The following is a 68,568-nucleotide window of genomic DNA, read 5'->3' as shown; positions in this document are numbered from 1 at the left end:
GGAGAGTAGACGTAGATGTACACTCACAGCGATCACCTGGTGGTTCGCTACAGTATCGACTACAACATCAGCAGGCAGCGATTAGAGGAAGAGGTGGCAAGGCAAAAACCAAGCCCTCGCAGATGGAAGACATCATACTTCGACAAATAGGTATTTAGGGAGGCACTCCGTCGTGAGTGAAACCTACTTGGTTTAGACGGAGACGGGCTGGTGACGGTGTTCTCGTGTGCGTGCGATGCGACAATGACTAGGCGAGTCCACCCTAGCAATGGGAGGCTACCGGCCTACTGGTGGACTCAAACGATTGAGGACATGCGCCGCGCTTGCCTACAAACTAGGCGGTGGATGCAGCGAGCACGATCAGAGGAAGAGCGAAATGAACGGTGGGTGGTGTTCGCCGCTGCAAAAGCTGCGCTGAATACTGAGATAAGAGCAAGCAAAAAAGCCCGCTTCGAGGGTCTCTGTCAGAGTGCCAATACGAACCCGTGGGGTGATGCCTACAGGATCGTGATGGCCAAGATGAGAGGTGTGATGGCTCCTACAGAGCAATCACCAGAGATATTGGAGGTGATCATCAAGGGGCTTTTCCGTGTCATGACCCTAGTCCTTGGCTTCCTTTCGTAGGACAGCCGGAGACTGGGGCTGGCAATGAGGAGAGGGTCACCGGTGTGGAACTTGCGGGGATAGCAAGGTCCCTTAGCGTAGGCAAAGATTTTAAAGTTTTTTTTTTTTTTTAATTTATAATATTTGACCTAGGTAAGGTCCCAGGTCCGGACGGAGTTCCGAACCTGGCCTTAAAAGTAGCTATTGCATAGGCTCCCGAGATGTTCAGGTCTGCTATACAGAAATGCCTGGACGAGAGAGTTTTCCCAGCAGTGTGGAAAAGTCAGAGCTTGGTTCTATTGCCAAAGGCGGGGAAACCACCCGGAGACCCGTCGGCATATAGACCAATATGCTTGATCGACACGGCGGAGAAGGTGCTTCAAAAGATAATCCTCAATAGAATGTTGAGGTACACCGAGGGTGAAAAAGGTCTTTCGAGTAGCCAGTACGGCTTCCAGAAGGGGAGGTTGACCGTAGATGCTACCCTGTCTGATAAAAAAAAACCGTCGAGAAAGCACTTGAGCGTAAGAGAAGGGGGATTCACTACTGCGCAGTAGTGACTCTGGATGTAAGGAATGCGTTTAATAACGCCAGCTCGTCTGCTATTGCCGATGCGCTCTTGCGTCTGGGGATACTCGGGTACAAGATTCTCGGAAGTAACTTTTGCTTTCACATAACCTCAGCAGTCCCGCAAGGTTCCATCCTGGGTTATGGAACGTCATGTACGACGAGGTGTTGAGGTTAGAGTACCCGGTGGGAGTGGAAATTTTCGGATTTGCCGACGACATTACGCTCAAAGTCTACGGTGAAGCGATCGAGGAGGTGAAGTTGACTACCGACCACTCGATCGGGGTTGTGGAGGATGAGGTCCAGGAAATTGGAGTTGACTCACCACAAAACTGAGGTGACGGTTGTTGACAACCGAAAGTCGGAGCAGCAGGCGGTGATCAGTGTAAACGAGTACACTATCACATCGAAGCACTCCGTCAAACACTTGGTCGTGATGATCGACCACCTTCGGTAGGCGCATGGGACAGTTCAACCAAAAGGAAAGTAGCCCCTTAGGTTGATATCAAGGGAAGATATTTGGATTAATAGGCGCCATGGGGAAGTAACATTCCACCTGACACAGGTTCTTCCAGGCCATGGTTGTTTCTGACAGTATCTACCTGTTTGTGCTAGTTTAGAGGAAACGACGGAACATGTTTTGTTCGTGTGCCCGCGTTTTCGAACAATGCGTGACCGCATGCTTGCCACATCCGGAGAGGACACAACTCCGGACAATTTGATCCAGAGGATGTGTAGGGACAAGTTTGGCTGGAACGCCGTTCCAACGGCTATCACCCATATCGTCTGTGAGCTACAGAGGAGGTGGCGCGTGGACTCGGAGAATGGCTAGATCAGATGCGGTACAAAAGGTGGTCCAGGGGTTCGGAGTCGGCTTCGTAGATCATACCGGTGCCCTGCGGTCGACATCGACCCTTACAGCGATTAAGTGGCCGCGGAGAGGAAGTCCCGGTAGCGGTGCTGTCGTGGCGTCGGTCTACTGGGTTGGATCCAAGCCCGCGGTTGAAAAGGGATCTCCGGTATTAGGGCCACGGCAGGTGAAGATGGGCTTCCGAAGCTGCTGGTGGTCGCTGAACAGCTCGACGAGATGATCAGATACGCTAGCGGGCGGAACAACATCAGCAAAGATCTTAAAAAAGGGTTGCTGAGGCTCCGCGATTCGGTGGCCTAGGCCAAGAAGGAGTATGACCTCTTGGTCGAGCGAGGCAAGGTGACTGGCGCGGATAGAGAAGAGAGGTCTACGCAAACAGGCCGCCCCTCTACAGAGAGCGCGAATAGGGTGCAGCCAGGTGGGGCTGCAGAAAGAGCAAAAATCTCGGCCCAAGCCAAAAGGCCGAGATCAGTCGACGAGGAGCGGCCGGTGAGTGGTAAAAGCCCGCGTAGTGCGAGCAACCCCAAGCCGGTCGCGAAACGAGCTCGGAGCAAAGAACCCCCCACCCCCTAATAACGGAGACTGGGTAGCGGATAAGGCTAAGAAAGCGATGATCTGTACGACCGGTCAGTATCCGGTCCAGGAGATAATCTCCACGACGTGTAAGGGCTTCGCAATTGCGAAGATCGACGGGGTGTAGTACTGCAGTTGCTATGCCCCAGCCAGGTGGCCGATAGACCAGTTCTCGTCCATGCTAGACTCACTGGCAAGCGCACTAGTAGGACTGAGTCCCTTGGTCATCGGTGGGGAGTTTAATACGTTGGTGGTCAAGTGGGGTAGTCGTTCTACGAACGAGAGAGGTTGGACTCTACTCGAGGCTATGGCGGGTTCAAACGTTGAGGTTGCGTATGTCGGCAGTGCAAGCACATGTAGCAGGAACGGTGCGGAGTCCATCATTGATGTGACCTTTTGGGGCCCGGGTCTAAACCCTAGCTCAGACTGGAGGGTTGGAGCAGAACACCGACTACATGTCTAGCGACGGTCTAGTTGGTACCCTGAGACGAGCGTGTGATGCGGCAATGCCGAGACGATCCATACCCAGGAATGGACGAAGACCGGAATACTGGTGGTGTCAAGAAATCACGAAGCTCCGTGCATCTTTCCACAGGGCAAGGAGAAGGATGCAAAGAGCCCGAACCGATGAGTTGAGAACGGAGCGAGAGGTGGCATACAGGGCGGCAAAATTGGCACTGAACAAAGAGATCAAGGCGCGTCAGCGGGCGTGCTTCAATGATCTCTGTCAAACGGCCAACACAATCCCCTGGGAAGATGCCTACCGGGTAGTCGTGTGCAAAATGAAAGGCACATCTGCACCACCGGAACGCTCTCCCGTGATGCTGCAGAGGATTGTGCAAACGTTGTTCCCGCACCATGAGATAAGACAATGGCCACTCCCGCTGCAAGACCATCCCGGTCCGAGCGAGGCTCCCCGAGTGACGAATGATGAGTTAGCCGCAATTGCGAAATCACTTAAGCTGAACAAGGCCCCGGGCCCGGATAGCATTCCGACGGTGTCTATCAAAGCAGCCATCGAAACCAGTCTAACATGGTCAGATTGGCTATGCAGAGATGCCTGGATAGAGGCGAGTGTCCGGAGAGGTGGAAATGGCAAAAATTGATTCTATTGCCCAAGCACGGGAAGCCACCAGGCGACCCGTCGGCATATAGACCAATTTGCCTATTAGACACGGCCGGGAAACAACAACCGCAAGTCTGCACAACAGGCAGTGGTCACCACGGGCAGGTGCTCGATCGAGTCTTGTCGCTTACTGAAGCTACTTGGAGTCATGGTCGACGACAAGTTGAACTTCAGTAGTCATGTCGAGTATGCTTGTAAGAGGGCGAGCGTAGCGGTTACGGCATTATCTAGGATGATGTCAAACAGTTCGCCAGTTGTCTCGAGTAAGCGAAAGCTGCTCGCGTCAGTAAAGCCGCCGCATGGTCGAACGCGCTCAAAGTGAAGAGGAATGTTGACAGACTAGAGAGCACACATAGGCTAATGTGCCTTAGGGTGGCCAGTTGCATACCATACCGTCTCAAAAGACGCGGTATGCATACTAGCGGCCATGATGCCGATAGCACTAGTGCTGGCCGAGGATGTTGAGGGCTACGAAGAAAGAGGTACTAGAGGTGCGCGACGAAACGCCAGAGCTTCGTCCATGGTGAAATGGCAGAGAGTCTGGGACTCTTCGACCAAGAGTAGATAGACACACAGGCTCATACCGAGCGTGTCTCGGTGGACGTGTAGGCCCCATGGCGAAGTGAACATTCACCTGACACAATTCCTGTCGGGCCATGGGTGGTATTTGCATTGGTTCGGGCATGCAGATTCGCCCTCATGTCCGGAGTGTGCAAATAGGGAGGAAACGGCGGAAAATGTGCTCTTCGAATGCCCGCACTTCGCATAGCAGAGGTCGAACATGTGGGAGGCTAACCTTGAGGGTGCGATGTGCTCAAGCCCCTCTCTCAAGCAATGCCTTCTTGGCGGTTCCGGAGAGACGAAGGGTTCGGCGACCATAGGAGTGTGTTAAGTGGGTCGAGAAGAGAGTCATTTTTCATTTATTTAGTTAACATCAAACTCATGATAATACTGAATCAACAATTAGCCGCCAAAATACTTGATTTGCAGCTGCAGCTCTCCAACATCGGTCACGCCCAACACTCGCCAGATCACGCTCCACTTGATCCGCCCATCGTGCTCTCTGCGCTCCACGCCTTCTTGTACCAACCGGATGGTTAGCAAACACCAGCTTTGCAGGGTTGTTGTCCGGCATTCTTGCAACATGCCCTGCCCATCGTATCCTTCCGGCTTTGGCCACTTTCGCCGGGTTCGCCGTAAAGTGCAGCGGGCTCGTCGCCGAAGATCGTCCTTAGCACCCGTCGCTCGAAAACTCCGAGTGCTTGCAGGTCTTCCTCGAGCATCGTCCATGTCTCGTGTCCGTAGAGAACCACCGGTCTTATTAACGTCTTGTACATGGTACATTTGGTGCGGGGGTGAATCTTTTTTGACCGCAGTTCTTCTGGAGCCCATGGTAGGCACGACTTCCACTGATGATGCGCCTTCGTATTTCACGGCTCACGTTATTGTCAGCCGTTAGCAAGGAACCGAGGTAGACGAATTCTTCTACCACCTCGAAAGTATCTCCGTCTATCGTAACATTGCTGCCAAGGCTTGTCCTGTCTCGCTCAGTCCCACCTACCAGCATGTACTTTGTCTTAGCCGCATTCACCACCAGTCCGACCTTTGCTGCTTCGCGTTTCAGGCGGGTGTACAATTCTGCCACCGTTCCAAATGTTCTAGCAATTATGTTCATGTCATCCGCAAAACAGACAAATTGGCCGGATTTCGTGAAGATTGTACCCCGGCTGTTGAGCCCGGCTCGTCGCATAACACCTTCCAGGGCGATGTTGAATAGTAGGCAGGAAAGTCCATCCATCACCTTGTCGTAGTCCCCGTCGAGATTCGAATGAACTGGATAGTTCACCCGAAATCCTTACGCTGTTCTGCACACCGTCCATCGTTGCTCTTATCAGTCTGGTAAGCTTCCCGGGAAAGCTGTTCTCGTCCATGATTTTCCATAGCTCTGTGCAGTCGATACTGTCGTATGCCGCTTTGAAGTCGATGAACGATGAACGGCTTGATAACTTCCCACGAACTCATTTACTTTAGGTGAAAGACGAAGGAAGATGATCTGGGTGTAGCGGTTTCCCAGATCTTGACTACTAACTGGTGCAGACAGGTGGCCAACTTTTCCGGGCCCATCTTGATGAGTTCTGCTTCGATACCGTCCTTACCAGCCGCTTTGTTGTTTTTGAGCTGGTGGATGGCATCCTTAACTTCCCTCAGCGTGGGAGTTGGTTCGTTCCCGTCCTCTGCTGCACCAACATAGTCATTTCCTCCGCTGCCTTGGTCCTCCGTGCCTACATTCTCTTCGCCATTCAGGTGCTCGTCGAAATGCTTCCACCTTTCGATCACCTCACGTTTGTCCGTCAGGAGGCTCCCGCTCTTATCCCTGCAGATTTCAGCTTTCGAAACGTAGCCTTTGCGGGATGCGTTGAGCTTCTGATAGAACTTACGTGTTTCTTGTGAACGGCACAGCAGTTCCATTTACTCGCACTCCGCTTCTTCCATGCGGCGCTTTTTCTCCCGGAAGAGACGGGTCTGCTGCTTCCGCTTCTGTCTGTATCGCTCCACATTCTGTCGAGTTCCATGCTGCAGCATTACCGCCCGCGCTGAATCCTTCTCCTCCAGAACCGCTCTGCACTCCTCGTCGAACCAATCGTTTCGTCGACTCCGTTCTACGTACCCGATAGTGCTCTCGGCTACGTTGTTGATGGCTGCTTTTACTGTACTCCAGCAGTCCTCTAGAGGGGCCACATCGAGCACACCCTCGTCCGGCAACGCTGCCTCGAGATTCTGCGCGTATGCGGTGGCGACATTCGGTTGCTTCAGTTGCTCTAGATCAATGTTTCCCAAACTTTTAGGAGGTATCGCCCCCTTAGAGCTTCAAAAAAATATTTTCGCCCCCCTAGGTGAGATTTTATTTTTTCTACAGTAGAAGGCTGAAACTGTGCTTAGCTAAACTGCCATGAAGCGCAAGTCGATCCCATCTGCATTTTAGGCAAAATTGGGTCAATGGCAGTTTTCGATCTTTCCTCGTGTGATCTGCGTAAATAAAAATATACAGTTTGTTCAGTAAAATCGAAAAACAACACCAAGTCAGATTGTCACATAATGAAAAGTAACCGCAAGTCAGTCCCATTACGAACTGGTGTACCCTGTAGTACAAAACCGATCTCTGTTTTAGCCAATTTTATATTTTTCGTTGTAACGTTTTTACGTTTGAAACGATTTGTGAAAGTTTCATAATGATAGCAGAAGTGTTCAAGTCATGGCGATTTTTAGAAATTTCACTTAGAAATCGACTTTTGAAACATAGTCCATTTTCTCAATGCCTACTTTTTACAGATGAGACTGACTTGCGATTCACGGCAGTAAAGCCTTCAAAAGCGCTACTGTGATAAATCTAGCTTTGCCATTCAGTGTATCTAAATCTGTGTCACTCTCATTTTCATTAAATTGTTTTGTAAATGCGTTGATTTTCTGCATTTGATATAAAAAATGATGAATTTTAATTGTAGGTACTTACAAAAATATTGAAATCGTGTTTATGCCTACTTCTCAAACCGTTGTTAATTGAACATCGATTATTCAAAATTGAACATTAATTAATCAAAATAAAACGAAGTGATCACATATGAACACTTGACATTCACAACCAGATGTTTACTCATTGTTCTTAAAAGGATTTTTTCAACAACTGAGAGTCAATGTTTGGTCACAAGTAGTCAAATAAGACTGGTGGAGAATTTGAAAACAATTACAAACATATGTTATGTGAAAACAGTGCAACTCAGAAAAATATCGGTGTGTTGCCGAGGGCCGAAAATATTGATATGTAATAAAGAAAAAATAATAATAAATATCGGCGTATTATCAAATGTAGTCAATGAGCTTCGTATAAATATGAATGCTTCCTGTGTTTTAAATAAATTATCAAATAAGTTAATATGCAGCATTCATGACTAGATTTGAATGGATTTTTACGCAGAATTTTTGGAATGTTTTCAAATTAACTTCAGTAAAGTTTGGAAATATTTTCAAACACAGTTGTTTGAAAGCACTGTGATACGAATTTCATCAGAAAAGTGTTCTGAAATTCGTCTGATATTCATGTTTTTGCTGGAATTTCCACCATGAATAAGTCTGCCTACGAGTGGAAACGCAATTTTTCTCATCAATTCGCGAGAAAAAATATGTTCTTTTCATAATTTTGACAAAAACTAATCACGATTCACGAATGTTCATTAAATGAGTTTCCAAATATATGTTTATTTAGCTTTCCAGAATCACACAAACCCTTCAGAAATACGTGTAGCATTATTATCTAGCAATTTTGACAAAGAGTCCACATAAATACCAATAATTCTGTAAAATTAAGTCGATGCTTATGTTTAATAGTCTCAGCATTTTTTATTATCCTAGACCAAACTTGAACTGTAAGCTTGAATGCCAGGGAGATTTTATGATTCAGTTCACATTCTCGAATTGTAATTCAATACTTTTGCTGTTTTCCAATCATTGAAATAATCGCCCCCCTTTATAGTATTTTCGCCCCCCAATTTTGATTTCTAAAATTTTCGCCCCCCTGGGCCCGATTTTCGCCCCCAAGGGGGGGATTTCGCCCACTTTGGGAATCACTGCTCTAGATCGTACCGGGGCGGCCGCCGGTACTGTACATTGTTAATAACGGAGAGTTTTGGGCGCAGTTTAACCATCACCAGGTAGTGATCAGAGTCGATATTAGCGCCACTATAGGTCCTGACGTCGATATTGTCGGAAAAGTGCCGTTCGTCAATCAGAATGTGGTCGATTTACGATTCTGTTTGTTGTGGTGATCTCCAGGTGTAACGATACGGGCTGTGCTGGAAAAAGGTGCTTGAAGGAATCGAATCTAAAAATGTCCTGGTTGGGACGTACGTCACGCCGAGAAGAGAAGACGATCTATTACTTTGCAACAAAAATACTGATAAATGCCCAAAGCTTATGATTATCAACATTATTTTAGTCACATTTTACATGCATTCAAACAACATACGATTGCACCGATCTGCGAAGTACGTGGGGAGCTAAATGTACATACATATTTCCAAATAAAAGTAGCTCCGAACAAACGTTATCAGTCTGGTAAGTTTGTTTTGGTCGTTGTCAAGAAAACCCAGGAAAACACAAATGTCATGATCATTAGGTCACTTCCTATCAACGATCGTCCATACCTAGCAATTTGCAGCCATTTGTAACGAAAAAAAGCAACGGATTATCTGTGCCTACTCTTCGTGGAATACATATAAAAAGTGGGATTTTTAATGCGATAATACTCGTCATTAACTGCGGTCGGCCCCCTTATCGCTCAGTTTATGGGACTCCTTCCATCTCGACTCTCGTGCATTTGTATAATACAGTACGTGGCAAAAAGGTCCGAAATCAAGTTTTAAGTAATTGATTAGATGTGATGTGACTTGTTCATGAATACAATCATTTTGAAGTTTAACAAATTATCAGGGACTACCCGTAAATGACGTGGCATTTTAGGGAGGGGGGGGGGGTTTATTCCCTGATATTACTACCAGCCGTGTAGAATGCGTATTGATCCGAAATGCATGATACCCCAGCTTGCCCTATTGCAAACTATGATGCTTTCAGCGAAATTTACATCTCTGTTTCCTGCAGTGGAAGTAGAATAACCACTGAATGACGACAATCTTATTACAAGAAATCACCAGTGGTGCCAGATTTTCTCGCTAACAAAATGTTGTGATCATGACATGTTCAAAGCAGGGTTTGGGTTCACAAAAGCCTTATTCTAAGATTTCTAAAAGACTTCGTAGAAATATTTGTTCAAAGTGCATATTCGTACAAATCCAGACGTCATAAACGTATAGAATGTTCCTTATAGCAACGCTGCCAATCAATCGTAGTTTCGCATTTTGTTGATTACCCAATTCGAGAGAGTTCAACCTGTTTTCGGGCCAACCAATTAGTGTGTGCGTCGTACCTCTATCCCGATCGTCGCGTCACCGTCGTCGTCATGCCGTTGATGTGTGATCGTTTGCCGATCGCGTCCGCGCGCGCACACACTTTAAACCGGATCGACGATCAGCAACGACGACGGACGAAGACGCCGAGTGCCGAAACCGGACCTTCTGGTGCAGAGAGCCCAAACGCAACCGCTAGTACCGTACGAAGATTCTTAGCGGAATGGTGATTTTGAGGGGCCTTTCGCCGACGTTGTTGACGTTGTTTTGGCTCGCAGCGACGAGTCATGCTGGTAAGGTTGAATTAAAAAGCGCGAATTTGTGCGTTGATTAACCGAGGATCAATTTACAATCACAGCCAGCTTGTTCGACAGCTGTACGGATGGGGCTGGAGTGCGTGGAGTCTGCCTGGCGGTCAGAGATTGCGATACGGCCGGAGCCATGCTGCGGCGCGGGAATTTGTCCAACCAGGAGCGCGAATATTTGAAGAAGTCGGAATGTGGTATGAACGCGGGGGCAAGAATGGTGTGCTGCCCTCTGCCAAGGTCGCTGAAGGCGCGCTTCGCAGCTCCGGCCACGCTGCCACCCGTTGGCGTTTGCGGCAAGGACACTAGCGATCGAATCGTGGGCGGCGAAATAACCAAACCGGATGACTTCCCCTGGCTGGCGAGGATTCAATACTTCAAACGTGAGTACTGAGGCTGATCGTGTGATTGTGGTGGTAAAAATTGTGGGATTTCGAAGGGGGTTATTGACGCATTGCAATGCTAGGGATGCTCTGCCTATACATAGTTGCATATCAGTCTCATCTTTGCTGGGTTTCCCATTGATTAGTACAGGGGTTTTCAGATCGTGCACCGCGGTACACTTGGTGCACCGTGCAGCTTTGCCAAGTGCATTTGCAAAGTTCTAACTTTAGTTTGAGATTTATCCTTTAATTTGCGAACGTACTGCATGTTTGATGAAGACAACTTTTAATATCAATCAAATCAACGAAAATGAGGGATGTCCTTAGAAATTGTAGTGCTCATTGGATGGTACCTGTTCCAAAAAAAATCTCAAAACACTAGTCAGGAATCAACTGTAATTAAAAGGAATTAACAAAGGGCTCTTCAATGTATTTATCAAAAGAACTGGCGAGATAATCATATTAAAACCTTATTTTTCTTGAATTTACAAAAATCCTACAAGAAATCGACAATGTATCTTCAAGAACTTTGCTTAAATTTCGAAATCCATCTAGTATTTCGAGCCTCGTAGCCGTGCGGTTAAGGTCACCAAGCTTCTAATCGCACCATGCTATGGGGTGAGGGTTCGATTCCCGCTCCGGGCGATGGAACTTTTCGTGAGGATAGTTTCTTCTCCGTATCCACTGGTGCATGCTCCGTATGTCCGTTGTCTAGTGTTTAAGTATCATTCAGTCTGTACAGCCTCTGGCTGAAGACGGTGTCCGCGTCTTTTCAATTTCTGCAGTTTGACGACATCGGAAGTAGTTCAGTTATAATTTTACTGACAATTTGCCTATGATTTTGGAAATAATTTGTTCTGAAAATTCGGAAGGACCTTACCAAAAATCTCTACAGTAATGCGCGAAAGTTAAAAATAAGAATTTCACAAAGATGTCGCATTGAGTTTGCTCTTTAGAAATCCAATAATGGTCTTGAGAATCATAAACCTTTCCAGGAATAATTAAGTAATCAACACAGTTTCAGCTCAACTCTGCATATGGGTCTCATTTTGCCATTTATTTGCCAAAAAATTAACTAGAATCTGTGTGAAATGACAATAAGCATTTCATAGAATCTTGTTCAAAAATTTTCAAGAATTCTTTCAGCAAGCTAAATAGTTCAGTGTCAAAAATCATTTCATTCATAGAAAGTTTCAAGAGTAACAACAAATGCAAATCAATCACAATTAGGACTGGAAAGACATTTCAAATACAAAAATATAGCTGAGTTTGGACAAATTAAAATTGCAATTTTTGATAAAAAATGATCAGGTACACCGCGAAGCAATTTATTTTCAAAAAGTGCACCACGAGGCAAAAGGTCTGAACACCCCTGGATTAGTACATTCGTACGAATACAGACAGTACAGTTTTCAACTACCCAGTTCTATGCACTCCGTTCATTAGTGTTTTCAAGTATTTGTTACCTTACTTGACGAACGAACAGTATCGATGAAAATAAGAACTTGTGATTCTAACATATTAGTCATCCATTAAGTAAATCAAAACGTCCTATTTATAGGACAGTCCTTTTCACGTGAATATTTCCAATAATTAGACAAAACTTACAATATAATGTCTGACCTATCTGTCTTGTCTGTCCTGTCTATCCAGTATGTTCTATCTGCCCTGCCTGCCAGTGTCCTGTTTGTACTGTCTGTCATATTTGTCCAGTTTGTCCTGTCTGTCCAGTCTGTCTTGTCTGTCCAATCTGTCCTGTCTATCCTATCTGTCCTGTCTCTCCAATCTGTCCTATCTGCCCTGTCTGTCCAGTCTGTGCAATCTGCCCTGTCTGTCCTATCTTTCCTATCTGTCCAGTATGCCCTGTCTGCTCTATCTGTCCTATGTGTCCAGTCAGTCCAGTCTGTCCTATCTGTTCTGTCTGTTCAGTCTGTCCAGTCTGCCCTGTCTGTCCTATCTGCCCTGTCTGCCCAGTCTGTTCTGTCTGTCCTGTCTTCCCTATCTGTCCTGTCTGTCCTGCCTGTCCTATCCGTCCTGTCTGTCTTGTCTGTCCTGTTTGTCCAGCCTACCCTGTCTATCCTGTCTGTCGTGTCTCTCCTATCTGTCCTATTTGTCCATTCTGTCCAGTATGTTCTGTCTATCCTATCTTTCCTATCTGTCCTGTCCCAGAAACCAATTTACACGTATAATTAAGTTTATGTTCATGTTATACATACTTTTATGCGTTAAAGTTACATCGTATAAGATGTAGTAAAAGTGCCTTATGCGTACAAAAGTGGAGGCGCTATACGTACATTGACAGAACAATAACAACGCTATATGACTTGAAGCGATATCTTAAGCGATGCACCGTGAGCACTATTGCGACGTAGTTCAGCATCTTATGCGACTTAATAATATTCAAAAAAAAAACATTTTTTGTCAGCTCGATATCGAACTAATGATCTTTGGGAGTGTGCGGTGGATGCGTCGCGGGTTGAGTCGGTTCCGAATTTTTGCTTCCCATCACGCTGCAGTGTGAACGAGAACGAGAAAGAATAAAATCGACGCGGTCGTATTCAGTGTGCGGTGGATGCGTCGCGGGTTGAGTCGGTCGGTTCCGAATTTTTGCTTCCCATCGCGCTACTGTGTGAACGAGAACGAGAATGAATAAAATCGATGCGGTCGAATTCAGTGTGCGGTGGACGCGTCGTGGATCGAGTCGGTTCCGAATTTTTCGCTTCCCGTCGGCGCTAGTTCCCAATACACTTTAAGTTGATAATTAATATTTTCTTTCATTTTTTGCATTCACACAAAAGGGTGAAAAGTGTGAGTTCGGGCTCGCCGGTCGAGAAAAATCCGGGCGCCGACAATTGAGTCGCGTTCAGTGTATTTTTGTGTGGAATAGACTAAAGGTTTCTGCTCCCTAGTGGAGTGGAGACGCGCGATAGAATTTTCTTTTTGGCTAGTTTTTGCGTCGAAAAATGGTCGGTTGTTATCGGCGGTTTGTGTATATTGATCCATTGTCAAATCATATCACCAACCATAGGTGACTCCCGGACTGACAATGTACCTTACCCTACTAACAAAAAAAAAATCCTTCCTGGGACAAACGTGGAGATGCAGCGATTCGCGGTCTTTTTAACAACGTTTGTCTTACTAACATTCCTTCCCTTCCTCGATGACCGTAAGGACGTGGCCGGCGCCGTTATTGACCTTAATAGAGTTGAGAGCTCTCGAACTGTGTACATTGAGAATAGTAAGCTAGTCCCAAGCCCTATTCATTGGTTCCTTGTGCAATTTCGATTGCTCTGGTCAATCACGGAGTAGCAACTACGAATTGTGCGGTCATCTATGCTCATGCTCATGCTCGATATCGAACTAATGATCTTTGGATTGTTAAGCCACACTTCACACTTAACACCAAACGCTACTTATGAAACAAGCTGATTAATTATCATGATATTCTAACTCACCTCAGTGTTTGGAATGCACTTGGTTCACCTGCGCTGTGCGTGTTTGGCAGACTATCTGGAGTTACAAACGACGAGGCACCATTTTACGCACAGTTTTCACTACACCTCCCCAAGTAACAGAACTAGCTGAATAACAGTTTCTTAAGCTAAAGTTTGCTTAAGAGTAGTTTATTCCACTCTTGTACTGCAAAAATGTTTGTTGGGTCTCTGGCTGGCACCTCCCATTGTTGATTATCACACCAATAAAACAAATAATGATGACTTTGTAACCATAATTACGACTGTTCACTTTCTTTTAGCATTTCTGGAGCAACATTTGAAAAGGGCATTGGTAAACAATGACTTCACTCGTCGCTCCTGATCCCCTATCAGCTTATTCACAAAAACTAAGACCGTTATCAGATAGAGCAAACATCGATCTTTCGGATAACGGTGTTCATTTGTGTGGGCGGGTTGCTGTTATGCCCTACGGAAAGTTTTCGAAAAAAGTCACAAGATCTCTTGGTCCCTTTTCAAATGTTGCTCCAGATTTTGGCACTGCTTCCGCAGTCCAACAGCAACTCTTCATTGTTATCACATATAAAATCGCATTATGTCAACATAAACACCTCTAGCATATGCGAGTTTATATGCACACTTTAACGGGTTCATTTGTACTTTTATGCGATTTCATCCGTACACCAATGCGAGTTAAACAGACACAATAAGAAAAGTACCAAGCGAATTCGTATAATCATCGCAGTACGCAATTATGCGAATTCATTTGATGCTTTGCGGGTTTACTCGCACGTTTTTGCGAATAAGTAAAGATCATCGTAATAAAACATCAGAATGGCATCTACTACGATGTACTTACACCAAATAAAAGTTGATTTATATTCCTATATGACTATATCTGATGCGTCGTAATAAGTTCAAAAATTCGCATCATATGCGATGAATATTGTCCGTCCGCTGTACATATATGTGATAGTGACTCTAAATAGTACTTTATACGATGTATAACGTGCATTCTTATGCGATTCCTGGTTGTCTGGGGTCTATCCGGTCTGTCAAGTCTGTCCTATCTTTCCTGTCTGTCCAGTCTGTCCAGTGTGTCCTGTCTGTCTTGTTTGTCATATCTGCCCTCTCTGTTCTGTCTGTCCAGTCTTTTCAGTCTGTCCTGTCTGTCCCGTCTAATTTCTTCCTGATGGGATTCCTCCGTGAGAAGCCTCCACTGCTCCTGATTTTTTTCCGGAAATTATCGTGAGCTTTTATCTAGAGTTTCTCCTGCGGTGTTTCTTGAAGGATCTCGTGGGATTTCTCTTGAAGTTCCACTTGAGATTTCCTACAGAATTTCTCCTGGAATTTATCTGCTGGTGGAATCTCTGAAGAAACTGCTGCTGACGGACTTCCATAAGCAATTCCTGTAGCAGAAGATCCAGATGGTATTCGTGCTGGAGGAATCCTCATAAGGAACTTCTGAAGATGTGTTGGAGGAATACTCACAAACAGTTCCTACACGACATCCCAGTAGAATCTCGGAAGAAGTAACTGGAGGACTCACGCAAGTTTTCTCCGAGAGTTCATCCAACAACTCTCTCCGGCAGTTCCCCCAAGAGTTCTTCCAGGAGTACCTACAGGAGTTTCCCCCGGAAGCTTCTCCAGGACTCCCCTGTGGGAGTTCCCTCGAAAGTTCTCTCCCGAAGGAATCCCCTGTGGGAACTCCTGCAGAAATCGCCTCAGGAAACTCCGCAAGGAGTCCCCTGAGGGAATTATTAGAGAAATCTCCTGAGGGAGCTCCTGGACGAATCTCCAAAGGGAACTCCTGGAGGAAACCCCCGAAGGAATTTTTCTAGGAATCCGTAGAGGGAATCCCTAGAGAGAAAATCAGGGAACTTAGTTCTCTAGAAAATAGTTGTTATTAGGGGGTATAAGATGACGCCAAGTGGATTTAAGGGTTTTGGGAGAGCCTGAAAGGACGGGATTCCTGTGGTTTATGAGGGAAGGGGATTTGTTCTCCAGGGGATTTAAAATTTGAACGAGTTTTGAGTGTGCTTCAGGAGCATTTCATTAGCTTTGATTTTTATCCCTATTAAAAAGGTCTAATGAACGTTTCAGAGCGATTCACGATCACCAGGGTCATACCTGTAGCTCTAAAACACCCATAAAACTGTCTAATCCATCCTAAATCATCCTGTGATCTCCTAAAGCTCCGGAAACCCCTGAAATGGCCCTGAATCCACCTAAGGCTCGCCAAAACGCTTCTAAGAACCAATAGAACCCTAGGGTCTCCAGTTAGCCTAGTGGTTAAGGCTATGGATCGCCAATCCGGAGACGGCGGGTTTGATTCCCGTTGCAGTCGGGAAACTTTTCTCGACTCCCTGGGCATACTGAATCATTGTACTTGCACACAATGTACAAATTCATGCGATGGCAGGCAAAGAAAGCCCTTCAATTAATCACTGTGGAAGTGCTCTAAGAACACTTAGTTAAAGATAGGCAGGCCAAGTTCAAATGCGAACTTCGAGCCACAAAGAAGAGATCCATTAACTTCCATGAAATCTCCATAAAACCCCTGAAACTCCCTAAAGCCCCCCTAAAGTCCTTGAAACCTCCTAAAATTCCTCCAATTCAACTTGATATTCCGTGTAATGCCCCTGAAATCCCCTAGAACACCCTTGAAACCCTCCTGAGTGTTCCTGAGAACTCATAAAACACCCCTCAGACCTAGGCTCAGACTCTCTAAAACGCCCCTTAAGGCGAAACTGGATTCATTTCCTTACTTTTTGGTTTTTGATTTTTTTATCAAATAACGAAGCAATATTTTCAAAATCGGTTTTCGTACACATGTAGAGTATGGATCAAGGTAACTCCTGAATTTTTCTCAGGTCGAAATTGTTTTTCGTTTTTGCAGAAACCATTTTTGAACAAAATTTCACAAAAAAATGATTTCAACGAAAAACGAAAAACATTTTCCACCTGAAAAAAAAAATCAGGAGATATCTTGATCCATACTCTACATGTGTACGACAACCGATTTTGAATATATTGCTTCGTTATTTTATAAAAAATCAAAAACCAAAAAACGAGAAAATACTTCCAGTTTCGCCTTAAAATCCGCTGTAACCATCTGAGATCACCGAAACACCATATGGAACTCCCTTTGACTAACCCTGAGTAGAGAGTCTCAACCCCCGAAACCCCCTGGAACCCCTCGAAATGTCCAAGAAAACCTTGTGAATGCTTCTGAGATCACAACGTCCCTGAAATTTCCCTGAAACCCTGTCAACACCCCTGAAATTTCCTCAAATGAGGTTTCAACCTTGAAATCTCTTGAAAACACCTGAAATTCATAAAGACACCCATAACCTTTTTAGAACTTCCCTAGAACTTCTTTGATTTTTTTTTCCAACTCCAAGACAAACCAGAAAATTTCTTAGGGAGAAACCCCCGAAGGAACTTTGGGAGAATTGTCTTAGCGTCTCTGAAAGGAATCTTCCAAGAACCTCTGGAGAGTATTCCGGGAAGTGTTCATGCAGAAACCCAGAACTGCAAAAACTGAAGATGGAACTCGAGTAGAAATCCCAGGAACAGAAAAATCTTGGAAAGAACTCTGGTAGCGAATCTAGGAAAACACAATAAGTTCCATAGGAAAGAAAACAAAGAACTTTCCCGCTTATCAAATGAACACTGAGCAACAAGGACGAGACTTCATGGAGCTCCTGGATGATCTAGTACCATTCCCTTCATTCCGATTTCAATTGATTGTAGTTAAGCTATCCTAATATTGTTGTTCTTCTTTACAGCCAACCGACGCTTTGGATTCCATTGTGGTGGCGTGCTCATCAACGAGCGATATGTTCTCACAGCTGCCCATTGCATTCACAGCGTTCCATCTTCGTGGACACTGTAAGGCGATCTTTCCTTTATTTCCTGTCCAACTATCAATTTTAACCGTTTTTACCCCTCTCACAACAGTTACAAGGTGCGCCTTGGCGAGTACGACACCCAGACGGACAATGACTGCAACTACTACGAACCGGAAGACTGCATTGAGCCCCATCAGGACGTCCTAATTGCATCGTACTACATCCACGAGGACTACTTCCAGGAGAACGGAGCCGACTACAACGATATTGCGCTGATACGCCTGGCCCTACCGGTAACCTACACTGCCTTCATCCAGCCGATCTGTCTACCGGTAACGGAGGATCAGAAGCGGTTGCCCACGGAAGGATCCCGCATGATGGTGGCTGGATGGGGTCAAACGGAGACCAAGAGCGCAAGCCAGTACAAGATGTTCCTGGAGGTACCCGGGTGGGCCAACGACAAGTGCCGGGACGCTTTCTCGTCCGTCAGCGTGGACATTATCGAGACACAGCTGTGCGCCGGAGGAGAAGCCGGTAAGGACTCCTGTCGAGGCGACTCCGGTGGACCGCTGATGAAACTGGAGCGTATCGCAGGTAAGCCTGCGTGGTTCTTGAAAGGTATAGTGAGTTTCGGCACGGAGAAATGCGGAACGGAGGACGTACCAGGGGTGTACTCTAGGATTAGTAAATACATGGATTGGGTTCTGGAGAATATAGAAGAGTAAGGGGCGAACTGAGAAGATTTTGGATTTGTTTTTCTTTTGTGTGCGTGAGAAATCCTTGTGGCTTTGGGGTCAAAACAAACGGCGAAGCTGAGTATTTATCACAATTTTATTGCTATATCTTAAGGTTCAATATGGTTCAAAATCCAATCACCGAAGCGGTTGACCTTCGTGTAGACTCCAGGAACACTTTCTAGTCCACATTGTCTACCGAAGCTAACAACGCCCATCATGTAGAAAGCGGGCTGCGGTTGTTGTCTGGTTGGTGGCACGACTTCCATCAACGGACCACCGGAGTCTCCCCGGCAGGAATCCTTACCGGCTTCGCCACCGGCACAGATCTGCCGATCGTCGATGTTAGCCGCTGGGTATTTACTCTGGCAATGCTGCATTGTCACCGTTGGTACGGAAACGTGCATTTTAAAGCGACTGCCGGAATCTGGAAACACAGTAATTCAATTATTTTTAGATATGAAACAAAAGCAATCAAAAAACCTACCAAATTCCGTTTGACCCCAGCCGGCCACAAACAGCCGGGATCCTTCGGAGGGCCGATTGGTAAAGCTGCCGTCCAGCGGAAGGCATATGGGCGTAACGGTTTCCGTATATTGTGCCGGTGATGCTAGCCGCAGCAGGGCAATGTCGTTGTGCACTTCCGTTCGGGTGTTGATGAAGTTCTCATGAATGATCAGTCTTTCGACGGCAATGTCCTGTACAACGTCGTAACACTCGCCATCCTCGCAGTCCGGATTGCTGGTGGTATCCCATTCGCCGAGGCGGACAGAAGTTCTGTGAAGCAGATGGCATGTATTGAGTTAAGGCTTGTTATCTGTTAAAGAAGTTTGTGTTTTCGATAGAAGGCTCTGAGGGTCAAGTCACATATCCAAACAACTCAGTTCGAAGAATTGAGAAGATGTTTGTATGTGTGTGTTGTGTGCATGTATGTATGAATACAAATAAATATCACTCAATTTTAAGGCACTTTTAATCGGTCAACGGTTTAAGCTCGAATCGAACGGAGTTTTACCGCATCGCATCGTTTGCTATTAAAAATGGTTTGGAACAGTCAAGCCGTTCCGAAGTAATGGCCATTTTAGGGATCCAGCCAGACTAGCACCGGTGGAAGCTGCCATATGTAAAACAGAACTAAACCCCATCATGCGACTCACCAAATTGCGCCGGTTTTTGTTACCTTAAGCACAGTTGCCCAATTTTATGCGGAGCTCCCCAATGAAGACCAGAAAATCCACAACGTCGGCCTAAAATTCAAGATGGCGACCGAAAGGAGATATCGCAGTTCTGAGCACATTTTTGGCCTAAAATCAACGAATTTAGTAGAATGTTATGTTGTTGTGACTTCATGCAATTTTTGACAATTTTTTAACACCGTGGGGAACCACTTAGCCTTGACTTCAAATTTTGGCTTGATTTTTTGTAAGAAAAGGGATAGCCGTCTCCGTGTTGTCGAATCTCGAAATTAACGGTAGCGCTACGATTACGGATCCGCATAGTTTCCGTCTTCAAAGTGAAAATTCAGCATGCTAATAACTGTCTGACGATTGAGTCTATGTTTCGTGATTTATCCGCTAGGTGGCTGCTAGTGTCATAAAAAAAAACAAACACGTATAACTCAAAACGCTAATGAGCTAGAAGTGTGCCGTTTTCAGCAAAGTTGTGCAGCAAACGAAGAACTATCTGAAAACGACAACCTGGGTTCGAAATTTGCCCGCTAGGCGGCGCCAGTGTCAAAAATGTGCAAACCCCTATATCTCAGAATCCTGATAAGATAGAATGGTGCTGTCTACGGCAAAGATGTTCAGCAAGCCTAGAACTATTTGACAATTGAGCTGATTGTGGAAACGACCGCTGAATTGGCAGAGTTGGTTGGCTTTTCGGTCAGGTTAAGTTATAAGCAGGGATATAGTTCTCCTATAGTTCAATCTGACTGAAAAGCCAAGCATAGAGGAATAACTTTGACAATGGGGCACTTTCGGTGTAGAACTAGATATGTAGTAATGAGCTAAATTTTAGTATGGTGAGAAGGTCAATTATTCGTTTCTGCAATGAAATGGTGCAATGATTCCTTGCCTAATTGGATGCTGTTTGAGCAAAACTTTGGATAACTATGGTGCAAAAAATGGAGAAAACAACAACACTGTTGTCCAAAATTTTGCATCAAATCAAGCAAGGAATCATAATACCCACGCTTTTTGCCCCATTTCATTGCAGAAACGAAGAATTGACCTTCTCACCATACTAAAATTCAGCTCATTACTACAAATCTAGTATTTCACCGATCTGTCCTATTGTTGTCTTGTCTTAAATGTGATGTTGAGCAAATAAATGCATGTTTGTTTTTCAACAGAGATTCGTTTCAGAAACTTTTCCACGAATTCTTTCGAAAATTGTTCATAAATTTCTTCAGAAATTCCTCCAAAATTTTCTTCAAAATTCCTCCAGAATTTCCTTTAGTCCTTTTAAGGTACCTACAAAAACTTCACCAAGAATTCCTCTAGAAAACATTCTGTTGGCCTACCCCATTAGGCCAGCGCGCACATCTATCACCGCAGTATTCTCTGCCAAACGAACGGTGTGATGGATGACATAGGAGTGACAGGTATACGGCCTGTCACCGGGTGAGTGAAGGATATAGATAAATTGCATTGTCACTGCTTGATTATATCTAAACAAGTAAGCTTAATTCTAGTGTAATTTACATTGAAATCATTCCTTAAGCTAGTGAACTATAACAAAAATTATACTATTTGGTACATGCACCTAATACTGGTAAGATTATCTACCTAAAATTACTGAAATCGATCTAAAACTAAACTTATACTAGGAAACCTAAACTGCTATACTTCCATCCCGTGTCACCCAGAGCAATCTATGATCTACCGATTCGGTAAGAAATAAGGTAAAGAAAATCTTCGAAACTTTGCTAACTATATGGTTTACTAGGAACTACTGCTAAGCTCACCTTTGATCAAGAATTATACGACACATTAAGGGAAAACTAAACGTAAGTAAGCTCAAACCATACATTATGCATACACTGATCTACAGGGGTCTACCAACCCGCTGTCACGTAGCAGAAACACTATAGATGATTCATTGTAATTGTAAGCTGAATTTATATCTTTTCATAGGAAAATTATATTCTTATATGTTACTACCACTATCCGGATCGTGCGTATGTTATTACGTTTCCGGTAAAGAATTATAATTCCGGAAAATTCCCTCCCGTTGGACTAAATCCAACATCATATAATTTTCGTTTATACGAATCGAGCGTGATGCCTAGTCGCGGTGTTATTAAATCGGGTGGCAAAGGAGATAAAGGTGCGCGGCCGAAGGAAACTGGTGATCTTTGTGCTGGTGGTGATGATGGTGATAATCCAGAAGTGGTGTTTGTTGGAGAAACGTGCAAGACGTGTCGAGGACCGGACAACGAAGAGATGGTTCAGTGCGACAGATGCGATGGGTGGTACCATTTTTCCTGCGTGGGCGTATCAGAGGAAGTTGCCGACAAGAGCTGGAGTTGCACTAACTGCGTCACAGCGAAATGGGTCCAGCGAACTAGAACAGCTTCTGAAATAAATGTCATACAGGAGAAGGTAACACTCGATAGAACGTCAACTAGAAGCCAGCCCACTGAGAACATCGCAACAAGCACCCGCGCTAATATAGTGATCCCTCCAAAGTCTGTCCTTCAGAAGTCTACATCAGCGGGGCCAGTTCCAGTCAACAGTGGTGGCGGGCGGAAAGTTCCTCTGAATGCAGATCAAGGGAAGCAGCAATCACCATTGCTAGTCAGCGATGGTAACACAGGCACAGGTGTTCAAATTCGAGAAGTGGAGAAGGCCCTGTCACAGGTTTCGGTTTCTTCGTCGCAAAAATCAGCGGTGCAGCGTGCAAAACTGCAACTGATGCGACTGGAAGAAGAACGGCAATTTCAGCAGCAGCAAGAAGAGCGCCGACAAGCTGCAGAACAACGGGCAGCGCAGGAGCATCGTGAGTACTTGGAGCGAAAGTACCGTCTGTTGGAAGAAGTCGTCAGCGAAAAGAGCTCTGGGAGTCGCAGCGAGGCGTCAAGTCGTATCAACGATTGGGTACGAGATGCCAAACAACATCAGCAGACAAACGCACCAGAAATTGATGATTTTGACGTAGAGCACCTTCAAGTTCCTACAGGCAACGTGGAGCAAGGCCACGCCGCTGGTCAGCTCGGGGAAGCTCGTATCCGATTCGAGCCAAATGGCCAGATTAGATCGGCTAATGTGCACACCGGTCAACGACTCCACTGTTGTCCTCCTATTCAACAGCAGCACTCCACATCGCGTCCTGAATTTGCCAGCCACTTGCGACAGTCAGGACTAACGATGCAGATGCACCCTGCCAGTCAGCAAGTTGGACTATCAGACAGGTATCCGTCATCTCGGCAAGTTTTGCCAACGATGTTAAACGCCAATAAACGAACAACGTCGCAACAACCTGCGAGCTCAATTCTCAGACCGCCTTTCAACTCTACCACCTTCGACGGGCAAGTCGTAGTACCTCCGGCGTGCTCTACCGGTATTCACCCGCGCATTCCTCGGGAAAATATCGGTGTCTCCCAAGCATCAGACCACGGAACGTATGATGACGAGTTCCAGCTCTCTCGTTCGCAAGTAGCAGCCAGACAAGCGGTTCCGAAAGAACTCCCTCAGTTCAATGGAGATCCGGAGGACTGGCCAGTATTCTTGTCGATGTACAACCGTACGACAGCGATGTGTGGGTTTTCTGACGAAGAGAATATAGTACGACTGCAGAAGAGTCTGAAAGGCAAAGCCTACGAAGCCGTCAAGAGCCGTTTGATCCACCCTGGGAATGTTTCAGGCATCCTGTCAACATTGAAAATGCTGTTCGGCCAACCAGAGGTCATCATTCAGTCGCTGATTGAAAAAGTGAGTACGCTACCAGCAATTCGGGAGGAAAGGCTAGACACACTGGTAGAATTCGCTGTGCACGTACAAAACTTCTGCGCAACAGTGGATGCCTGTGGACTGCAGGAGTATATGTACAACGTTTCTCTACTCCATCAGTTGGTCAGCAAGCTGCCACCCTCGCTTAAACTTAATTGGGCACAGCATCGACTAGTAGCTCCTACGGTCAACTTGGCGACCTTCAGCTCGTGGATCTATTCTCTAGCGGAGGCAGCAAGCGTTGTCACCTTTCCATTGTCGACACAACAGGAGAAGTCCGCCCGAAATGAAACTCGAGGGCCAAAAAAGGGAAATGCGTACCTCAACGCCCACTCTGAGGCGTCTTCTGAAGAAAACAAGGAAAGTGCATCGAAGGAACACACTGCGACAAAGCCAACTCCGGTGAAACACACCTGCCCTATCTGTAACGAGTATTGCAAGTCCGCAGACAAATGCAAGCGCTTCTTGGAGCTCACTAGAGACTCACGGTGGGCTGCAGTCAGAGAGTTCGGCCTCTGCCGCACTTGTCTACGAATGCACAAAGGAAGCTGCAACGCCAAGCCATGCGGGAAAAACGGATGTGCCTTTCGGCATCACGAGTTGTTGCACAATGACTCGAAGCAGAAATCGCAGAATACTGAAACTACGATCGACAGCGGAAGTTCACCATCTGCACCACCGTATTCTGGTCCGTCGGGTTGCAACAGCCATAGAACAACTGCAAGCTCGGTACTGTTTCGTTACATTCCTGTCATTTTATTCGGCAAAACGGGAACAATGCAAACCTTCGCTTTCTTGGATGAAGGCTCAGAGCTCACTTTACTAGATCAAGAGCTCGCCGATATACTACAGTTGGACGGAACCGAGCGTCCGTTGTGTCTCCGATGGACTGGTGGAACTGAACGATGTGAACCGAATTCTCGAGCGTACAACCTCCAAATTTCCGGAGTTAAAGATGGCAGTAAGCGGTTCGAGATAAATGACGTGAGGACTGTGAAGGACTTGATGTTACCGCAACAATCACTGGATATGGCCAAACTATCAGAACAGTTTCCACATCTTCGAGATCTTCCGATCGATTCATACCGTGATATACGCCCACGTATTCTGATAGGAACGAAGCATGCACATCTCGGTCTTGTGCTGAGAAACCGTGAAGGAGAATTTGGACAGCCTATTGCAGTCAAGTCACGGCTTGGATGGACAGTATGTGGCGGATCAGGAACAACCCGTGGAGCGAACCTACACCACTACTGTTTCCACATCTGTCCTTGTAACAATACAGCTGACGACGATCTGCACCACGCGATGAAGGAGTACTTCTCGCTTGACAGTCTAGGGGTAACTAAGCCAAATAATCCGCCTCTGTCTATCGAAGATCAGCGTGCACTCTCTTTGCTGCAGCTGCTTACTCGGCGTAAAGAAGGTCGCTATGAATCCGGCCTACTCTGGCGGTACGACGATATCCGCCTGCCAGATAATCGGTGTATGGCTATGCGCCGATTCCAATGTTTGAAAAAACGAATGGAGAAAGAACCGGAACTGCAGGCAATCTTGCATGCCAAGATTGCAGAGTATACGGAAAAGGGGTACGTTCGAAAGCTCAGCGAGGAGGAAATCAACCAAAAAATCTCCCGACGGTGGTACCTACCAGTCTTTCCAGTAATCAACCCAAATAAACCTGGCAAGATACGGATAGTGTGGGATGCAGCGGCCAGCGCTCACGGTACATCGTTGAACTCAGTTCTCTTAAAAGGACCGGATTTATTGTGCTCTCTCTTGGCAATCCTTCTACAGTTTCGAGAGCGTCGTATCGGGCTAACCGGTGACATTCGCGAAATGTTTCACCAGGTGTTGATTAGAGAAGAAGACCAACGCTGTCAGTGTTTCTTCTGGATGAACGATCGTGGTGATACAGAAGTGTACGCTATGCAAGTAATGACGTTCGGAGCATGCTGCTCTCCGACTACAGCGCAGTTCGTGAAGAACTCCAACGCCGATAGGTTCATCAGCAAATACCCAACAGCACATCAAGCCATCACGAAGTCCCACTACGTCGACGACATGCTTTCCAGCGTCGATACTGACGAGCAAGCTATTCAGTTGGCCAAGGACGTGAAGCACGTCCACGAGCAGGGTGGATTTGAAATACGTAACTGGATTAGCAACTCTAAAACCGTTCTCGCTGCTTTGCAAGGGGAGGATATCAACGAGAAATGCCTTGATATGTCAACAGAGCTCGCCACTGAAAAGGTACTAGGCATGTGGTGGAACACAAACGACGATGTCTTCCTTTACAAAGTCGGATGGAATCGCTATGATTCGGCACTCCTAGGTGGTCAACGACGACCAACGAAGCGAGAAGTTCTACGCGTCCTGATGACCATCTTTGATCCTCTAGGATTGATATGCCACTTTCTCTCATATCTGAAGATCCTGCTTCAAGACATATGGCGATCCAGCGTACAGTGGGACGACGAGATAGCCGACGGAGAATACGAGAAGTGGCTCACTTGGTTGAAAGTTCTTCCTCGCATTGAACATGTGAGGATTCCCCGGTGCTATAATTCGGACTACCTCGTGAGTGAAACCGACGACCTCCAGCTCCATACGATGGTAGATGCTAGCGAAAAAAGCACAGCAGCTGTTTGCTATTTACGTTTCGTCAAAGACGATGTTATCCGCTGCTCAATTGTTGCAGCAAAGAGCCGAGTAGCGCCGATCAAGTTCACCTCTATACCCAGACTGGAACTTATTGCCGCAGTCATCGGTGCTCGCTTAGCGCGCACGGTCGAAGAATCACTGTCGTTGCAGATTAACAAGAAGTTCTATTGGTCTGATTCCAGAGATGTCCTGTGCTGGATACACTCGGATCATCGTCGATACAATCAGTTCGTCGGTCATAGGGTCAGCGAGATTCTCGAAACCTCCGAAACAAACGAATGGCGATGGGTACCTGGGAAGCAGAATCCTGCCGACGACGCCACGAAATGGAGTGGCACTCCGGAGTTATCATCCGACGATAGGTGGTTTAAAGGTGCCGATTTCCTTTGGCGCACTGAAGAAGAATGGCCGGAATCATCGAATAGCAATTACTTGACGGACGCCGAACTCCGCCCATCGCTACTGGCACATCACACTCCATTAGCTATCATCAACATTAATGAATTCTCGAGTTGGGAGAAATTACGCAGGGTAGTCGCATACGTTCGTCGGTTCGTCACTAACTGCCGACAAACCCGCTCTGGAAACCCGACTGTCAATGGGCCGCTTTTGACTCACGAGCTTCAAACCGCTGAACGTACGCTCATTTGTCTCGCGCAGTTCGAATCCTATCCCGACGAAGTCACGATCCTTAAAAAATCATCACAAAGCGAAGATGCTGCAACGAAAACCGTTCCGAAGACCAGCTCACTGTTCCAATTGACACCATGGCTGGACAGTTTCGGGATTATGCGAATGCGAAGCCGCATCGCGGCATGCCACTACGTCACCAATGATGCCAAACATCCCATAATACTTGCTCAAAAACACCACACCACCAGCCTGATCATTGGATATTATCACCGGAAATATCATCACCTAAACCACGAAACGGTGATCAATGAGATCAGGCAGAAGTTCCGCATCCCACATTTGCGCGCATGTTACCAGCACGTGCGTAAAGGTTGCCAGACATGCAAGAACAACCGCGCAGTACCAACTCCACCGTACATGGCCGACCTCCCACCCGCTCGTCTTGAAGCCTTTTCCCGACCCTTCACCCACACTGGGGTCGATTACTTCGGTCCAATCGAAGTCACCGTGGGAAGAAGAGTCGAGAAACGCTGGGGAATGTTGGCCACATGTCTGACCGTCCGAGCGATCCATATAGAGGTTGTGCATTCCCTTAGCGCGAGCTCGTGTATTATGGCGCTCCGAAACTTCATGGCACGTCGAGGCATCCCTAAGAAAATCTATAGCGACCGAGGCACGAACTTCGTGGGAGCGAATCGTGAACTATTGCAATTGCACGAAGCAATCAACCAGGACGCGCTCATGGAAGAATTTGCAGATTCGGAAATCGAATGGATCTTCAATCCACCTCTCTCACCGCATATGGGCGGCAGCTGGGAGAGGCTAATACGTACCGTTAAGAACAACCTCACAGCGGTATGTTCGTCAGCAAGGCAGTCCGACGAGGTATTGAGAAATTTATTCACGGAAATAGAAAATACCGTCAACTCCAGACCACTATCCCACGTACCGATAGACGATGACTCAGCTCCAGCTTTGACGCCAAACCATTTTCTTATCGGATCATCAAACGGCTGCAAGCCACTTACCAATCTCGACGACAGCGGAGCAGCACTTCGTCAAAACTGGCTAACGTCACAAATTCTGGCAAACCGATACTGGAGGCGGTGGGTATCCGACTATTTGCCGGAAATCACCCGGAGAACCAAGTGGTTTGAACGACCGAAGCCGCTAACCATCGGAGATGTAGTGGTCATTACAGACCCAAATATGCCACGCAACTGTTGGCCGAAGGGGAAAATTATCGGGACCAGAGTCAGCGCAGATGGCCAAGTTCGATCAGCGACTGTGAGGACAACCAGAGGAGTCTACGAACGACCAGCGACCAAATTGGCAGTCCTAGATGTTCAACGCGTCGATCAGTAAGCCCACCGGCAGTTGGATTACCGTGGGGGAGTGTTGGCCTACCCCATTAGGCCAGCGCGCACATCTATCACCGCAGTATTCTCTGCCAAACGACCGGTGTGATGGATGACATAGGAGTGACAGGTATACGGCCTGTCACCGGGTGAGTGAAGGATATAGATAAATTGCATTGTCACTGCTTGATTATATCTAAACAAGTAAGCTTAATTCTAGTGTAATTTACATTGAAATCATTCCTTAAGCTAGTGAACTATAACAAAAATTATACTATTTGGTACATGCACCTAATACTGGTAAGATTATCTACCTAAAATTACTGAAATCGATCTAAAACTAAACTTATACTAGGAAACCTAAACTGCTGTACTTCCATCCCGTGTCACCCAGAGCAATCTATGATCTACCGATTCGGTAAGAAATAAGGTAAAGAAAATCTTCGAAACTTTGCTAACTATATGGTTTACTAGGAACTACTGCTAAGCTCACCTTTGATCAAGAATTATACGACACATTAAGGGAAAACTAAACGTAAGTAAGCTCAAACCATACATTATGCATACACTGATCTACAGGGGTCTACCAACCCGCTGTCACGTAGCAGAAACACTACAGATGATTCATTGTAATTGTAAGCTGAATTTATATCTTTTCATAGGAAAATTATATTCTTATATGTTACTACCACTATCCGGATCGTGCGTATGTTATTACGTTTCCGGTAAAGAATTATAATTCCGGAAAATTCCCTCCCGTTGGACTAAATCCAACACATTCCATGTTTGAGAAATTCTCCCGTGGATTATTTCAGAATTTATTTTTAAAGACAACTCACACCATCTTCAGCCAGAGACTGCACAAATTTCTCCTGGGATTCTCAGAAAAAAAAACAATCCACGGGTCCCAGACATTCTTACAGCGTTTTTTTTTTTCAGAAAATCAATAGTTCTTAATTGTTGCTCTATGAATTTCTTCCAAAAAAATGTTGTAAATATACCTTCAAACATATTTTGTAGGGATTGATCAGTTCCTCCATAAATTTTCCAAATATTTTCTATGCAGAACCTCCTAAAATGGCTCCATTGTTTCCATAGAAAACCCATAAATTAGGTTAACCAAAAATAGTCAAATTGCAACCCCCTCCCTCCTAATGACACATTTTTTTGCATGAGGCTTCTGAAATTTGTTTATAGGTTATTACAGTTATCTGAAGCCCCCGGAAGGAATTTGTGGTAGTAGGGGTTTGGTTTAGGAGGATTTTTTGAAGCATTTCAGGATGCTTCAGAGCAGACTCTGAAATACCTTAAAACGGCCCTCAAACCTTTTGCAACGCCCCTTAAAGGCTCCTGAGATCCCTTGAATTGACCCTAAAGCCCCTTGGGACGCCCCGTAAACCCACTTAATACTATTTGAATACCCCAGAATTTCCCGTAATAGGGTGACGAAGGGTATTATCGGCAGGTTTGTTCTCTTCGTCAAGGGGGTTTTTTGTCGGCCAAATTTCCTGAAACTTTGTCGTATAACTCAGCTTGGTTGGGAAGGATTTGAGACCAACTCTGAGCTCAGCAGCTTTCAAGAAACCCCCCATGACGAAGAGAACAAAACTGCCGAAAATACACAATTTCCCCTATCATGAAAACACCAAAAAAATCTTAAAAGAACACCCTTAAAAGGCTCCTCAAATCCCCCGAAACAACCCCTTAACCTTGCTTAACTCGCGCGGTTGACTACCTGCGTCAGCACCACGCTAATGCTGAGTACAAAAAGCGAGATTTTTTCAACATGTTGTACAAAATACAACAGCGCGATCGCTCGTGGGTTAAAATGCCCCTGAAGCCCCTTGCATCCCCCTTTTTGGGCTCTCTGGGAACTTTATGGAAACCCCCTTAGCCCCGCCTCAACTGCCCAGGAGCATACCTGTTCACGCGAACTAGATTCTCTAATTAAAGCCCAAACTTAATTTATGCATAAATTTCCCTCTTTTTATGCCTTTTCTAATTTATGCACATTTTTAATTTATGCAGTCCCTGCCATGTGCATAAAAAGATGTTTCAGTGTATTTCTTTTATATATAATACCTTTTATATAATACATAATCAGAGGATTTCTTTTCAGAAATGTCTCCTTCGGTTTCTTGAAAAAACCTTTTTTCAATATTTTTTTCAATAAATATCTACAGAGGATGGCCAAAATGTTTAGGATAGGCTTCTTTTTTCTCCCACAAAAAAAAATCAACATGCTGTAACTTTTCATATAGTGCATCAAAAAATCTCAAATTTTGACTGTTTGTCAACCTATTATGTGTGCATCATTGGTACAATTTTGGGCTCGATTGATTAATTTTTCGCGAAGTTAGAACCGTTCGCGTAAGACACTATTTTTTAGACAACTATTTTTTGAACTGTCATATCTCGGAAACCAGTGAACCGAATTGAATGAATTTTTTAACGTTTATCAACAATATATTGATATTTAATACGACGTTATAAAATGTAATATTTTCTCACGGCGAATGAAGTTATATCGGGTTGAAATGTTTACCCATATAGAGGAAAATAAGTAAAATTTACAATACCACACAAAAATTATTAAATGTGTTCTTCCTTCAATCTAAATAGGCTCTAATATATCTGATTAGAAATTATTTGAGAACAGAAGTGGAAAATCTTTGAATATCAACACTAAAATTTATTGACATTGACGTAAAAAAATACATTTTTTCGAGAAAAGTCCAAAAAGTGTCAATCCATGATAACTTTTTTCAACGTTTAAAAAGTATCTATGTTGAGAAACTTTCGGAGAAATTGAAGGAACAATTTATGTAGTAGTTTCTGAGAAAATCTCTGAAAGAATTTCCAAAGGACACCCTTGAGCAATTTCTGAATTGAACCTCGGAGCAATTAAGGAATTCTAGAAACAAATTCTGCGGTAATTGCAGAGGTAATGGAGGAATTCTTGAATAAATCTCTAAATTAATTCCTGAAGGGATCCCAGGAGTATGTTCTTAAGTAAATCTTGGATGAACTCCAGGAGATACTTCTGAAGAATTCTTGAAATAAATTCTCGCTCAATGTTTGGAAGGTGCACATAAATGGACAAAAATCCCTGAAGTAATCCCCAAATATTTTTTTTTAAGAATATTAATAGAACAATTACACCGTCTTCGACCTTGCGGCCTCTACAGACTGAGCATTACTAACATTCAACAACGGACAACACATATAACAACCAGTGGCCCAGTGGAGAACTTTCCGTTTTATGAAAAGTTTTCCCCGACTGGAGCGGAAATTCAAGGACCCACTGTTACTAGAATTAGTAACAATATGTTGCTTCCGGAAATTTAACACTCGTTTTATTGGTTGTTGAGAGAGAGTTATAATTTCCCTAAAAAATTCAATAGTATTAGATGGATACATAGTAGATTTGTTGAGGTTATCTTACGTTTAGTATTTTCCATAGTAGGTTTAAATTCAGCCTGTCGAATTCAATTGAACAGCCTCTACACAATCTAGGATAATAAATAGAATTTAGTAACTTGTAACTAGATGTTCATAACTATTTTACCTCAATCAATGCAATTTTAGTTTTTTTTTAAAGAATAATCGCGCTAGCTATCACCGCACTAATAATTTTGTAATACCTACAAAAAACAGATTGAATTCACCTTTTTTATAATTCACATATTGAAATCTCACCTTAGATAGGAAAATAAATTCAATTATTAAGCAAAAATATAACTTATAACTCTAAAAATACTATAACTTTATGACTTGCACGTTCTAGGTAGTTCACTTCATTTGCATATCAATGTTCTCGATCTATCAAATTGACTCGTAGGTGACGGACCGCTTTGATAAACCCCTTTCGAAACTGGGTGTTTCTGTGTTGACGGAAGTGTTGCCATGAGATGGCGTAACACTCCCCCCAGTAAGCTGGACTCCTGCTCCTGCTTACTTCCGTTGCTTCCGACATCCAAAACAGCCAGTTTGACTGCTGGTCTTTGGTACACTCCATGCGATGTTTGCACTGTTGCGCTTCGGACTTGTCCACAACTTGCATTCACACTTATAACCCGTCCTTTAGGCCAAAAGTTCCGAGGGAGTTCGTCATCTACAATTACCACGATATCACCAACTTGTATCGGCTTCACCGGTTGATGCCATTTTGTTCGACGACAGATGGTGGGTAAATATTCTTGGATCCATCTTTTCCAAAAATGATTCGCATATTTGTCGGAGGTTCTCCAACTATTCTTAAGCGTTGCTGGATGGTCGTAAAAGGGAATTAGTGGTTTGGCCCCGCTTGATGTTCCAATCAAAAAATGGTTAGGTGTCAAGGCAGGCTCAGATTCGTTGTCGATAGGGAGATAAGTCAGTGGTCTTGAATTGACGATATTTTCAATTTCTAGTAAGGTAGTTCGTAGGACCTCATCAGAAGGATTTCGTGGGAACTGCATGTGTCTTAATACCTTCTTCACTGATTGTATTAAACGCTCCCAGCTTCCGCCCATGTGTGGGGAGCTAGGAGGGTTGAATGACCATTGCACGTGGTTTGCAACGAACACATTACCTAACTTCTCTTGGTCGATACCCTTAATCGCGTCTTTGAGCTCCCTGTTGGCACCTATAAAATTTGTGCCTCTATCACTATAGATGCACACAGGAGTTCCACGTCTTGCCATAAAGTTTCTCAAAGCCATTATGCAAGAACTGGTATTAAGAGTATGGGCTATCTCTATATGAATTGCTCGCACCACCAAGCATGTCAGCAAAACGCCCCATCTTTTTTCGACACGACGCCCAACGACTACTTGCAGGGGACCGAAATAGTCAATTCCCACATGTGAGAAAGGAGGAGAATATGCTTCCAGTCTTGCAACTGGTAGATCAGCCATGGCTGGAGGCCTGGGCAATGCGCTTCTATTTTTACATGTTTGACAGTCCTTGCGAACCTTGCTGCACATTCTGCGAAGTCTTGAAATCACAAACCGTTGGCGTAGTTCATTAACTACTGTTTCACTATTACAGTGGTGGTATTTCTCGTGCTCATACTTTACCACAAGTTGTGTGACGTAATGCTCTCTGGGCAGAATAATCGAACTTGATGCATACGGCCCAATGTACTTACATGTTCTCGTCCGTCCGCTCATTCTGATGATTCCGTTCTCGTCAACATATGGCGACAAGCTGTACAAACTGCTACTTTTTGGCAGTGTGTATTCACCGATTCTGTCTGATTGCGAGGCCAATTCCAGGATTCGAATTTCATTTGCATAATAAGCAAGTTGAGCACGCCGAAAGATGTATCCCTCCGCCGCAAGTAGTTCATCTTGAGTTATTGCACCCGTCAACCTTGCTAGCCCCTTTTGCTTTCTTCGGATATTAGTTGGAAAACGTTGAATGAAAACGATGCGCCGCACAAGTCGCCACCAGCCGGAAAAGTCCTCAAAGTTGACCACGTTCTCTACTACGGAGTGATGGTTCATCGTCCGTTGAAGTTCCTGTTCAGTCACGTATGGATCAGATGGCTTCCCAGGCCACTCCTGAATTGGCTTCCACAAGAAATCAGGTCCACAGAACCAGCGACTGGAAGGTGCGAGGTCTGGCGCTTTTTGCCATTTGGTACCCTCATCCGCTACATTTTCACGTGATCTCAGCCAGTTCCACTCTGAAACGTCGGTTGTTTCTAATATCTCACCAACGCGAAATCCAACAAATTGAGTAAATCTACGATGATCCGATGCCAACCAAAACAGAACATCCCTAGAATCTGTCCAGAAATACCGTTCCTTGATTTGTAGCTTATGGGTTTCTGCAATACTTCTAGCCAACCGAGCACCGATGACTGCTGCTTGCAGTTCCAACCGAGGGATGGAAACAAATTTTAACGGAGCCACACGAGTCTTCGAAGTTATTAGGGAGCATTCAATGTTGCCTTTTTCTTCGAATCGAAAGTACGCTACTGCTGCATATCCATCAATACTGGCATCAACGAAAATATGAAGTTGGATCGTGTTGGTGGCGTCCGGTGAGGTCAGCAGTCGGTAACATCTTGGTATAGAAACCGATTCAACCTTTGAAAGTTCCTTCAGCCACCTTCGCCATTTTTCGAACTGCTCGTCGCCAATCTGTTGGTCCCACTGAACACCACTTCGCCATATCTCTTGAAGAAGAATCTTGAGGAACATCAGAAGATTTCCGAGGAATCCCAACGGATCGAACACGGTCATCAGCGTTCTTAATACTTCTCTTTTTGTGGGTACTTTTGTTCCAGACAAAAGTTCTTGGTCGTGCTTGATCGATAACCGAAATGTGAACATATCTGAAGCCGTATCCCACCACAACCCTAGTACCTTTTCTGTTGCTAGTTTTGCTTCCACGTTGAGGTTTTTATCGATGGCAGGGCTATCTTTGAGCGCTACGGTGACTACAGTTGAGTTTGACATCCAACCCCGTATCTCGAATCCAGCTTGCCCATGAATGAACCGAATCTGTCGGATCAAATCCAGTGCTTCTTCTTCTGTTTCTACGCTGCAGAGTAGATCATCCACATAATGGTCTTCGACGATCACTTCCACGGCCTTCGGAAACTGATCTACAAATCGTTGGGCATTTGAGTTTTTTACAAATTGCGCGCTACTAGGTGAGCAGGTTGCACCGAAAGTCATGACCTGAACAACGAAGACAGATGGTTCATCCTTACGCAACCCGGTTTTCCAGAAAAACCTCTGACATTGTTGGTCCTCTTGATTCATCGCTACTTGGAGAAACATTTCTCGTAAGTCGGCAGAAATGCCAACACGGAATTCACGGAAACATTGTAATACAGCAACCAACGAAGCTACTTGATCTGGACCCTTTAAGAGAAATGAATTCAAGGATGACCCGCGTGCTACAGCAGCTGCATCCCATACGATACGGAGCGAAACTTAATCGGTTTAGACGGCGACGAGCTGGTAGCGGTGCTCTCACGTGCGTGTGATGCGACCATGCCTAGGAGAGTCCACCCTAGAAATGGGAGGCCACCGGCTTACTGGTGAACCGACGCGATTGCGGACCTGCGCCGCGCCTGCCTACGGGCTAGGCGGCGGATGCAGCGAGCACGATCAGAGGAAGAGCGAAACGAACGGCGGGTGGTGTTCGCCGCTGCAAAAGCCGCGCTTAAGACCGAGATAAGAGCAAGCAAAAAGGCCTGCTTTGAGGGTCTCTGTCAGAGTGCCAATACGAACCCGTGGGGTGACGCCTACAGGATCGTTATGGCCAAGACGAGAGGTGTGATGGCTCCTACAGAGCAATCTCCAGAGATGTTGGAGGGGATCATTGGAGGACTTTTTCCGCGTCATGATCCTAGTCCTTGGCCTCCTTTCGTAGGACAGCCGGGGACTGGGGCTGGCGATGAGGAGAGGGTCACCGATGTGGAACTTGCGGGGATAGCTAAGTCCCTTAGCGTAGGTAAGGCCCCAGGTCCGGACGGAGTTCCGAACCTGGCCTTAAAAGTAGCTATTGCAGAGGCTCCCGAGATGTTCAGGTCTGCTATGCAGAAATGCCTGGACGAGGGAGTTTTCCCAGAAGCTTGGAAGAGGCAGAGCCTGGTACTATTGCCAAAGGCGGGGAAACCACCCGGAGACCCGTCGGCATATAGACCAATATGCTTGATTGACACGGCGGGGAAGGTGCTCGAAAAGATCATCCTCAATAGAATGTTGCGGTTCACCGAGGGCGAAAATGGTCTTTCGAGTAACCAGTACGGCTTCCGGAAGGGGAGGTCCACCGTAGACGCTATCTTGTCGGTTACAAAAACTGCCGAGAAAGCACTCGAGCCTAAGAGGAGGGGAATTCGCTTTTGCGCGGTAGTGACTCTGGATGTAAGGAATGCGTTTAATAGCGCCAGCTGGTCTGCTATTGCCGATGCGCTCTTGCGTCTGGGGATACCGGAGTACCTGTACAAGATTCTCGGAAGTTATTTTCAGAATCGTGTACTAGTCTACGACACGGAGGTGGGTCGGAAGTGCTTTCACATAACCTCAGGAGTCCCGCAAGGTTCCATCCTGGGTCCGGTGTTATGGAATGTCATGAACGACGAGGTGTTGAGGTTAAAGTATCCAGTGGGAGTGGTGATTGTCGGATTTGCCGACGACATTACGCTCGAAGTCTACGGTGAAACGATCGAGGAGGTAAAGTTGACTACCAACCACTCGATCAAAGTTGTGGAGGCGTGGATGCGGTCCAGGAAACTGGAGCTGGCTCACCACAAGACAGAGGTGACGGTTGTTAACAACCTGAAGTCGGAGCAGCAGACGGAGATCAGTATAGGAGACTGTACTATCCTGTCAAAGCGCTCCGTCAAACACTTGGGCGTGATGATCGACGATAAGCTTACCTTCGGTAGCCACGTCGATTATGCCTGTAAAAGAGCCTCCACAGCTATTGCGGCACTGTCCCGGATGATGTCCAATAGCTCTGCGGTGTACGCCAGTAAGCGCAAGCTTCTGGCTAGTGTTGCTACATCCATACTTAGGTATGGCGGCCCGGCGTGGGGCACCGCGCTAAGTACTAAATGCTACCGACGGAAGCTGGAAAGTACTTACAGGCTTATGTGCCTGAGGGTTGCGAGCGCGTACCGTACCGTGTCACACGACGCTCTCTGCGTCATTACTGGTATGGTGCCTATCAGCATTCTTATCAGTGAGGACATGGAGTGCTTCGAAATGCGCGGCACAAGAGGCATACGCAGGACTGTCAGGATGGCCTCTATGGTCAAATGGCAGCGCGCGTGGGACAGTTCCACCAAAGGAAGGTGGACCTATAGGTTGATACCGAGGGTAGATAGTTGGATTAATAGGCGCCATGGGGAAGTCACATTCCACCTGACACAGGTCCTTACAGGTCATGGTTGCTTCCGACAGTATCTACACCGTTTCGGGCATGCGGATTCTCCCGAATGCCCAGTGTGCAATGGTTTAGAGGAAACGGCGGAACACGTTTTGTTCGTGTGCCCGCGTTTTCGCACAATGCGTGACCGCATGCTTGCCACATGCGGGGAGGACACAACTCCGGACAACTTGGTCCAGAGGATGTGTAGGGATGAGTTTGGCTGGAACGCCGTTTCAACGGCTATTACCCATATCGTCTGGGAGCTACAGAGGAGGTGGCGCGTGGACTCGGAGAATGGCTAGTCCAGATGCAGTACAAGAGGTGGTCCAGGGGTTCGGAGTCGGCTTCGTAGGTCATACCGGTGCCCTGCGGTCGAGATCGACCCTTACAGCGATTAAGTGGCCGCGGAGAGGAAGTCCCGGTAGCGGTGCTGTCGTGGCGTCGGTCTACTGGGTTGGATCCAAGCCCGCGGTTGGAAAGGGGTCCCCGGCAAGGGTCGGGGCAGGTGGAGACCCTGCCGTCAGCAACCTACGGATGCATCTGATAGGGCCTGAAGGGTAGTGATACCCTTCCTTTGCGGGCAGGTCAGATCGGGTTGCATGTGGGCATCAGTTCTTGATGTCCGCTCAGCAGTAGGGCGCGGGCGGGGTTGACCCTGCCCGCCTTCCGAGGACAAAGGGAGTGGCGAGGACCACTCGGGAAACTGGCTAAGCGCCAGCATGCTACCGTGATGGACTCTCCAAAGCGAGTCATCGATGTTCGTTGCTGCAGGCTACGCAGCTAACCTTGTGGGTGCGATGTGCACTAGCCCCTCTCTGAAGCAATACCTTCTTGGTGGTTCCGGAGAGACGTAGGGTTTGGCGACCATAGGAATGGTTTAGTGGGTACGAGAAGAGAGTAGTCCTGGATTTTACTTTTGTTGTAGAAGACGGCCTGTCAGACCTACACTACCCTAACCTTCTGTTAGGGTGTCTGTTGAGCAGATTATCCCCCTATGGTTTAGAAGGAAAAAAAAAATACGATACGGAGCTTTCCTGGCTTATTGGCGTTATAGACTGGAAATATGGGTAGATACCATACTCGAGAATAGGTGGCTCTCTCTTCTGCTTCTGTTAACTCGCGAATGTACCCTTTTTCTACATAATCGCGAAGTTTGGCATCCATAGCGGCTGCAAGTTCCGGTTCACGCGTCATACGCCTTTCCAGACATTCATAACGCTTGAGTGCCATTGGCCGACTGTCTGGCAGTGTGAAGTCGTCATATTTCCACAATAAACTAGTTTCGTATTTATTGTCCCTCAGTTTGGTGTTTGTTCGAAGTAATTCCAAAGCTCGATCGTCCGCCTTCGATAGCAATGGCTTTGTAGCTTGTATTCCAATGCTATTAAACGAAAAATAGTCTTTCACTACGTTATGGAGTGTTTCACATTCGCAGATGTGGAAACTGTGCTCGACTTTCGCTGCCTTCCTTTCATCTGTAGAACATGGACCATACACCACCCATCCTAGCGGAGTTTCAGCGGCAACTGGCTGATACTTTCCTCCTTCTCTGCAGTCCATGAGTCGCACCAAATGTATGTTGTCCATACCGATCAGTATTCGTGGTCTAACGTTACGGTATGAATCGATCGGTACACCGACCAAATGTTTGTAATGCTCAGTCAAATCAGCAGTGTAGACCGACTGCATCGGAAGTTGCAGACTTTTTACGGTATGAACTTCCTTCATAACACTTCTCGTCTTTGTCTGCCCTTGAACACCGGATATTTCCACAGCGCAGATTATAGAATCTTTTTCGTATCTGTTATGGCCTCCGGTCCAGCTGATACATAACGGATGTGCTGTTCCTGTCATGCGGAGCTCTTCCCATAAACCGTGCTCTATCAATGTACATGAAGATCCTTCATCGATAAAGTCGAATGTTTCGATGGTTACTCCTCGCCCGTATAATGTCACCCTCACGTATTTTAGTAACACAGTTCCCAGGCAGCAGTAATGTGAGTTGCTGTGCTCAACATTATTCGATGAGCCGACTCCAGTATGCATGATCGTCGTAGGTTGGTTCGAGACCTGTCTTGCCGAACGGTGTCTGGATTCATCATGCAGGAGTGGATGGTGTAGATACGTACATCCATTTTTGTTGCAAACTTTGTTCACTTCGCAGGCAGAAAAGTGCCTATTTAAGCATTTTCGGTTATTTTGTTGAGCTTAATTAGTGTCCAGCGGCTTTGAAGATCCATTCCCAGAAATTCTTTACACTCTGCAATCGAAATACATGGTCCACCACAAACGACACAAGGTTTGCTCTCATGCTCAGGCGATGGATCTGCGTGAGTGTGAACATAGGCTTCTTCCTTATACCGGCGTTTTTCCTGTGAGGAGTGTCTACTGCTCTCTGCCGGTCCGGTGACTTTACTCAATGCCTCAACAAGATTTCCGACCCAACTACTGAAGTCCTTCAGGGTTACTGACTGCATAGTTTGCCGGTGTAGCGCCCAATTCATCTTCATAGCAGCCGGAAGCAGTCCGGTAAACTCGTGCAGCAACGCAACATTATACAGGTATTCCTTCATTTGGCACGCCTCAATGGTTGAACATAAGTTTTGCACTGCGACCCCGAAATCGATGATGCTCCCCATCCTATCTGTTTTCGGAGGCGGCATGGCACGGATACGCTTGATCATTGTCTCGACGATGACCTCAGGATTCCCAAATAGTACTCGTAGTCGGGACATTATGGTTGGCACGTTTTCTGGATGCAGCAACAAACTTTTAACTGCGGCGAGGGCACGGTCATGCAAGCTTCTTTCTAATCTGTCCAACAACTCATCGTTACTGAACGCACACATTCTGGTAGTGCGATTGTAGGCGGCAATAAATCGCGGCCAATCTTCTGGATCACCGCCAAATCGGGGCAGATCTTTCACCGTTTGGCGGGCTGCTAAATGCATATTCGTCAGTGTCACTGTTGTTGTAGAATTAGCTGCAGACTCGGCTATGTTGTTTTGTTGAGAATACAACTCGTACCTGGGTAGCGATGTCTCGTCCAAGGCGGCAACCGTGGGATCACTTCGTCCAATATCTTCCGTTTTCTCGAGCCATTGATTTATTTTCAGCACAGCATCCGCTTCGTTGACATCTTCCTCCGAATCGAATTCGCTCGCTGCCAGAATGGATTTCTCCAGCTGTTGACGTTCTTCCAATTGACGCCTTTCCAAACTTTGTTTCGCCTCTAACGCTTTCAGCTGATACTCGTGCAACTTGATTGATTGTTTTGATGACTGACTTCTCTTATCACAATGTGATTTACTGCGTTGTGTCGCCGGGGGCAGACCGACCGCTCCTTCGATGTTCACGCTTTTCTTGATGGTACCGGTATATCGCTGTGCCGCCTGTTCTGGGGCCATGGATTGTGTCGTTTGAACTTTCAGCTCAAGCCTTTGCATAAGCTGTTGCATCTGATTCATCTGCTTTCGATGCTCATCCCTCTCGGCAGCCAGACGTTGCTCCATTTCATTCAACTGTGTAGCAAGGTCACGGTTCAATCTGATCATATCGTCTTGAGTTGGTGTTGAAGTGACGGGGGTTTGCCTTGTTTGTGTATGCTGCTGTTGTGACAGTTGATGCTGCTGCAGCTGCGACGATGCATTCTGCTGCTGCTGTGACAAGTACTGCAGCTGCTGTGACATATATTATCGCTCCTGCTGCTGCTGTGACAACCGTCTGTGTTGCACGTCATCACAATGTTTGCAACTCCAAGACACATTCGCAATACCATCAGTGACATTCACACAATCAAAATGATACCATGCGTCACAGTCATCGCACTGGACCATGGGATTGTCATCAAGCTTGTGACATTCTCCACAGCTCATACCTGTCGTTAGATGCAAGTCACGGTTGTCGGTGATATTCTTTTTGTCGCCAGTGGAGGTCTCCTTAGACGACATGGTTATGTTTGGCTTTTAAACGGAAATTATAATTTGTTACTAGAATTAGTAACAATATGTTGCTTCCGGAAATTTAACACTCGTTTTATTGGTTGTTGAGAGAGAGTTATAATTTCCCTAAAAAATTCAATAGTATTAGATGGATACATAGTAAATTTTTTGAGGTTATCTTACGTTTAGTATTTTCCATAGTAGGTTTAAATTCAGCCTGTCGAATTCAATTGAACAGCCTCTACACAATCTAGGATAATAAATAGAATTTAGTAACTTGTAACTAGATGTTCATAACTATTTTACCTCAATCAATGCAATTTTAGTTTTTTTTAAAGAATAATCGCGCTAGCTATCACCGCACTAATAATTTTGTAATACCTACAAAAAATAGATTGAATTCTCCTTTTTTATAATTCACATATTGAAATCTCACCTTAGATAGGAAAATAAATTCAATTATTAAGCAAAAATATAACTTATAACTCTAAAAATACTATAACTTTATGACTTGCACGTTCTAGGTAGTTCACTTCATTTGCATATCAATGTTCTCGATCTATCAAATTGACTCGTAGGTGACGGACCGCTTTGATAAACCCCTTTCGAAACTGGGTGTTTCTGTGTTGACGGAAGTGTTGCCATGAGATGGCGTAACACCCACACTCCAAGGCTTACGAGACACCAAAACGACTGACGCCGCTAACCGCTCGGCCACGAAGCCCACAAGCAGCAACAATTTAAAACAAATCTAGAAGAATTCTTGAAGCAATCAGCGACAGAAGTTTGAATTGAAGCGAATTGAATTTTTAAAGGAATCTCTGAAGGAATGCCTGGAAAATTGAAAAATGATGTGCAGTAATTCCAGGAAGAATTTCTTGAGATATTGCTGAAAAAACACCAAAAATCCAATCCTGAAGTGATTTCTAATAGAATTTCTTAAAATAATCTCTGAAGGGATTCCTGAAGAAAGATCTTAATATATCCCCCATGGAGGTATAGCTTAGGATCTTCTGGGAAACCCTCTGGATAAACTTCAAGAAGAATCTCTTGAGAACTTTCTAGAAAAATTACTTAAGAAATGCCTGAGAGAATCCCCGGAGAAGTTCTTGAAAGAGAACTGTAGGATTATATCGAGAATTTTCCTTGAAATTTCCTGAAGTGGAACTCAAACAAAAGCTTCAGAAATCACAGCTGCAAATTTTTTTGAAGAAATCGGTAGAGAATTTTCGAGATGAACTGGAGAATTTCTTGCCAGAATTTATCCGGGAATTACTGAAAAAATAACTGGTTGAAGCTTCGATGAAACTTGAAAAAAAAAACGCCATCTGTTGAGGAATGTGTGCATGAATTGATCTTTTTTAAGGAATGGCTGGAGGACGCCGGTGTTTCCGTCGCCACTGCCTTAAATTACTATATACGCTGCCGCCGGTGAAATGTGCTTCGGTACATTGGAGGGAAGGGCTGAGATCATTAAAACTTGGTCAACGTGGTTTAGGAACGGCCCCAAATAAAAAAAAATATTTAAAAAATGTGTCATGACAAAGAAGCCACTATAAAAAAACATAATGTTTGTTCTTGATTTGTTTTTCCCGAAAAACAATCTTTTAAATAGAGGAATTCCCTTAAATATATTCGCCCTCCGATATTCAGTGCCACCAGCTTTCCAGTAATTCTCTCGAAAATGTTTCCATACACACTTAATTCTGAATACCGAGATCTTTTGCCGAGGTTATAACAGCTGAACACCAACCTCGTACAGCAAAAATGGGTCATTAACTATTACCGCTCGATTTTGATAGTTTTTGTGCTTAACCTCTGTAAAATCGTTTACCGAAACTACCGAAATAGTTCTGATGTTCTTATTTAACCAAAACGCACAGTTAATTCAGTAAGGACTGTGTATGTCGCCACGTGAATATTCATCATTAAATTGTGATCGAAATTCATTCAAACAAATTGCAACCAATCATTGATGGTAATAAAAAATGGTAACATCGTGGTTTTTCGCAAGAAAAGCTATCAAAGATTCCTTATTTCCACTGTGCAATGCACCATAGACCAGACACCATCCATACACCGACACAATCTGTTTCAACCAAAATAAAACCGATCTATACTCACATGGTCCACGTCTTGGGAACACCGGACAAACAATGGGCCGCCGTCAACACGTATCGCTCACTGATCAACGATCCCCCACAGTGGAACGCATGCTTATCTAATCCGAGTTAGAAACAACAAGAACGACAATATAATTAGTACCTATCTAAGCCGCGTGATCAATGTTTACTCACTGCTTCGCTGATCGAAGTGTTCGATTCGGGCAATCCATGGATAGGCCGTAATACCGGCACGTTCTCCACCGACAATTCGATCATCGTACTGTACGCCACATTGCGGTGCTTGCGGAAGCAATTTTAGCCGGTCGTTCAACGTTAAACCGGAGCTGAAGCGATTGTCTACATTGTCATTGGCGCTGATAACAGGTGAACTCGGTGCAGGACTGGACGTCGGTATGGTAGGACGAGCACAGCAGACGAGTGCCTTTCTCTCGTAAGACCCACATCGACTGGCCTCGATGTAGCGAATGTCGTTCTTTTCCAAGATCGGCTTGGCCAAAACCCGCCGAATGAAGTCACACTCCGCTACCAGAACGCAGGTCCCCGGCTCCTTCACCGGTGTATTACACGCTCCTCGATCTGTTATTGTGATAATAAAACTGTTTTGTTTACTATGCGTGGATATCATAATACAGAAGCAACTTACACTCGGTTTGCGCAGCGGCATCACCCCAAAGCCCGATCAAAGCCAACACCGTCCAAAGCAACATCTCAAGAAAATGTTTACAAAACTCAGTCAATGCACCGTAATATCCAATTAGCAACTGATTGAGTTCACAAAGCCGTTGCAGTTATTCCCGTACACCACGAATTAAAGCTACCGTCAGTTCACGATCTGAAGACCGGTAGCGGTCGACTGATGGCCGTCGTCCGTCCGTTCGTCTGACCGGTTTGCGGTCGTCGTTGGGATTATCCGAAGTGGTTATGTGCGAAGCAAAGCGTGTCAACTAACTACACAGACACGCGAGACATTTTAAAAGCTCCTCTATTGCGGCGGGAGAATCCCCGAGAACACGATATCAACAACGATGAATCAACCACCCAGGTTGGATAGAAACCTGTTTCTCCGCTCCGCTTCTCTCTCACGGGTGGAGTTAGATTGTTGTGCAGGTAGCGAGTTATCGTGCTTCCACTGTTTACCTATAGGTATACCGACTTGCACTTTGCTTACGGTTTCTCATTAAAATTTGCGGTAAATGTGGGGAATATCTGGTAAAGAAATGGGGAAATTTCTACCGATAAATTGATGTGGTTTTGCACATTCATTGGTTAATTTGTAGAAGGGACAAATCATTATTTATTGTTTTAGTCTCATACAGACGTTACTGCAGTGATCGATTTACCATAATCGTTTTTTTGTTAGTGGGTTATTTCGAGGCAAATAAAACGATTTCGTATGAATACTCTATTTATGCAATCCGGTGGATGGCGATTAGATCTAACATCTAAATTTCCAAAACCCAAGCGTCGAACATTTTTTTTGCAAGCATCATGCTGATTTACTTACATACTTGGGTACTTACTTACATTCAGTCCGGAGCACCCACGGTGGTGCAAAGGGTCGAATTGGAATACTTCCATCCTGGGCGATTGCTAGCCATCGCCTTGACCTGTAACCAGGTCAAATTTTTGACGACTTGCTTGATTTCGTTGTTTAGACTGCTCCGCCATTAGCCTCTGTGTCTGCCTCTGCTGCGATGTCCTGATGGGTTCCAACCTAACGCTTCAATGTGGCCGAAGCTTTTCTCAGGGACATCCATCCACTTGAGGGCTCCCCACATGTTTTCGGGATTGAGACGGTCGAAAGCTTTTTCGTAATCAATCCCGGGTAGAGGCTAATGGCAAACAAAGGACAAAATAATAACTGGTTTTGCCATCACATCTCGTTTTGCCATTCTTCTGTTATTATGAAAAACTTAAAATGGCAAATCAATAGCAAAATATACAATCATAGCAAATTTTGTCATTGATATGTTATTCATGAATAATGCTAAATAACACATCAATAACAAAAATTACTATCATGGTAAAACTTGCAATTTAGCACCTTTTATAATGAATTGTATAAAATATCAAAACAATAACATAATTTACATTCCTAGCTAAATTTGCCATTATTTTGATATTGTTAGAAATTATTTATTAGCATTAGGCCCCATAACATATTTTACTCTTAATATACCATTAACTATTATATTGTTTATTTCAAGCATAACTTTTCAATTCGACGTATCTCGCAAAAGTAAACAAATCCGGATTCTCAGCTGTGTGTTTAATTCGAAATGGATTCTATTTGATGCACATCAATTTATGTTAATTTAGAACTCAAACAATTAAAGAGTATAATTTGTAAAACGACGTATCTATCTACTCTAACAACCCTACGCTGTGCAAACGTTCCTAAATAGGAGAAGCCAGAGTAGATCGCGGGGCAACGGTGACTATGTTCATCAAAGTGAATTTGATTTTTAAGTTCGTTTCGTTTTGAGTTTTTAATTTCCACAAAATAAAACTGTTTTTACATTGATAGATGAACTTAAATTTTATTGAAGAAAAAAAAAGAAATAGCTCATTTTACCTTCCTTCTGCTACTTTGAAATAATAACTCAATCTACCATTATTTTAAAATTGAATTTGAACAACTAAACCTACCATTATTTTGATCGCCACATAAACAGCTAAATTTGTTCTTATTCTGTTATCAATAACTCAAGAATGTCATATTTTGTTATTTACCGATAACAGTTAATTTGGGTCTTATTTTGTTATCAATATCTCAATAATAACTTATTTTGTTCTTCAATTTTATCCGCATGCTTTACCATTACTTTGTTATTACAATGGCAAAATAAGTTATTTTTAAGTTTTTCTGCTACCAAAATTTTGTTATTATTTTTGTTATTTTAACTCTTATTTCAAACAAACAAATAACAGATTTTGCCATTCAAACATTCTGTTTTAATGGTAAAATTTGCCATTCTGTTGCCATTAAGCTCTACCCGGGATGAGCACCAGACTCTTGAAATTCACTGATTTGCTCCAAGACAATACGGAGCGTGTCAATTTGGTCTACACAGGATCGTTTAGCATGGAATCCTGCTTACAGCCACCGGAGAGTTGCGTCAATATTCTCCTGTATCCGATTAAGGATCACTTTGCAGAAGTCTCTGAGAACGATGTACAGCAACATGATACAATTAGGTCGCCCGTTTTGGGTACCTTCACTAAGACGCCTGGCACCCAGTCGGAAATGTCGCGGTTTCCAAAACCTATGTTACACAATTGATGCAGCAGTTGTGCAGATACTACATGGTCAGTTTTGAGCATTTCGGCAGATATGCGATCGACCCCGGGGACCCTATTCGAGTTCATGCTACGGATGGCTGTTCTGCAATGATGGAACTTCGGTGTTGGCACGCGTAATGCGTCGAACCCTTGGCGAATCATGCTGAGGTGTTGGAGGCGTGGCCGATACTTGAAAAAGATTTCCAAAGTGCTTTAACCAGTGTTTCAGCTGGTCAGGCGGGTTGATCAATAGCTGTCCAGATCTGTCTTTCACGGGCATCGTAGCATTCATCTTAGTCCCACTAAAGCGACGTGAGACATCGTAAAGGAGACAAATATCGCTGGAATTTGCGCTGGAGACAAATATCGCTGCCTTCGTCGGCTAGAGAGTCCTCCCACGCTCTTTTGCCTCGCCTAAATGAACGCTTCACGTCCATCTCGAGAGCCGAAAAGTGTTGACGGTACGGCTTTGGCTCCTCGTGTTTTCACTCCCTCTATCGCGACTTTGGCGTTCCTTCGCTCCTCTATCTTCTTTCTGGTGTCATCTGTAATTCACTGCTTTCTCTGGGTGCGTAGCTCACCCAAATTATTCTGGCCGGTGGCAATGAAGGCGTTCTCCAGCTCCTCAACGAAGGACCCTTCCACCGCAGTGTCTTTCAGTCGTCGTGTGTTGAACCGGCGTCCGATTTTCTTCTCTTGTCGATGGATCCTCGCTATGCGCAGCCGGATCTCGCCGATTAGGATGCAATGTTGGCGCTACGTTTGTTCCCCACTTCAAGAAGGCTCCGTCTCCTTTTCCGGCTGATGCAGATGTGGTCGATTTTATTTTCCGTGACCATTACCAAGAACTCATGTCACTTTATGTACTAGTCGATGGTGAAAGAGCGATCCCCTAATCACCATGTCATTGTTGCCACAAAACTCTCACACAGCACACCGTTCTTGCTCATTTCTCCGATACCATGGCGTGCCATAACCTGCTCATAGTCCGAGTTGTCGGAACCAACCTTCGCGTTGATGTCGCCCATTGCCGATTGGATCATGGTAAGGTGTTGAACCCGTGCTCTAAATCTGGCCTCAATTACCCTCTCATTGATAGGATCCCACTTCATTAGCGCAGCATGGGCGTGAGCGCTGAACAGAAAACCAACTCCATGCTGGCGAGGAGCGTGTTCATCTCGTAGGCCAGAGTATAGCAGAATTTGACCCGACGCCAACCTGTGTTCTGCAAAGTTCGGCCAACGGGACTTCGTTCAGTCCTAGGATCTCATGCTTCATACGATATGCCTTATTGGCTAGTTGTACCAGTTTACCATGCTGGGCTAGGGTTAATACATTCCAAGTTCCTATTCATATCCGTTGTTTCGCGCTAAAAGTCTTTGTCGTTGAATCAGTTCGAAATCTTTCATTTTCGGTTTCTGTAACGTTTTTTGGGTTTCGGGAACAGTAGGCAGCAATTTTATAACTCGAGTCGATTAAATCGGGTCGCCTGCTGCTATCACTGTCGAGTCGCGTAGAAAAGCTATCACAGAAATCGACTCGATTCGCGATTCTTGTAACATGCCCTGCCCACCGTAGCCGTCCAACTTCGACCACTTTCAGGATGCTTAATTCACCGTAAGGTACACCGGGGCAAGTTGAAACGGGTGGGGCAAGATGAAACGCAGAGTTTTGAAATAGATTTCAATACAATTTGGAAATTTATCCTTCGCTAGAAGATTGTTTGAATCAAAAACTATGTGTTATAGCAATCAAATTGTTTATCATAATTAGAAAACTTCACGTTAACCCGCTGTTTCATCTTGCCCCACCCGTTTCAACTTGCCCCGGTGTACCTTATAGTGCAGCGACCTCGTGATACATCCTTCACCATCACATACCAATCTTTTGCACACCGCGCCACCAAAGATCGTCCTTACAATGCGTCGCTTGAAATCTCTGAGTGCCTGCAGGTTCTTCTCGAGCATGGTACATGTCTTGTTTCCGTAGAGGACCACTGGTCCTCTTAGCGTATTGTAAATGGTACATTTGGTGCGTGCCACCAAAACTAGGCATGGGACAGCTCACTTCATGATCTTTTGTATCCATCATCTTGGTCACCGTAAAAACGTTCAATGGACTGCATGGCCAATTACTGATCAACCCGTAGCCACCGGAATGTGTCCTGGAGTCTTCTTCGAGGACGTTTTGACTATGGTGCCAAAACTAGGTATGCGAAGGCTCCTTCTTCATGATTTTTTCATATCCATCTCCTTGGAGTTTCTCCAGAAGTTACTCCAGACATTTCTTCGATAGTTCCTCCCCAAGTAACATGTTGATGACCAATTAGTCTTGTAGAGGTTTTGAAAACCGCCATAAAACCTTATACCTTTTATTTTTGTTTTATGATGGTTCTAAAACCTCATTTAGTCAATTAGACTGAACAATGTTACTTGGGCCCGGGAGTGCTTCCAGGGGTTTCTCAGAGAGATCCTCCATGTATTCCTCCGGAAATTCCTCCGAAAGTTCCTCCGGAAGTTCCTCCGGAAGTTGTTTTAGGAGTTGCTCTGGAAGTTCCTCTGGAAGTTTCTCCAGGAGTTCCTTCCGTAAGTTCCCCCAGGAATTTCTCCATGAGTTCCTCCGGAAGTTCCTCCAGGAGTACCTCCCAGAAACTATCGGAAGAACATCCTGGAAGAATCAGCGGTTTAACTCCCGGAGGTACTCCTACAGGAACTCCTTGAAGAAAGAATTCTCGGAGGAATTCCTATGGGAAATTTTGGAGAAATGCCCGAAGATTTCCTGAAGGAATTCCCGGAGAAATTTCCGTAGGAGCTCCTGGAGGAAGCTTTGGAGGAATTTACGGAGGAGCTTCTGCAGAAACATTCGGAGGAGTTCCCGGAGAAACTTCCTGGGAATATTTCTGTAGGAACTTCTAAAAGGATTCCTGGAAGAAATCCTGGAGGAACTCCCTGAGAAATTCTCGGTTGAACTCCAGCCTAGAGGAACTTACTGAGAGAATTCCTGAAGACATTTCTGAAGGAACTTCCAGCGGAATATTCGAAGGAACTCCTGGAGGAAGTTTTGCAGGATTTTCCTGGAAAAATTCCTATAGGAAGGAAGTCTCGGAAGAATTCCCGGAGAAACTCCTGCAGGAACTGTTGGAGGAACTTCAGGGGGAACTTCCTGGTAATATTCCTGGAGAAATTATTGGAGGAACTCTCGGAGGAATTCTCGGAGGATTTCACGGAGGAATTTCCGGATGAATCCATGGAGAATCTCCTGAAGGAATATCTGACGGAATTTCTGGAGAAATTCTTTTGGGGATATCTTTTTATTTTTTTTTTCGGAAAACGAATCTAGAGGAACCTCCTCTCCTTTTGGAAGTAACTTGTGTAAGAGCGCTCGGAAACATTTTACGCGGAATCACCCGAAACGAATTTCTGAGAAATTCTCTGTAATTATTTTCTGATGGTACCCCACAACATCCACGAAGCATGTTTAAAGGGAATTCTTGGAGGAATCCCCGGAAGCAAATCCCAGTAAGAAACTCCTGGAGGAATCCCTAAAAGGAATTCCTGTGAGACTTTTTGGTGTAATCTCCTAGAAGAATCCTCGGAATGAGTTTTTGGTGAACTCGCTGGATTGAATTACTGGAAGAACATCCTACAGCAGCAATCTCCTGGAAAATTTCGGAGGTGATACTTTGGAGAAGTTGCGGAATTTCTTGAGGAATCTCCGGAAGGCATTCCTGTATGCATTCTCAGAATGAATTCCCAACAGTGGCAGTTTCTGGTTCAAAGTATAAATATACGGCTGTTGATTTGAAATTCTAGTATAAATTTCCTTGTCGTTTTTCTGGAGGCATGATCCTGTCGGAATGTAATCGATTCGTTTCGACGTTATTCCTTCACAGATCGAAAAAAGAGTGTAAAATTCTGTGACAGGATGTTCATGATTGGAGCGTGGGCTATCACAGAAGTTTACATGACATATCATGCAAAAATCATGAAATATCATGTAAACATACATTATATGTCATGTAATACAGCATGACTCTGTGTGTTTACATGGCATACACTGTGGTGCATAATTGATCGGACAAACGCCGATTTTCATACAAAATGGCCAAGTTTGAGATGCTGTAACTATGGTTTGCTTTGATGGATTGAGCTCAATTTTTGACACGGAACTACAAATATGCTGAATTTTGTGTATACAAAGTATAACATGTTTTCGTTCACAGGTCTGGGCGTGGCAAGGCGTTGAAAAAATTGCAAAAGTGATCGGACAGCGGCACGCGTGTAAATCAAAGGGGTACCGCTACGGAAGCTAACGATCCCTCCGCATCTGGTGGCAGGAATGAGAACCCTATGAAAAACGTGACTCCGCCAAAATTCCCCATGGCGCAGCATAGGCAAAGTGCATTTTTTTTTTTTTTCATTTTTTCGTATCGAATTTCGCATCGTAGAGAAACAAACGAGCACTTTTTGGAAAGAAAATGTAATTCTTTTTCAGATGCCCTTAGATCCGGTAGATACTTACGAATAGAGGTTCCATTTCCCGACCATTTTGGTTGTCCCGGGATTCGGGATAAAATTTGTTGCTTGTCCCGGGAAATCCCGGGATCCCGGGAAATTTTTCAATGTGCTTAAAAACGCATTTTTGCGATCAGGAATATGTTTTATTTGTCAATTTAAAAAATCAATGGTTCAAATCAAGTAACTGGTCTTATCAATTTGAATTCGTTCTTTGAAAATACGACTGCAAGAAGCAAATGTTAAATGATATCATCGGGCAGCCAGGGTTGCTTTTTAGTTAGAACAGATATTTCCGGAGTTCGATTTTCAGATTCGGACTCAACTTACCATGTAGCTCAAAAAGTAACAGCTACTTCGCAATTATTTTGAAAAAATCAATCATTGCCGAATCAGTTTAAGACGGGTTGGCATATTACTTTATAGCCGATTCCAGTTCTTCACGCATGCTCGATGGTGTTATGCGCAAAGACAAACAGACGTCTCACTCTACTCACTTCTAATCGTTACCCTTTTTAACGATTAGTTAAAATATTTTGTAGTTCGCAAATCCCTCGGTCGTGGCGCCCGCATCGTTTTCGCTCCTGCTTGACGTTTGCTCACTACCGCCACCTACTGAGTGGTTTGCGTAACACAGCCTGGTTAGCATTGGGGGTTAAGTTTTCATGACGATGATTTTTATCGCAATCTGTTAAAAGTGATACGTCTGTTTGTCTGTGTTATGCATACAGGACAGTCCAGCAATCAATTCGGCAGCATCATCATCGGTCTGTCTCTGGCAGTCTCGCAACAATCGTACTCCCAGTTCCTCGATGAACTTAATCATATGCGTTTTCGATGAACTTTCCAGTTCTGCTGGCACTTGCGTTGACGACGGAAGACCTTGAAGGAACTTTAGCGCTGTTATTATTTCATATGGCGCCGTTTGATGATTCTTTTCATGATTGCATGGAAGAGGTCGTTTCCAACTTTGAAGTTACTTTTCGAAAACTTCGAATACAAGAAACTCACGCTGCATTCCGCAGACAGTAATATAGTATCTCGTCTTGTCAATGCTTCCGAAGCGAATCTGATAGTCTGAAGAGCTTCCTAAAGGTTTTTTTTTACAACCTCAAAATCATTGTCCAACATAAGTCTAGAAAGCACTATTTCGAAAAAATTTTTTTGATGCAATCATAATCGTGAATGAAGTGCTCCAGCATCGTTTCAGCCGTGTTCCAACGAGTTTTGATGTCCACACACAGTTGAAGTTGTTTATGTAACTTTTTCGTATTTTTTTGTTGAAGGCGATTTTCGAAAAAAAAAATCACGACTCTTCGAGTACGTTTCAGAGACTCTCCAAATTCAAATCAAAGCGAAAAAAATGTGCAAGAAATGTGTGTCCCGGGAATCCCGGGATTTTCGGGACGGAGAAAAAAATTATCCCGGGATTCGGGAAATCCCGAATTTTTCAAGATCCCGGGATTTTTTGTCCCGGGATATCCCGGGTTGGAACCTCTAGTACGCAGCACAATCCGTTCGAAAACTCCAAGGGCGCTTTGGTCCTCTGCACTTAGGGTCCACGTTTCGTGCCCATAGAGGACGACCGGTCTAATCAGCGTTTTGTAGGTGGTAAACTTCGTGTTACGGCGAACTTTATTCGATCGTAGAGTTCTGCGGAGTCCAAAGTAAGAATGATTTCCTGCCACAATGCGCCTCTGAATTTCACTGCTGGTGTCGTTGTCGGCGTTCACCAGTGAGCCCAAGTACACGAATTCTTCAACCGCCTCAATTTCATCACCGTCGATATAAATTCGGGGTGGCGGGCGCGCTGATTCCTCCCTGGAGCCCTTTGCCATCATGTACTTTGTCTTCGGCACATCAATAACTAGTCTGATTCGCCTGGCTTCACTTTTAAGTCAGATGTACGTTTCCGCCATCGTCTCAAATTTACGAGCAATAATATCAATATCATCCGCGAAACCAAGCAGCTGAACGGACTTCGTGAAAATCGTTCCACTCATGTTTGTCCCCGCTCTCCTAATTACACCCTCTAAAGCAATGTTGAACAGCAAGCACGAAAGACCATCACCTTGCCGTAACCCTCTGCGAGATTCGAAGGACCTCGAGAGTGTCCCTCATACTCGAACTACGCACATCACTCGATCCATCGTCGCCCTAATCAATCGTGTCAGTTTATTCAGGAATTCCTTATTTGTGCATAATCTGCAATAGCTGTTCTCGATCGATTGTATCATACGCCGATTTAAAATCGATGAACAATTGATGTGTGAGCGGGCACGTTGTATTCGTGGCCTTTCTGTAACACCTGGTGGATGGCGAACATCTGGTCCGTTGTAGCGCGTTCACCCATGAATCCAGCCTGATATTGCCCCACGAACTGTCTTGCAATCGGTGATAGACGGTGGCATAAAATTTGAGAGAGTATCTTGTAGGCAGCGATCAGTAGTGTGATCGCGCGATAGTTTCCGCAAACCAACCTGTCGCCCATTTTGAAGATGGGACACACGATAACTTCCTTCCATTTTGGTAAACTTCCTCCTCCCAAACCTTGGTAATGACCCAGTGTAGTGCTCTCACCAGTGCTTCTTTGTTGTTTTTTAATCTCCTTCTCAATCTCTTAGAGGCTAGGGGCTGGAAATCTTTCGTACTGCGCACGTACTTCTAGATGTGTTACCACCAGTGCTGAAAAATTCATTTCGTCATATCTAAATTCAATCACCTACAGCTCATTTTGGAGGCTGAACCTGAGAATATGGTATATGAAAGACTTGTGCAGCTAGACCGGTTCTGCTAGAAAGTCACGAAAAAACGCTATTTTTCGAATATTTAACGTAAATGTCACGGGCTTCCTTTGACAAATGCCAAATGATATTCACGGTGAATATCATTTATCATTTTTCAAAGGTGGTCTGTGACATTTACCTTAAATATTCGAAAAATATCGGTTTTTCCGTGACTTTCTAGCAGAACTGGTCTAGTCGCACAAGTTTTTCATATACCATATTCTCAGGTTCAGCTTCTAAAATTAGCAGTAGGCGATTGAATTTAGATATGACGAAATGAAATTTTCAACACTGGTTACCACACCACCTTCGGTGCTTGCAACGTCGCCATTGAGGTGCTCATCGTAATGCTGCTGCCACCTCTCGGCCACCTCTCGCTCACTCGTGAGAATGTTCCCGTGATTATCTCGGCACATGTCGGCGTGGGGCACAAAGCCTCTGCGCGAGTGGTTCAGCATCTCGTAGAACTTCCGTGTGCCCTTAGCGCGGTACAGCTCTTCCATTCGCTCTCGTACGGTGTTGCAGCATTCTCGCCCATGCTGCATTCTACTCGTTTTTCAACTGTTCACATTCGCCGTCGTACCAGTCGTTTCTGTGATTCGGAGTCGCGAAGCCTAGTGCTGTAGCCGAGGTACTACCTATGGCGGATCGGATGTTCCTCTTTTTTTTTTTTTTTTTTTCCTTCTAAACCATAGGGGGATAAATCTGCTCATCAGACACCCTAACAGGAAGGTTAGGGTAGTGTGGGGATGAGGCCGTCTTCTACAATGCCGGTAGAAGCCAGGACTACTCTCTCCTCGACCCACTAAAACACATTCCTATGGTCGCCAAACCCTACGTCTCTCCGGAACCACCAAAAAGGTATTGCTTCAGAGAGGGGCTAGTGCATATCGCACCCTCAAGGTTAGCTGCCGTAGACTGACGCCACGACAGCACCGCTACCGGGACTTCCTCTCCGCGGCCACTTAATCGCTGTAAGGGTCGATCTCGACCGCAGGGCACCGGTATGACCTACGAAGCCGACTCCGAACCCCTGGACCACCTCTTGTACTGCATCTGGACTAGCCATTCTCCGAGTCCACGCGCCACCTCCTCTGTAGCTCCCAGACGATGTGGGTAATAGCCGTTGAAACGGCGTTCCAGCCAAACTCATCCCTACACATCCTCTGGACCAAGTTGTCCGGAGTTGTGTCCTCCCCGCATGTGGCAAGCATGCGGTCACGCATTGTGCGAAAACGCGGGCACACGAACAAAACGTGTTCCGCCGTTTCCTCTAAACCATTGCACACTGGGCATTCGGGAGAATCCGCATGCCCGAAACGGTGTAGATACTGTCGGAAGCAACCATGACCTGTAAGGACCTGTGTCAGGTGGAATGAAACTTCCCCATGGCGCCTATTAATCCAACTATCTACCCTCGGTATCAACCTATGGGTCCACCTTCCTTTGGTGGAACTGTCCCACGCGCGCTGCCATTTGACCATAGAGGCCATCCTGACAGTCTTGCGTATGCCTCTTGTGCCGCGCATTTCGAAGCACTCCATATCCTCACTGATAAGAATGCTGATGGGCACCATACCAGTAATGACACAGAGAGCGTCGTGTGACACGGTACGGTACGCGCTTGCAACCCTCAGACACATAAGCCTGTAAGTACTTTCCAGCTTCCGTCGGTAGCATTCAGTACTTAGCGCGGTACCCCACGCCGGGCCGCCATACCTAAGTATGGACGTAGCAACACTAGCCAGAAGCTTGCGCTTACTGGCGTACACCGCTGAGCTATTGGACATCATCCGGGACAGTGCCGCAATAGCTGTGGAGGCTCTTTTACAGGCATAATCGACGTGGCTACCGAAGGTAAGCTTATCGTCGATCATCACGCCCAAGTGCTTGACAGAGCGCTTCGACAGGATAGTGCATTCTCCTACACTGATCTCCGTCTGCTGCGCCGACTGCATGTTGTTAACAACCGTCACCTCTGTCTTGTGGTGAGCCAGTTCCAGTTTTCTGGACCGCATCCACGCCTCCACAACCTTGATCGAGTGGTCGGTAGTCAACTTCACCTCCTCGATCGTTTCACCGTAGACTTCGAGCGAAATATCGTCGGCAAATCCGACAATCACCACTCCCACTGGGTACTCTAACCTCAACACCTCGTCGTACATGACATTCCATAACACCGGACCCAGGATGGAACCTTGCGGGACTCCTGAGGTTATGTGAAAGCACTTCCGACCCACCTCTGTGTCGTATACTAGTACGCGATTCTGGAAGTAGCTTCCGAGAATCTTGTACAAGTACTCCGGTATCCCCAGACGCAAGAGCGCATCAGCAATAGCAGCCCAACTGGCGCTATTAAATGCATTCCTTACATCCAGAGTCACTACCCCGCAAAAGCGAATTCCCCTCCTCTTAGGCTCGAGTGCTTTCTCGGCGGTTTTTGTAACCGACAAGATAGCGTCTACGGTGGACCTCCCCTTCCGGAAGCCATACTGGTTGCTCGAAAGACCATTTACGCCCTCAGTGAACTTCAACATTCTATTGAGGATGATCTTTTCGAGCACCTTCCCCGCCGTGTCAATCAAGCATATTGGTCTATATGCCGACGGGTCTCCGGGTGGTTTCCCCGCCTTTGGCAATAGTACCAGGCTCTGCCTCTTCCAAGCTTCTGGGAAAATTCCCTCGTCCAGGCATTTCTGCATAGCAGACCTGAACATCTCGGGAGCTTCTGCAATAGCTACTTTTAAGGCCAGGTTCGGAACTCCGTCCGGACCTGGGGCCTTACCTACGCTAAGGGACTTAGCTATCCCCGCAAGTTCCACATCGGTGACCCTCTCCTCATCGCCAGCCCCAGTCCCCGGCTGTCCTACGAAAGGAGGCCAAGGACTAGGATCATGACGCGGAAAAAGTCCTCCAATGATCCCCTCCAACATCTCTGGAGATTGCTCTGTAGGAGCCATCACACCTCTCGTCTTGGCCATAACGATCCTGTAGGCATCACCCCACGGGTTCGTATTGGCACTCTGACAGAGACCCTCAAAGCAGGCCTTTTTGCTTGCTCTTATCTCGATCTTGAGCGCGGCTTTTGCAGCGGCGAACACCACCCGCCGTTCGTTTCGCTCTTCCTCTGATCGTGCTCGCTGCATCCGCCGCCTAGCCCGTAGGCAGGCGCGGCGCAGGTCCGCAATCGCGTCGGTCCACCAGTAAGCCGGTGGCCTCCCATTTCTAGGGTGGACTCTCCTAGGCATGGTCGCATCACACGCACGTGAGAGCACCGCTACCAGCTCGTCGCCGTCTAAACCGAGTAAGTTTCGCTCACGGCGGAGCGCTTCCCTAAATACCTCTTCGTCGAAGTATGATGTCTTCCACCTACGAGGGCTTGGCCTTGGCCTAGCCGCCTCTTCTTCTATCCGCTGTCTGCTGTTGTTGTAGTCGATACTGTAGCGAACCGCCAGGTGGTCGCTGTGAGTGTAGCCATCATCTACTCTCCAGTTCGAACTACTTGTTAGGCCAGGACTACAAAAGGTCACGTCAATAATTGACTCCGCTCCGTTTCGACTATAGGTACTCTTGGTACCGACGTTAGCCAAGTCGACATCTAAGATGGCCAGTGTTTCTAGCAGGATCTGACCCCGCTGGTTCGTGAAACGGCTTCCCCATTCCACAGCCCAGGCATTAAAGTCACCCGCTATTACCACCGGCCTTCGCCCTGTTAGCACGGTCGTTAAGCGGTCCAGCATTTGCGTGAACCGCTCGATCGGCCACCGCGGAGGCGCATAACAGCTACAGAAGAAGACCCCGTTTACTTTGGCGACCACGAAGCCCTCATAGGTAGTAGACACCAACTCCTGCGCGGGGTATTTACCCGTCGTCCATATCGCCGCCATTTTCCTGGTCCCATCCGAGGCCCAGTTGCCGTTGCCGGCGGGTACTCGGTATGGGTCCGAAATGATGGCGATATCCGTCTCCCACTCAGAAACCGCCTGACAAAGCAGTTGCTGAGCCGCATCACAGTGGTTCAGGTTCAGCTGCGTTACCTGCACTGTGATTTGTTGTTCACTGCGGCTTTCTTAAAGGCCGGGCACCCTGAAGCACCCATCGCATGTCTGTTTTTCGAGGTTTTCCCGGTACAGATCATGCAGATGGGCGGACTCGTGCAGCTTTGGGCCTTATGACCTTCAGCGCCGCATCGCCTACACAGTTTGCGCCTGTCGGGGCCTTTGCAGTCCCACGACTTGTGTCCTGGTTCCAGACACCTGAAGCAAACCTCAGGTGGCTCGTGGAATGTCAGGTGACAAACACACCAGCCCACCTTAATACTCCCTACTTTAACGGACTTTTTAACATCCGCCACAGGTAGCTGAACCAGAGCTATCTGTGTCCCTGCTGGCCCCTTCCGCAGCCTGACGGCTGTGGCGGCCACCTGAACATCGCACTGTTGCCGCAGTGCCGTGACGAGCTCTTCCGCTTCGGTGATCTCGTCTAGGTCTTTGACCTTCAGAGTCGCCTCATGCGTAAGAGCCCTCACCTCCACTCCATCTCCAAGGACCTCTTCTGCCAGCCTCTTGTAGGCGGCGCCCTTGTGATCCTTCTGGCGCTTAAGCTCCAGGATCATTTCGCCCGTACGAGTACGTCTGATACTGCGTACGTCGGCTCCAAGACCCTCGAGCTTGGCGTCGCACCTCATCGCCTTCAAGACGTCCGAGTATTTCGACTGCTCGGTCTTGATGACGATAGCGTCGCCTTTCTCACGCCTGGCACCTGCCTTCTTACGCCTTGGCTTGGCGTCCTTCACTTCTACCTGCGGATTCACCTTCTTCTTCCTCTTCCGCTCTACCTTTGTCCAAGGAGGGTCTTCTCCTTGGATCGCCCTGCTCTGTGGCTGCTGAGGGCCCACCATTGGTCGCAACCCCTTGTTCCCATCAGTCCGGGACGGGCCGGCCTTTTCAGGCCCACCCTTCCCAGCTTTCCGGGAACCCTGGCTGGGGTCCGACTTTCCAGCGTTAACACCGGCTTTCGGGGTTATTATACGCCTGGCCTTGCGGGCGCCGCCAGACAGCTCCTCACCTGACGGCTGCCTCGCCCGCTTCTGCGAATGCTTGTCGCTTTTGTCGCGAGCATTCGCTTCCACTCTCTTCGGACTACCCGCGAAGGAGAAGGCCTCCGTTTGCGTAAACTTAGACGCTTTCTCCTTTGCGGGTTCCGCCGCTGCTGCAGCCAGCAACGCAACCGCGTGCTCCTGCTTGGCATTATCGACAGACGCCCTAAGCCGAAGCAAGGCCGTTTTCAGGTCCTTGCTTATATTCGACTTGGTTGTCGCAAAGTCGATAATTTTGCCGAGCTGCTGCTCAGCCACCTCAAATGCGGGCCGTCCTTTTTCTGCAGCTTGGCTGATGGCCCTCAGCAACCATGCTCCGTCCATGACCTCCGCCGGCTGGCTTGCCGTGGAGTGGACAGAAGCTCCCACGCTTGAGCTGCGTAAGCAGCTTCCAGCACCTGACTCCTCGCTTCTCCTTGTAGGAGACCTCATCAACCCGCTTCTTGCGAAGGGGTTGATCGCACCGCTACTTCCACCTGTATTTGGATTTTTAAGATTTTTACTCATATTTGATTCCCACGAGTTGCACGAGAAATAATGTCCGCCACGCCAGAGCTCTGCATTAACGCGGTAAGGGACAGCATACTGTGGGGGGTGCCCAGGTACCCCACAGGCTCCGTTAAAGATCGAGCATCTTTTTCACCCCCTCGATCACTCATTCCTCGGCACGGGTCGCTTGACACCTTGAATTGGGGTTAGTAGTCCTATTCTTAGCCGGCAACTACGCGGCTGACTCGCAAGCGGGGGGGTGCGTCAGGCCCCAGGACATCCGTCCCTGCTGCCCCTCGGATGTTCCTCTAGCCATCTTCAAGTGTAGATGCGCCAAGCTGCTCTTTCGTTGGTAGGGCCATTGCTAACTGCTGCGCGTAGTCTTGAGCCACTTCTACGTTACGCAGATGCTCGATGTTGAGCCGCGTTAGACTTCGACGCGTGGTAATAACTGTCGAAAGTTTTGAGCGCATGCATACAGCGATTAGGTAGTGATCCAAATCTATATTCGCACTTCGATAAATGAGGACATTGGTTATATTCGAGAAGAATTTACCGTGGATTAGAACGTGATCAATTTGGTTTTATGTTTCATGGTCGGGTGATCTCCAGGTGGCTTTGTGGATATCTTTGAGGGGAAAGAAAGTGTTAAACAAAGCGGGCAGGTACGCAGCGGATAGTGCGTGGAAACGCGAAAACCCCACCGGGAAACTCGGAAAATACCGCGGGAGGAAGAACGCAAGTGTTCCGTCGTCAAGCGATAAACTTTTTTTTATTGTAAACATACATTCAATATCTTTGGTATACAACTAGGGTATGTGTGCCATCAGTAATCTTACGCTCCCATATTCATCCTATTCGGAAACAAGCGATTACGGCACCGATTGATTCCGTTCTTTGTGTTTTCATAGGTGCTCACTTCTAACAAAAAATACAAAAATAAGAAACAAAACAAACAGCGCTTCAATCCTTTGTTTTTCGTAGGATGAAAATGGGAGCCACATGCTTAATAAGGGAATCAGTACCCTATTGTCGTTGTCTTGGTAACGTGCACAAAACGAACTGTCAAAAACATACACAACAGGGGTGTCGGCAATTAGGTCGAATACCGGACTACCGTTGCATTTTCTCCAACAGAAAGTGCTTCGGACTACCATGCCAAAGTTTACGCATCGCTGGTTGTTCGATTAGGCAAGCAGGCTGTTTCGTCCGATTACGGGTCAGTACATATCTTGCCTTCCTACTGGCGCGTTCAAGTCGCCTATGTTGTTGGCTTATTGGGCCTACGCCAACACTCCTGTTTTGCGGGAGGGCCATCGTGCCAGTTCTGCTTAACGTCCCAACAAACACTGGGACGACCACGCTGATGGGGCTAGCACCTTGGATCTAGCTGGGCGTGGTGCAGCGTTTCTTACTCAGCCGCTGGATGCCAGAACAGACGCTGTTTGAGCCGCACCTCCTTGGTGAACAGATGCACGGGCCGTACCTTCTCAATCTAGCTTAAGTCAGAAGGACAACAGTGTCCGCCCAGGCTGCACTACCAGCTAAGCATACAACTCTTAGTTGGTGGTCTTTTTAATCACCTGTGGAAGCATGAAGAAGGAACTTGTGAGGACCAGAGCAATGTTGGACACTCTCCTTATCGACTCACCGTTTTGCAGGTCAAAATACCGTTGGTCCAAATGCCGCCCATAATTTATTTTGGAAATGTTACTCAACTGACGGTACCATTCCTAAATGTCCCTACACTTATGTCCACATTGCCAAAATTTTCACTAAAATTTTCATTTTCAACTTGGCGACCATCATTTTTTGTCTGTCTAGGTTGTTTTTATTAAATTTCTCTTCCTCATTAATCAATGCCCTGCCCTGCGTCGATACGCTTGAAAATGATAAAAAAGAAAAAAAATCCTGAATAATTTATCAATGATTAACGACTGACAGCTCGTGAAACGGCCAACGAAGGCGCATTCATCTTTTTATTTCCTGCTGACTCATTACTCGGCCCATTCTCTCCGCACACTACCCCCTCATTCGTTTGATGACTGTGTGTTCATTTTCTGTTGCTTGGCCCGAGAAAAAAAAAGAAGGAAAACGCCCCTTCATCTGTTCAGAAATTTTTATTCCTCCAATTTCCCCACAATCCACTCCAAGTACTGCCCAACGCTGGCAAACACCCCAACCGGTCGGCTCTCGTGGCACTCCACCATGTGGTTCAGCAATCCGGCCACCTCGTGCACGATGCCCACCCCGTCGACCTGTCGCGTCCTCGTCACGGCGCCACCCGAATCGGCATGACACTTTTCGCCGGCGTTGACCGGGGCCGTGCACAGGTACTCGTTGACACGCCGGAAGCCCGGCGGGAGGTAACCCCGGCACTGGTCCTGCTTGAGGGCGTTCAGCCGGGAACGGATTTTGTAGCGACTGTTGTAACCTGATTGGGAGGAGGAATTTATAGAATATGGATGGATATCTTTACTGGTTTTCATTTTTTTGTTTGTTCTTGATTTTGATTAATATGTTTTGAAATGTGTATGGTAATGAAATATGCCAAACTTTGGTTTAAAAAAAAAATAATGTCACGTTCAAAGCTAGAGTTTTTTTGTGTGGTCATTGCCTACATATTTATTAGAAATTAAACTAGTTATTTAGCATTCTGAAGTGGTCAGACGTCCTAGATACTGTGCATGTGTCTAAACTCACGGACAGCTCGTTCTATTCAGGGCAATCTTCCAAAATTTAAGATGGCTGCGTCCAATGACACTCATCTCAATACTGATTCTTTTTTAAAAAGCCAAATAAAATTGAATAGGGGTTCTAAATTCCAGAAATTTGACAGCGAAGAGGATTTAAAAAAAATGAAATCCAAAGAGATTTCAGGGGGCTTCAAGGTGCTTCAGCAGAAAACTTTATTTGGGGCTTTAGAAAAAAAAATGAATCAATTCTAAGGTTTTTGAAAAAAAAACAAGGAGACTCAGGAGGCCTTCAGAGAAGTTTCAGGGATGTAAAGGTACTTGGAGGAAATCTCAAGATGATACAATGAGACATACAGGAGTTCAGGAACAGTAGAGCTTATAGTTTATAGGAATTTCAGGAGGCCTCGAAATGGGTCAAGCGTAATCCGTCTAAAACGCGTTGAAGCCCATGAAACGCCTCGTATACGCATTTAAACGCCTTTGTAACTACATTGAAACCCTTCTGAAAGCCCGTACCACCTAAAACTCTGAAAGCCCATCTACGCCAAGAACATCTTAAAGCGCCTTTGAAATCCTACCTGCAGCTCACCTGAAAGCCTGCGAAGCACCCTAAAACTCCCAGGAACCCCTCTGAAACCCTCTAAAAAGCCCTCAATCATCTTGAAATGTTGAGAAACGCCTCTGTGACCCTTGTTCCCACCTGAAATGCATCAAGACGCCTCTAAAGCCTCCCTGAAACACCCTTGAAGGATACCGGAGAGCCTGTGAAGCAACAAAATTCTATCTGAAACCACCTAAAATGCCTAGGAATGCTCTGAAAGGCCCTGAGATGCCTTGAATACTCTCCTGAATATAGAAGCCACCGAAGGTGGCGTGGTAACGGATCTAGGAGTACGTGCGTAGGACGAAAGACTTCCTGTATGTCTCATTGTAACATCTTGAGATTCCCTCTAAGTACCTGTACAATGTACAATGTACAGTGTACATCACCGAAACTTCCCTGAAAGTCTCTGAAGACCTCCTGAGGATCCTTGCTACTTTTTTCAAAACACCTTAGAAATGATTCAATTATTTTCTAAAGCACCCTTAAATCCCCAAATGAAGTTCTCTGCTGTAGCGCCTTGAAACCCCCTGAAATCTCTTTGGATTTCATTTTTCCAAATCCTTTTCACTGTCAAATTTCTGGAATTGAGAGCCCCTTTTTAACTTTATTTGGTTTTTCAAGAAATTCGGTATAGAGATAAGTGTCATTGGACGCAGCTCCTGAATAGAGAGTGAGGTGGAGATTGGCAGGTTGAAAAACAACGAAACCGCTGGAACATAATGAGCAACCAAGCGAGCTTCTAAAATACAGTTGAGAATCACTGGTGAGAGCACTACATTGGGTCATTACCAAGATTTGGGAGGAGAAAGTATTACCGGACGAGTGCATGGAAGGTATCGTGTGTCCCATCTACAAAAAGGGCGACCAGCTGGATTGCGGGAAATACATATCGCGCGATCACAGTACTGAGCGTAGCCTACAAGATACTCTCTCAAATCCGAATTATTCCTTCTAGAATTTCTGCAGGGATTCCATCAGAAATTCTTCCAGGGTTCACTCGGGACTTCCATATGGGATGCTTTCAGGAACAGCTACAGGGGTTATATAACAAATGCCTCGAAGAATTCTTCCAAGCACTCTTTTTGGTATTCCTTCAGAAACTCCTCCAGATTTCATCCAGGAATTATTCAGAGATTCCCTTAGGAATTCCTCTTGGGATTACTTCTGGGATTCCTCCTGGCAATTTTCTGGAATTCCTTCGGGGATTCCTTCAGGAATTGCCACAGGTATTCCTCCAGAAGTTAACCCACGAACTCTGCTTAGAATTTCTTAAAGATTTTTCAGAAATTTCTTCGGGAACTCCTCTTGGGATTTCTTTATGATTTCCTCCGATTTTCTGTCAAGGTAAGCACTTTTTTGCGCACTGTGCCGCACATTTCAATCGAAATTACAAGAAATCGATAAGAGATAGAAGTTTGATGTCAAAAAAGGAATTGTAGAGTGGAACCGGAGCCACAACTTTGCCTAAGAAAGAATTTAAATTTATTACGCATTTTCCAAAGATAATTGGCAAAAACAAATTAAAACACACTACTTTTGAGCTATTTGCTCTAGAAAACTTAGTTATTTGACTAAACCAATCGATTCAAAGATGCCATTTGATATAAAGTTCAATAATCTTTCCAATAAGGTTAAAAAACTGCGAAAAGTTTGACCATTTTAAAGTTATTGCCAGTTAAGGCAATAATAATCAAAAACATGGCAAGTTCAATAACTACGTAACGGTTGAGATTAGACCACATGCGTAGAACAATTTTTTTCACCATTTATGGCCCTCTATCACCCTTTAAAAGGTTTGCACTCAGGAACCTAACATCCTGTATTTACATACCATTTATAAAAAAAAAAAACACTTTAAACGCTTGTTATTTTTTTAAATATTTTCAAAATATATTTCATGATTTATAAGGAAATTAGAAACAATATATACTGTTGGTTGATGAAATAAGGAAATGAAACTAAAATAGTAATAAAAAAATCCTTCAGATATTCCGCCAGGGTATAGGGATCCACCAGGAATTCTTTCAAGAAATCGTCCTGGAATTCTTCAAGAAATTCCTCCAGGATTTTTTCAGGGATACCTTCTGGAATTGCTCCAGTATTTCTTCAAGGTATTATCACAGTAATTCCTACAGGGAGTCCTTCAGGGATTCCTCCTAGAATTCCTCTAGGACGTCCTCCTGGTATTCTTCCATGCTTTCCTTCAGAGATTTCTCTTGGAATTTCTCTAGGGATTCCGTCTGGGGTTCCTCTAGGGGTTCCTACTGGAATTTCTCCAGGCATTTAATTAGGTATTCCACCAATAATTCTTCCAGGAGTTTCTCAAGGGATTTCTCCAGGGATGTCTACAGAGATTCTTCCAGGAATTTCTCGAGGCTTTCCTCCAAGAATACATCCGGGAATTCCTCTTAGATTACATCCAGGAATTCATCCAATGACTCCTTCAGGAACTCCGCCAAAAATTTCTTCAGGATTTTTTCACGGAATTTCTCCAAGGATTTCTTCTAGAATTCCACCATGGATTTTTCACGAATTCCTCCAAGAATTTCTCTATGGATTGCTGCGGAAATTCCTCTAGGAAATTCCCCAAGGATGCCTTCAGAATTTCTTTCAGGAGTACTTCCATTAATTACTCCGAGAATTCGTCCTGCAGAATTCCTGCAGACATTCCCTCAAGAATTTCTTCAGGCATTCTTCCGGTAACTTCCCCTGAAATTCTTCCAGGAATTCTTTCATCAGTTCCTGCAGGGATTCTACAGCGATTTCTTCAGATATTTCTCCAGGGATTCTCCTTGGAATTCCAACCCGGATTTATTCAGAAGTTTCTCCAGGGATTCACTCAAAAAATTTTTTTTAGAATTCTTCAAAGAATTTTATCCAGGAATTCCTCCAATCATTTCTCTAGAGTCTAGAAATTCCCCTAGACATTCCTCCAGGCATTACTCTAGGAACTTCTCCCAACATTCATCCAGGAATTCTTCCAAGAGTTCTTCTAGCAATTCCTGTGGAAATATTTTCCATAGGTTCCTTCAGGCATTTCTCAACGGTTATCTCCAGGAGTTCCTCCTAGGTTTCCTCCAAAAAAAATTCTAGAAATTCACTCCTAATACTCAAATGATTTCTTAAGAAAATTCCCCAGAGATTTTTTACCAAAATTCCTTTAGGGATTTTTTTTACGAATTCATGCAGGCATTCTTCCAGGATTTTTTCCAGGGATGCTTCCAGGATTTCCACCACGGATTGCTTCATGAATCCCTAAAGGGATTCATCCAAGAATTTCTTTTGGGATTCTTCAACAAATTCCTCTAGGGATTTATCCAGGATTTCCTCCAGGAATTCTTCCAGGGATTCCTCCAGGGATGCCCTCAGAAGTTCCTCCAGGCATTTCTCCAGGATTTTTTGCAGGAGTTTCTCCAGGGATTCCAACACGGATTTCTTCAGAAATTTCTCCAAGTGTTTGACTGTTTATTTTAGAATTCCACTAGGGATTTCTGCAGGAATACATTTCTCTAGGAATTCTTCTGGAGGTGCCTCCAAGAATTTCTCCAGGATTCAGGAATGCTTCCTGGAGTTCCTCCAGGAATTTTTCCAGGAGTTCCTCCTAGAATTCTTCCAGATTTTTTTTTCAGAGATTCATCCAGGTATTTCTCCATATATTTCTCCAGGAAATGCTCCAGAGATTCATCCAGGGAATTCCTCCACAGAATCCTCCATGATCTCCCCCCAAGGTTTTCAGCAGAAATTTCTCCAGGCATTCTTCCAAGTATTCATCCAGCAATTCCTGCAGGTATAAATCCAGGAATTCTCCAAGACATTTTTTCGGTTTTTTTTTTCAGTAATCCCTCCAGGAATTCCTTCAGGAATTCAAGGATTCCTTTATAAATACCTCCAGGTATTCCCCCAGGAATTCATCCAGACATTGCTCCAGGTATTACTCGGGAAATTTAAAAAAGAAACTACACCGTTTTCAACCAAAGGTTGTACAGACTGAACGAGCACTTACATTAGACAACGGACAACACACATAACATCCAGTGGCCCAGAGGAGAATTTTTCGTTCGACGAAAAGTTTTCCTCAACTGGAGCGGGAATTGAACCCACACTCCGAAGCTTACGAAACGCCTAGATGACTGACGCCTCTAGTCGCATGGCCACGAAGCCAAGGATTCCTCCAGGATATCCTCTAGGAATTCTTCCAGGAGTTCCTCCAGGGATTCATCCCAGAATACCTCTGAGGATTTCTACAAGAATTCTTCCAGAGATTCCTTCAAGAATTTATCCTGGAACTCCCTCCAGAAATTCCTCTTGAGATTCTACCACGGATTTCTTCAGAAATTACTTCAGGCATTCTTCCTGGAATTCAGGGATTCGTCAAGAAAATCCTCCAGGCATTCCTCCAGGAATTCGTCCAGGAATGCTTACTAGAGCTCATTCGAGAAAGGAATTCTTCAAAGAAAGCCTCCAGAAATTTTTCCAGGAATTCTTCCAGAGATTTCTCAAATAATTCTTCCAGGAACTCTTCCCAGGATTCCTTCAGGAATTTTGCCAGGCATTCTTGCAAGTATTCCTCAAAAAATTCTTGCGCGTATCCCAGGTTTTCTTCCAGGAATTCCTTAAGGCATTCCTAGCCGGTTGAAAAACAACAAAGCCACTGAAGCAGATCAACTACCAAGCGAGCTTCTAAAATACGGCGGAGAAGCACTGGTGAGAGCACTACACCGGGTTATTACCAAGATCTGGGAGGAGGAAGTATTACCGGAGGAGTGGATGGAAGGTATCGTGTGTCTCATCTACAAAAAGGGCGATAAGTTGGATTGCGGGAACTACCGCGCGATCACACTACTGAGCGCTGCCTACAAGGTGCTCTCTCAAATTTTATGCCGCCGTCTATCATCGATTGCAAGAGAGTTCGTGGGGCAATATCAGGCTGGATTCATGGGTGAACGCGCTACAACGGACCAGATGTTCGCCATCCGCCAGGTGTTGCAGAAATGCCGCGAATACAACGTGCCCACACATCACTTGTTCATCGATTTCAAATCGGCGTATGATAAAATCGATCGAGAACAGCTATGGCAGATTATGCACGAATACGGATTCCCGTATAAATTGATACTATTGATCAAGGCGACGATGGATCGAGTGATGTGCGTAGTTCGAGTATCAGGGACACTCTCGAGTCCCTTCGAATCTCGCAGAGGGTTACGGCAAGGTGATGGTCTTTCGTGCTTGCTGTTCAAAATTGCTTTAGAGAGTGTAATTAGGAGAGCGAGATAAATACGAGTGGAACTACGAATGAGTGTAATCAGTTTCGTACCTTTTAATTCCGCCCTAATTGCTTATCCTTTGACAGATACGCGTATTTCGACTACCACTTGTAATCTTCCTCAGTGTCAGTTATCCACTGAAGAAGCCATCGCATGGACGATCTGGGGACCCTACGCAGAGTGCGGAACTGGAGACAAACAGCCATGGACCGAGTGGAATGGAGACGGCTACTATGTACAGCAGAGGCCGCCCCGGCCTTAGCCTGATCGGTAAGGTAAGTCAGGCCACCCTGTAAATTCCTAAATTCACTGGGATTGTGTAACTTTCAACTGAAAAATGAGAAAAAGTTCAATGGCATCCTTAATCAAAATAAACAATTTCTTTGATATTTTTTCATAAACTTTTAGGGGCCGGCAGGCTAGTGTACAGAAGAAGTGGCAAAGGAGGTTTTGACGTAGGACTACGTCTCTGTTTTCTATACCCGGTGTCATTTCAAAATTTATGAACCCAAGAGCGTTACGTTTGAGTGAAAGATTTTAAACGCTCACTGTATCTTTCCCACTGAACGAAATGATAAACAAATCCCGTTATCCGAGAGATGAAACTCCCGCGTTCAATTTGTAATATTCGGTGAACCTAAAAACTAGGGGTGGGTAATGTCTGAGACATAACCGCATTGTTGACGTAGGACAAAGGCTGGAATGAGGTTCCGACTTTTATATATTGAAATGGGCCCTTTAATTTGAAGTCTTAAATCAGCTGATTTTTCGTGTCATTGTTGTCCGACCTTCGTAAATAAATGCATAACGAATTTATCACATAACGTCGGTTTCCTGCAATAGGGGCACAACTCAA

At 45.5% G+C, this 68,568-nt stretch overlaps 3 protein-coding genes across 4 annotated transcripts; 2 read left to right on the top strand and 1 right to left on the bottom strand.

Moving 5' to 3' along the window:
* The first annotated feature begins 9,744 nt into the window (after positions 1–9,744).
* On the top strand, positions 9,745–18,431 carry LOC109414923 (CLIP domain-containing serine protease B4-like). Its single transcript, XM_062857140.1, has 4 exons — positions 9,745–9,990; positions 10,056–10,385; positions 17,629–17,731; positions 17,801–18,431. Exons 1-4 carry the CDS (start codon positions 9,921–9,923, stop codon positions 18,414–18,416), a joined length of 1,119 nt encoding a protein of 372 aa, XP_062713124.1. The 5' UTR covers positions 9,745–9,920; the 3' UTR covers positions 18,417–18,431.
* Positions 18,432–18,504: 73 nt separating this feature from the next.
* On the bottom strand, positions 18,505–44,029 carry LOC109416028 (CLIP domain-containing serine protease B4). Its single transcript, XM_019689994.3, has 5 exons — positions 43,620–44,029; positions 43,148–43,552; positions 42,975–43,071; positions 18,913–19,202; positions 18,505–18,852 (listed from the first exon to the last, which is right to left on the bottom strand). Exons 1-5 carry the CDS (start codon positions 43,681–43,683, stop codon positions 18,536–18,538), a joined length of 1,173 nt encoding a protein of 390 aa, XP_019545539.3. The 5' UTR covers positions 43,684–44,029; the 3' UTR covers positions 18,505–18,535.
* On the top strand, positions 20,669–30,140 carry LOC109429525 (uncharacterized). Of its 2 annotated transcripts, XM_062857139.1 has the most exons (3): positions 20,669–28,332; positions 28,388–28,450; positions 28,507–30,140. In XM_062857139.1, the coding sequence occupies exon 1, from the start codon at positions 21,710–21,712 to the stop codon at positions 28,037–28,039; it is 6,330 nt and encodes a 2,109-aa protein (XP_062713123.1). In that variant the 5' UTR covers positions 20,669–21,709; the 3' UTR covers positions 28,040–28,332; positions 28,388–28,450; positions 28,507–30,140. The 2 variants fall into 2 exon arrangements, with proteins under 2 accessions (XP_062713123.1, XP_062713122.1); XM_062857138.1 differs by having other exon boundaries at positions 28,388–30,139.
* Positions 44,030–68,568: the final 24,539 nt, after the last annotated feature.

Source organism: Aedes albopictus, chromosome 3, assembly GCF_035046485.1.
Source record: "Aedes albopictus strain Foshan chromosome 3, AalbF5, whole genome shotgun sequence".
NCBI lineage: Eukaryota > Metazoa > Arthropoda > Insecta > Diptera > Culicidae > Aedes > Aedes albopictus.
Note: the sequence above shows the minus strand (reverse complement) of the source record. Positions and strands in the feature narration are given on the sequence as shown.

Coding starts and splice junctions, on each gene's coding strand:
- LOC109416028 (XM_019689994.3), bottom strand. CDS start 43,683: ATGTTGCTTTGGACGGTGTTGGCTTTGATCGGGCTTTGGGGTGATGCC. Junction 43,553..43,619: donor TGCCGCTGCGCAAACCGAGT/GTAAGTTGCTTC, acceptor TCACAATAACAG/ATCGAGGAGCGTGTAATACA. Junction 43,072..43,147: donor ACACTTCGATCAGCGAAGCA/GTGAGTAAACAT, acceptor AACTCGGATTAG/ATAAGCATGCGTTCCACTGT.
- LOC109414923 (XM_062857140.1), top strand. CDS start 9,921: ATGGTGATTTTGAGGGGCCTTTCGCCGACGTTGTTGACGTTGTTTTGG. Junction 9,991..10,055: donor CGCAGCGACGAGTCATGCTG/GTAAGGTTGAAT, acceptor TTACAATCACAG/CCAGCTTGTTCGACAGCTGT. Junction 10,386..17,628: donor GAGGATTCAATACTTCAAAC/GTGAGTACTGAG, acceptor TCTTCTTTACAG/CCAACCGACGCTTTGGATTC.
- LOC109429525 (XM_062857139.1), top strand. CDS start 21,710: ATGCCTAGTCGCGGTGTTATTAAATCGGGTGGCAAAGGAGATAAAGGT.